Source organism: Rhineura floridana, chromosome 11, assembly GCF_030035675.1.
Source record: "Rhineura floridana isolate rRhiFlo1 chromosome 11, rRhiFlo1.hap2, whole genome shotgun sequence".
In the NCBI taxonomy this organism is placed as follows: Eukaryota; Metazoa; Chordata; class Lepidosauria; order Squamata; family Rhineuridae; genus Rhineura; species Rhineura floridana.
This window is the reverse complement of record NC_084490.1, coordinates 51107096-51168043: the sequence shown is the minus strand read 5'-3', so window position 1 is coordinate 51168043 and position 60948 is coordinate 51107096. Positions and strand designations below refer to the sequence as shown.

General features: G+C 44.3%; 2 protein-coding genes and 1 non-coding gene across 4 annotated transcripts in view; all 3 read right to left on the bottom strand.

Annotated features, from left to right (window-relative positions):
- Positions 1-637: 637 nt before the first annotated feature.
- On the bottom strand, positions 638-35595 carry LOC133366333 (gasdermin-D-like). The gene is given in 11 exon segments (XM_061589334.1): positions 638-2423; positions 3166-3216; positions 3219-3229; positions 3662-3739; positions 8772-8804; positions 13450-13503; positions 15476-15575; positions 17208-17370; positions 23153-23327; positions 24295-24573; positions 35540-35595. Coding segments are annotated over 10 exon segments (1104 nt in total). The 5' UTR covers positions 24506-24573; positions 35540-35595; the 3' UTR covers positions 638-2195.
- Positions 15723-15791, bottom strand: TRNAK-UUU (transfer RNA lysine (anticodon UUU)). The gene has a single exon. It is a non-coding gene; the product is annotated as a tRNA-Lys (tRNA).
- A 23295-nt stretch (positions 35596-58890) lies between the features above and the next one.
- The window catches only part of LRRC3C (leucine rich repeat containing 3C), a 10280-nt gene continuing 8222 nt past the window's right edge, over positions 58891-60948 (bottom strand). For both annotated transcript variants that reach the window (XM_061590159.1, XM_061590158.1), the window contains exon 2: positions 58891-59984. In XM_061590159.1, the coding sequence (XP_061446143.1) occupies positions 59097-59879 (783 nt within the window). In that variant the 5' untranslated portion in view covers positions 59880-59984 and the 3' untranslated portion in view covers positions 58891-59096. The remainder of the gene's footprint in view (positions 59985-60948) is intronic.

The following is a 60948-nucleotide window of genomic DNA, read 5'->3' as shown; positions in this document are numbered from 1 at the left end:
TTCTCACAAGCAGCCCAACTTGTCAACCTGTAGGATAGACCCCAGGCTAGGGCTTTATAGAGCCAGGTAGAGTTCCATTGGCTCTCCAAATCACCTGACCTGATGCTGGGTCAGTTGGTGGGGCTTGTAATGCCATCTAGTGGTGCCTCTCAGGCTGTACAATACCTCTTTCAGCAGGCATGCTGACCTGGTGGTGCAGAAAGACAAGGCACTGGAGCCTGGATGCTGGAATCCCCATTTAAGGCCTCTGCAACAACAAGTGGCTCCTCACATGGTCTGGTTTTGAATCCCATCTTGAGTTCCAACTGATCTTGACGTACAAACTCACTTATCTCAGAAGGGTTGGGCCTGGTCAGTACTTGGGAAGGAAACGTTGCACCTCTCCACTGCATCAGACCGCGAAGCCTTCTGTGCCCTGTTATCTGAGACTCTCTAGCTAAGGGTGTCAGAGATTAAACATGGTCTAGTACCTTGTACATATAAACCACAGCTCTGTTGCTGAACTATAGCCTCTCCCAGTTACCAGTTAGAAATAAGTACACTTTGAGATTTATAATAGTTCATGAAGAACCAATACCAATAATAATAATAATAATAATAATAATAATTCTATTTATATATCACTTTTCCACACAAATGTATCCAAAGTGGCTCACACTACAACAGTAAGAATGTGCATTAATATAGCATTATAATAACAGTCCAATGCCAATTCATTTTGAAATACAACAATCCAAACAAATAAATCATAATATGGACATTATATTTAAAATTCATTATAAAATAAATAATAAATAATTAAAACCCATCAGTTGATCAAAATATATAAACAAGAGTCAGACATGATAAACATTTCCACTGCAGTCAGCTATCAACAATAATATAACCAGTTGCCAGTTCCTCAAAAGTGCCAAGTCCTGGAGATGCCAAGCATATTTCTTTGAGCCTGAAGTGGAATCTGTTCAGCCTTTTCCACAGGGTCTGCCAGGGTGTCTTCCTTGCTTGTCACAACATGAACACCCTTGGACAAAGGGGGCCCAGGTATCAGAAACTTGTTGCAGCCAACCAGCAGCTATACTCTCCTTCTCCCCCAGTGAGTATTTATTCCTCCCCTCACCCACCTAGCATTGCCCATCGTGACGGACCAGGGCAGGCCATCATTAAATATAAAAACAATATACCTCAAGGTAAATATCACAGCTTCATATCACAGAATAAGAGTAACATGACCCACCAAATGTGGCTTGATAAACATCTCCCTGTTTGTGTAAATGATGTATGAATTATGTCAGTTTATGAAAAATAGAAACAGGCAAATTAGCAAATCCCCTCAAGATCTTTTGAAGATCATCCTTGCCCTGTTATCAGTTTCTTAATATTCACTATTTGAGTCTTTCATTTCAAGGGAATTTACTCCTAATTTTGAAACCTGCAGATGAGAAATTGGCTTCTTCCACTTCCAGCAGGGTATCACCATACACAAGCCAGCCCACTGAGAGTGTACTCTACACTGACTAGCAATGGCTCCTCAACATTTCAGACAGGAGTCTTTCCCAGCCCTATCTGGAGATGCCGGGGATTGAACCTGGGACCTTCTGCTTACAAAGCATATGCTCTACCACTGAGCTATGTCCCTTCCTCATGAGTCCTTGCCCATTTTAGTTAACTGCCATTGTAAGAGAATGGATGTGAAAACACCAGGGCAGCTGGAAGTGAAGTAATGCCATCCACATTTGAACACATTTTCCTGCTGAACATCAGCAGCAACTTCCACATATGTCTTGATGTTACATGTGGCCTTTGGACAAACAAAGTTCCTTCTAACAAGTCCCAAGAGAAAGAGTCTTGTCAACAAATATTTCCAATATCCATGCAAGAATTACAGATATGGTTATTTCAGAACCTAACTTGGAATCTATGTCAATGTCTGAGCCATGTGGATGCAAATCACAAAGATGTAGCAGAAGATGAAAAGCTACAAAGGCTAGGTAGTAATGGGGATGGCAAACTTCCCCTAAGCAGCCTTGTGTCCACCATGTGGTGCAAACCACTTCATACTTCCCATGATCAAATCCAGAACTGAATGGACTCAAGAGGGTGGAAGCACTGAGCATTGTGCAGGATTTTACAAATTAGCCCACAGTGCAGTTAACTCTTTGTAATAGAGGAAAGTGTCATCTTCTTAGAACTGGTAGTCATCTGGTTAGGATCTGCAGGGCATACAAGCTGGAGTACAGAGCAGCCAGTTCCAAATGTGCTTCACTGTTCCATAGACAGGTGATGGAGTCTTTCTCAGTTTCTAAACCTAGCCGACAGATTTGCAGCATCTCATTAGTCAGATCATCTTCTTCATTTGTCAGGGAACAATCAGTGAAATTACTACCTTCATCAACAAAAAGAATCCACTCCAAAACGCCATCCATCTTTTTGATGTTAAAAGAGAACAAGGGAGAGAATGAGTGAAAGGGTCAGTTTACATATCCTCTTTCCTTCAGCATATGAGCAGTCCCAGCCTTCCCTGGGCACACACTTGCATGTAAACTGATTAGTCACAGATACAGCCAGCCACAGTTCCCGTGATGAATTGTTGAGGAGGTCACAGTGGGTATTTGAAGAGAATGTAACAAGAGCCCTGCTGGATCAGACCAAACGCCCATCTAGTCTAGTATCTAGTTCTGTTCTCACAGCGGCCAACCATATGCCTATGGGAAGCCCACATGCAGCACATGAGCCCAACAGCACACTCCCACTCATGATCCTCAGCAACTGATATTCTGCCTCAGATACTGCCTCCTGACTAGCAGCCATAGGTAGCCTTATATTTTAGTCTGTTCCCAAACTGCTTTTTTTGTTCACACATCCCTTCTCCCTTAACTGGGGGAAAGCCACCTTTCCCATGTTCTGCTTCAAATCAATCAAGAGAGTTCTCCAGCTATTTCCAAGCTGTTACTCTGATTGAGGAAACATCAACCAACCATCCTGGGCAATCTAGATGACAAAGAAGTGGCCCGCCAATGACCATAACAATGTTTTAAGGGACAATTGTTCTGTTGTAAAGGGTGGGTTGGTGGGTGGGAACAAATGAATATCTCCAGGCATACATGTTTGATATCATTTTAAAAAAAACAATACTATATGGAAGGAATTAAGCTAGAAGGGGCTCACCATCTCCAGCTGTTGGGCCATTTTCTTCTTCTCCAAGGTTGTTTCCAGCAGGGGTAGTCCAAATCTGTGAACACAATTCCCAAGAACAGGTACAGTTGTGTTTAATAAAATGGCATTGTTACACTTGGAGTGATTTAGAGACAGGTGGTAATTTAGTTCATTCATTGTTATTCCCTTGAGAGCCAATGTGGATTAAAATGTGCACATGGGGCCTGGGAAATGCAGGTACAAATGAATACCTCCAGCTCAGCAATGGGAGTCACTGCTCCAGTTCATACAGTTAGGGGCAGAAACACTACAAATCCTTCCACAACATAGAGAGACTACAGACCCTATAGGGGCACAGTATCTTTTACCCAAAAAGGCCATCTGGAATTAACGAGTCTTTCATGACTGCTTTAAAGGCTTGCAAAGAAGGAGCAACCCAGGCCTGATCCATCTACCCCTCCTGCCTTGGGACAATACAGTGCCATCCAACTAACAGTGTTTTCCATACCTTGTACAGAAGAGCAAATGTTGTTCACTGGTCCCCAGAGATCTTGATTTTCTGTTCTCTCCGTGTCTTGGGAAATCCCTAAATAGGAAAGCAGCATTTGCACTTAAGGGTGGAGTCCCTCATTCAGTGATTTCAATGCAGAGCAATCAACATTGTTTCCTGCCATGGAAAGCTCTCACTGGTGGAGGGAAAATTACACCAATTAGTCAGTCCAACAGGAATGAAATAGACAGCTGCCAATATAGTAGAACCCTTCATTGCTTCTTTTTTCACAGCTAAAATAAATATTTGCTGATAAGTACTAATCAAGGACTTCTAGATACATAAGCAGCGTGGTTAGATCCACGGGCTGAGGGGATAAATTTGGGTAAGGCGAGGATCTTGGAGCAGACAGGCCGGAAGTGGGAGGAGGGAGAGCATTCTTCCTGGAATAAGCATTTAAATTGAAATAAACACTGATGGGGATTCAGGGCATATACCTGCTGGGATGAAGAACTTGGCCCTCAGATATGTTGTTTGACTCCAGCTTCCATCTACCCCAGCTAGCATGGCCAATAGGGATAATGGGAGTTATTCAGAGCTTGGAAAAGTTACTTTTTTGAACTACAACTCCCATCAGCCCCAGCCAGCACTGGCTGGGGCTGATGGGAGTTGTAGTTCAAAAAAGTAACTTTTCCAAGCTTTTGTACATCATCTGGAGGGTCACAGGTTTCTCCATCCCTGGCATATGCAAAGATAGGCTGAGTCTACACATGCAGTAGATTGGGGCTGTAGAGTTAGGGTGGCCAGTTATGCATTGCCAAAAAAGAGGATTTGCATCACCAAAATAAAAGACAAAAGATGGTACCAATTTACATAAGCTCTGCATAGGGTAATTTAGATGTATAGGCACAAATCTAGAAATAATTACTGTAGTTTAAATACAAATGCAATACAACTCTCATCATAGTGCGGAAGACACCAGATGACTTGCGCACCTGCGCAAGCTGTGTACGTTCAACATTTTATTCTAGAATCAATGCAGTCTGAATTCTTGCTTTTTCTACTTAGTCCCCACACAATCCAGACCTATTGCATATTTTTTGCTCCTAAAAAGTACTTCTTGACAAACTGGTTTCATTTCAAAAATACAAGCTCATTGCAGATTGATTTTGCATTATCCTGCAGCATGTAGATTTGACAACAGATGTACGTAGTCTCAGATATGGGAGAAGGGTATATCCACACCTGCCCAATGACACTATGGGGTAGTATACTAAGATCTCAAGGGGAGGGTTTTCAAACACACATCAAGTAACCACACATATCTATCTGGATGGCAGGATCTACAATCAATCTAGATTGAAAGCAGCATGTTGAGGACAAGCATGAATGATCCTGTATTGAGGAAAAACTACATTTTTGTGCTACAAATGGATAAGTGCAGTAGTGTAGTGGTAAATTCAAAGTGCAAGGTCCCTTCATGATAGTCACAGCCATGCCTCCTTACAGCCACACTCTCTTCTGAGATTATACAACCTTCTAAGCTTATAGAATAATCTGGAAAGGCTTGAATACTGGTTTCTGCTTCTCAATCACTGTCAGAATCTGTCCTTTCTCACTGTCAGAGATATCGCTGGAATTAGTGAATTCAGTGTCTACACATTTATCTCCTGCTGCTATCAAACTACTTGATGTGATGCTATCATTAGGATTCACAGTCTCTTCTTCTGCATTTACAGAATTCTTATTCTCCACAACTTGGCCCTTTGAAGTATGAACTATTAGGAACTGCTTTCCCTTTGATTGGCTCCAATGAATAGGAAACAAAAAGGAAGCAAGTTAGAAGACTCTTCTCAGTGGCTAACACACTCCTCTTTCATGCTGATTGGCTCACAGGACACTGGAGGCATAGGGATCCTGCTGCGACCTAGCTCCCCAAAACACTACACCCCTGGGAAAGTGTGTATTTGTTCAGTCTGCTGATCACTGTTGATGGGCAACTTCAAGGCTCCTGCTGTTCCTTTTTCTGGTTCCTTATTTTAACCAGACTTGGACTGGACTGCACTTCTAAGAGAGGATACCTTCAAATAGAGGACTGTCCTCTGACAGGCCTTCAAAATAGAGGACTAGCCTTTGTAAAGAAGGACACATAGCCACCCTAGGTAGAGTCCTGAAACAGAAGAGCCAATGAATTGTATCAATTCAGACAGCAGGAGGGGAAATCGCAGATAAGAAAGCTCCCTTTATAAAAAAATCTTCCTGCATGTAAAAAAATTATCATAGCAGGCAGGCGCCTTGTTTAGAACCTTTTCTCCTACTATGTGGGTTTTATAGTAGTAGGATATCCTCAGTTTGTTTCTTGACATTACCAGTTAAAAAAGGATTTCAGGAGGTGCTGGGAATAACCTCTGACTGACTGAAAGCTTGAAGAACTGATGAAGCCAGTCCTGGAATCAGTACTGGACTCAGTCAGCGTAAAGTGACTTCATATGCATTTTCAGGATATTTTTTTTTTAATGTGAGGGAGCATTCAGAAATGGTGCCCCTCCCACTCACAGTCTGAAGTGATTCAGTCCATTCTGCTACCTCAGGACTCTACTACCTTGTTCAGTTGTTTATGTTGCTCCAGAGGTTGCAGCAGTGAGGAAAAAAGGATAAGGCCAGGAAGGAAAAATTAAGAAATTGGCAGGTTCAGAAATAATGGCACAGGACAACCAAGAAGCTGCTAGTATGAGTGGTTCAGGAGCTGAGAAAAGTGGCATACCATCAACTGAACAGTCCAGGCAACGTCTCCATCTTACAGGAAAATATCTTAGGATTCCAGAAGCTGCTTCTTCAAGGGCTGGCTCAACTACATTAGTGGCTCATATGCCTCTTGAATTGTGTCCTTCACTTGCTGGACATCTAAAGGTCACAGTCAAGATTGTTAGCACGGTCATTTCTACAGCACTTTTAATAGCATGCAGGGCAATTGGTAATCTCTTTCTCCTACTAGTTGCTACTACTATGGCAATGTCTTGTCCAAGGCCACCTGGTAAATTGGTGACAAGACAGCTAAACTCCACAATCAGAAAAATCACATGATGCAACTCTTACTGAATCGTGCCACTTCTGATTGCAAGTAGGAGATGGCAGACTTATATGCTTTCCTGTACAAAATGCTCCATTCACACAGGCAAGTTACATATCGAGAAGGCTGGGCTAGGGAGTTCTGCATACACGGAGTTAAATATAAATATGCATGTATGGAAAATTCAAACATATAATCCCCCACCTTCATTCTGAAGTGGTACAGTTCAGCTACAGCTGCTGGTGTTTTCCATGGTAAATTGGTAACATTCACCAGAGAGTCATATTTATTTCCATCTTTCTGCTAGTGTTTGAAAGTTTAAGCTTGTGTGCCTCCCTTTTACAAGTGAAACATCACATAAAGCTTGAAATGGCTCTAGGTTGGGATTTGTGCCCAGGCCTAAATGCCAAGAGGTAATGCAGTGCTTTCACTTTTTATACTACCTGTGGGTAAAGGCCTGACCAGTACACAGACATACCACAAGGACAAGGAGAGCATGTCTGCTCTGTGGGCATCTTGTTGCAGTGCACCAGGCTCTCTGATTTTGCCATACAATAGACTGGGATTACACAGGTTGATCTCCGAAGATATTAGTCAGTAGATGGCTTTGTCTTTGGAGGCAACAGCTGGTTTGTGGTTGGGCTCCAATGTGGCAAAAGGTTAATTGTTTAAACAGTCTTCTCAAAGCCTTTCTATTAAATGTGCTTGGTAATGGGCTGGTGGCAGCCATAATTAGATGTGACATGGATAGTATTTCCTATCAAATAAATAAATAAATAACCATAGGAAACAGGGTGATTTGGAAAATTTCAATCCTTTCCTGATGAAAATTCAGTGAAATGGCTTCTACAATTTCACCATCTATAAATTTTGTGGATCTAGTTTTAATATTATGTTAATATTGTTGAAGGAAGGAATGTGCTTGTTCGCTGCTCCTTCCAGTCTTCCTCCCTCAGTCCATTGATTCCTTCATCCACAAGTATGAACTAACAAGAAGAACTTGAATGAGCAGAAATTTCTCAGAAGAGAGATGTCTGAGAAAAAACTGTTGGAGAATTTTACCTCCCTGGTCAAGAATATTCAGCAAAATGCCACTCTTCCAACCTCCTAGTTTCATTGCCCACAAATAGCATGGAGAATTTTGGAGACAATATTTGCTCATCCCTAAACTCATATCTACAGATCCCCATGGTCACTTCTAGTTTGGCCCTGAGTTTTTGTGGCATCAGGATTTAATTATAGCAGGAGTCAGCCTTGGGAAGAGCAAAAGTCACATGGATCATAGGAGGCTGCCTTATACTGAGTCAGAGCATTGATCTATCCAGCTCAGTATTGTCCACGCCACTGTTCTTCAGCCTTGCTTCCCCAGATGTCGGATTACAAATCCTATCAATCCCAGCCAGTTTAGCCAATGGCCAAAGATGATGGGAGTTGCAGTCCAATCTCATCTGGGGAACCAAGGTTGGAGAACAGTGGTCTACAGTGACTCGCTGTGGCTCTCCAGAGTTTCAGGCAGGAGTCTTCTTTCCCAGATGCTGGGATAGAAGATGCTGGGGACAGAAGAGGTATACTGGGAAACATGTGCCAAAAGATGGGATGGGGAGGAGAGTTTTATTGTATGTCCCCATCTGATATTCAGAGTTACAGTTCCCAGAGTACTTTAACAATCCATCTCTCCTCCCAGGGAACTCTAGAAGTTGTAGCTTTGTGAGTGGAATAGGGGCCTGTTAACAAACTACAGTTCCCAGGATTCTTTAGGGGACGCAATGACTGTTAAAGGGGTATCATAGTGGTTTAGAAGTGTAAGGTGGATGTGGCCTCTATCTATTTTCCATCACATACCCATTAGTTGCTTCTCTGTAGTGTGATCTCACACTACTAAGATGTATGAATGAATTAACCATGCAATTGCATAGGCAGGACCTATCACATGAGACTCTTTTTCCCACCTGATTGGCACTTCACCTGGAAGGAAGGTGCTGATCCGATGGGAAAGATCTGCACGAGTGGGAGAGAGAATCCAGTTATGAAACCAGAAATCAATAGATAACCACTTGCCTGCAAGGGAGGATCCCAGCTCATCCTGGAATGCTAGAGAGAGAAGAAGAGGAAAATAAAATATTGGCTTAAAATTAAGCTGAAGCAGACACATCCATGCTTCCTCTTTGGAAAAAAATTAGCAGGATCTCATACACAAGAATTATCATTATTTACTCCAATCATTTCATCCTTTTATTTTGCCACAAGTGAAGGCTTGTCCACAGCTGCATCTAGGTGATCTGTTTATTGAGCATCTATCCAGATTTGTTTGCAGGGAGATTAGATAATGTTGGCTATTTAACAAGCATTCACTCTGGTTTGTTTGCAGGAAGGCTAGACAACACTGCATCAAAGCAAGGGTTATCCCACACTTTTCCATTGCATTTTCCTGTCACTTTCCTTATTACAAAAAGTTCGAACTTTTGGGGAAGCAGGTTTTTGCACAAGGCTTCTCAATCAACTATGCTGTAATTGTGCAACCTGAATTTGCTGGTATGTGATTTAATCCTACCTGAAAATAACATAGGAGGCTGCTGTTGTGTAATGCCAGGTCTGTGGTACAGAAAACAACATTCATTCACGATACAATTGTGGATGAGAACGCAGTCCTGATGTGCATTACGGAAACTTGGCTGGATGCGGCCTCAGCCCCAGTGCTTGAGGCCATGTGTCCAGCCGGTTTCCGCTACGCGCAGCAGCCGAGGGTTGGTAGGCGGGGAGGAGGAGTGGCAGTTATTTATCGGGAGTCTTTGATTTTTGCCAGACCCCCTCTCCACAAGACCAAGTTTGTTGACTGCATGTACTGGAGGTTGGGCCCAAAGGGCAGTTTAGGGATCCTGCTGGTGTACCGCCCACCCCGCTGCACAGCAGACTCCCTGACCGAGGTGCTTGAGGTTATCTCTGGTGTGCGGGTGTGTTCCCCCAACCTATTGGTTTTGGGGGATTTTAACCTGCACACCAAGACAGCTCTCACAGGAGCACCTCGGGATTTCATGGAAACCATGACTTCCTGGGAACTGCACCTTAGTAGTAAAGAGCCCACCCATGTAGCCAGTCATGCTCTTGACCTTGTGTTTGTCTCGGGACGGGGAGGAAGTGCTCTGAAAATGGGAGCTGTTGTTGCTAACCCCGTGTCATGGTCAGATCACTATCTGGTAAATATAGATCTCTCAACGCCGCATACCCTCCGCAGGGGACAGGGACCTATTAGAATGGTCCGCCCCAGGCGCCTGATGGAACCTAAGGGATACCTGAATGCGCTTGGAGATTTGGAGTTGTCTGAAGGTCACCCGGTCGAAACCCTGGTGACGGAGTGGAATAGGGGGATCACCGGGGCAATAGACCGGGTGGCTCCAAAACGTCCTCTCCCCCTGAATAGAACTCAGACAGCACCCTGGTATACACCACGGTTGCGGGGTCTGAGATGGGAAGTGAGACAACTAGAGCGCCGGTGGCGGAAATCTTGCTCCGAAGACGATCGGACACTCGTTAGAGCAGCAATAGCAGCCTACCAAGTGGCAACAAAGGCAACAAAGAGGGATTTCTTTGCTGCCTCTATTGCATCCGCAGAGTGTTGTCCCAGGAGGTTGTTCCAAGTGGTCCGTAGCCTGGTTGGTCCAGTGATGCAGGAACCAATGGAACATTCTAAAGCCTCCTGTGACATATTTGCTAAACACTTTGCGGATAAAATTGAGCGTCTGAAAAGCACGACTCCATATACCGTGGATACAGGAAGTGGGCCAGAGTCGGCCAATTGCACTCCGGTCTGGTGGGATCGGTTTCAGCCTCTTCCCTCTGAGGAAGTGGACAAGGTGCTCTCTACTATGCGGCCCACCACTTGTCTGCTTGATCCTTGCCCCACATGGCTCATCTTGGATTGTAAAGAGAGACTGGGCAAAGGGATCAAGGCGGTGGTGAATGCTTCCTTAGAAGAAGGTGCATTCCCACCAGCCCTCAAGGAGGCGATAATAAAACCTATTCTGAAAAAGCCCTCCTTGGATCCCCAAGAGTTGAACAACTTTCGCCCAGTCTCTAATTTACCATTTTGGGGCAAGGTGATCGAGCGAGTGGTGGCCAAACAGCTACAGACACACTTGGATGAAGCAGATTATTTGGATCCATTCCAGTCCGGCTTCAGGACTGGACATGGAACTGAAACAGCCTTGGTCGCTCTGGTAGATGATTTAAGGAGGGCGTTGGATAAGGGAGAACATGAATTCCTCGTCCTCCTGGATCTCTCAGAGGCTTTTGATACCGTCGACCACGGTATCCTTTTAGATCGTCTGAAGGGAATGGGATTAGGAGGCACTGTTTTACGGTGGTTCCATTCCTATCTCTCAGACAGACATCAACGGGTGGCATTGGGGGACGAGGTTTCAGACCCTTGGCCTCTCAATTGTGGTGTGCCACAGGGTTCTATCCTCTCCCCCATGCTATTCAACATCTATGTAAAGCCGCTGGGAGCTATCATCAGGAGATTTGGGCTGCGGTGCCACCAATATGCGGATGACACCCAGCTCTATCTCTCATTCAAGTCCTCACCAGAGTTGGCTGTGGAGACCATTTCCAAGTGCCTGAAGTCAGTAAGTGAATGTATGGGAGGAAACAGGCTGAAACTAAACCCTGACAAGACCGAGGTGCTGCTCGTGGGAGATAGGAGAAGGTTAGGAGATATAGACCTGGTGCTAAATGGGGTAAAACTGCCCCTGAAGGACCAGGTCCGCAGCCTCGGGGTCATCCTTGACTCCCAGCTGTCCATGGAGGCTCAGGTTTTGGCAGTGAGCTGGGCAGCTTGGTATCAATTACATCTAATACAGAGGCTGCGACCCTACCTTCCTGTCCATCTTCTCCCACGGGTGGTGCATGCCTTGGTCTCCTCTCGCTTAGACTACTGTAATGCGCTCTACGTAGGGTTACCCTTGAAAATGGTCCGGAAATTACAGCTGGTACAGAACGCAGCGGCGCGTCTGATTAAGAACAGCCGTCGCCGTGATCACATCACTCCGGTGTTAGAAGATCTACACTGGTTACCAGTTGTCTTCCGAGCCCAATTCAAGGTGTTGGTATTAACCTTTAAAGCCCTATACGGTATCGGCCCAGTGTATCTGAAGGAGCGCCTCCAGCATCAACAAATATGCCTCCTGACAAGATCAGCCACTCAAGACCTTCTCTCGGTCCCACTGGTTAAAACAGCTAGGCTGGTGCGGACCAGAGAGAGGGCATTTTCAATCGTGGCCCCCACCCTCTGGAACTCTCTGCCTTATGATATTCGCCATGCCCCCTCCCTGCCAAGTTTTTGCCAAGCCTTGAAAACCTGGCTATTCAGGCAGGCCTACAAGACCCCGTGAACAGTCTAATCTTATCTGCTATAGTTATGGGTGGTTTTTAGCTTAATTTTATATTGATTTTTGTGTTATATGAAGTGTATATGTTATATTGTATTTATGTGTACGCTGCCTAGAGTGGCCGGTGCCGCAGCCAGATAGGCGGCCTAGAAATAAAATATTTATTTATTTATTATTTAACATCAGTCTAGAAGTGCCCCCATGTTTACATAAGGAGAAGGAACTCTAATTCCCTCATGTGAAACATTTGAAAGTTCAACAGAGGCAAATGTAAATATAGCAGCCAGTAGTAGTAGCAGAGGACAGCCAGTGTGGCATAGTGGTTAGAGTGTTGGACTATGACCTGGGAGGCCAGGGTTTGAATCCCCACACAGCCATGAAGCTGACTGGGTGACCTTGGGCCAGTCACTGCCTCTCAGCCTCAGAGGAAGGCAATGGTAAACCTCCTCTGAATACCGCTTACCATGCAAACCCTGTTCATAGAGTTGCTATAAGTCGGGATCGACTTGCAGGCAGTCCAGTCCAGTCAGTAGTAGTAAATGGTTGCTAAACAACACAGAAGCCTTGCATTGGTGGCTGCAGTGCTCTGCTGCTCTTTGGTGGTTATGGTAGAAGAGGTTTCCTGGCGTTTAATGGTGAACTGTGGGTGTTCTTTGCATGAGATTCTTTCATACTGTCTGATTCCTATTCCTGCTTATCAAAAGGAAGTCCTATCAAGTTAAATGTGGTGTGTTTCTTAGTAACTGCATTTAGGGTTGGGATCTTAATATCTAGGTGTTAGAGGCATTCACTTCCCCCCACAAGTTATCCTAAAGACTCCTGTGGCATCTTTAAGAAATGTATTATGGTATAAAGTTTTGTGGACTAGAGTCCACTTTTGCGGACTAGAGTCCACTTTATTAAATGCACGAGGTGGGACCCTAAATGCATGCCATAGTTGACATCAACTTCCACCAGCATGGCCAATGTTCAGGGATGATGGGGGTTGTAGTTCAACAATATCTGGAGGGCCACAGGTTCCCCATCCCTGCTTTTAGGACATGAAAGCTTATGCCACAATACATTTGACAGTCTTCAAGGGACCACAAGACTCTTTGATGTTCTTGCAGCAACAGCCTAACACTTAGAATTCATGTTAACCTCGTTGTCATTGCACTCCTTTTCCTCTCCTCCCACCACCTCCTTCTTGCCTTTTCTGTTATTGACATTTGCACTGGAACATCCTCAGGGCAGAGTCCTATCTTTTTTTTTCCTTTTTCTTTTTTGTCTTGTTTAGAAAGCTCCACAGAGTGTCATGCATTTTGATAGTATTGTGATGTGTAAATTATGAGTAACAACAATATCACATGTACCATCATACGTGAGCGAGGAAACCAATGTTGCTGGAAGCTGCTGGGAGAACACAACTGAAAGGAAAACAAAAAGCAAAGGAATGTATCAGGAAAGGAAGGCAGAATTGAGTTCTCCTTGTTTTCTAAGAGGAGGAGTAGATGCTCAGAGTGACCCTAACAGACTTGGGCCAACTCAGGTAGATCTTGCACACATGCTATCATGCCACTCACCAATCCCTCCATGTGCAGTAGTTCTGCACACAGAGAGGGTGATTTTCTCACTCCACTGCAGCCATCCCTACCCTCTTTGGCCACTTCAGGCTATTGTTGTTGCCTTTACATGGATGTACAGTATATAATTTTACTTTGGACCGGAGGCACTGTTAGTGAGTGACCAAGGTTGTCTGAGTCCTGGGTCTTTTCTACTAGATCCCATCTCCTGCTCCTTCCCCCTTTTAAAACTAACCTTGTTTAAAAAGCTTTGCTTACAGAGCTGCTGGTCATGATGCAAAGTGCGATATCAGGGAGACCCCATCAACCCATCAACTTAATTTGGTTAGAGACCTAAATTTGCATCTATACATATAAATTCATATGTAAATTTTATGTGAATTTGTGTCATGGACCTGTGCTCTTTTAATTACCTAGTAATACCTTTGTTTTAAACCCTAAAACACCTTGAAGACCTTGCCGGGAAAAGGCAGAATATAAATGTTTTAAATGAAGAGTGGAAGAACCTTTTTCCGCCCAAGGGTGAACTCACTCATGGGCAACCTTCTGGGACTGCATGCCACTGGTGGGAGGGTCCAGAGGCAGAAGAGGGAGAACCAACAGATCAAACTCTTACTGTTATCCAGCAGGTTACATTCCAGGCATACAAAGATCAAATGTCTGTGCACACACACCTACACTTCTCTCCATCCAGGGAAGCAAAAGGTATTGTCACCGTTCAAGGACCCTCTCCAGCTACACAAAAACATTTGAGGAAGGCACAGAGCAGGGCCAACGAATGGTGTAGAACAGGGGTAGCCAACATGGTGCCTTCCTTTGGACTACAGCTCCTATCAATACTGGCTATTGGCCATGCTGGTGGGGGCAGATAGGAGTTGTAGTTCACAACATCTGGATGGCACCATCCCTGGAGAGAGACTAATGAGCTGGTGCACACTAAAAGTCACTTGGAGCAATTGTAAGTGGCCTCCATATCTAGTCATGCAATAGCTAAATGCCGTCTATTCTGACTGGTGGCTTGCCAAGGACTTTTTCAGCCATGCAGCCCTTTTAACTGGAGGTCCCAAGGGTTGAATTTGAGACCTTCTGCAAACAAAGGATATGTTTCTACCTCAGAAACACATGTCCCCTCTAATGGCAGCCCCTAGGAGGCTACTTTCCCTGGAACATTATTCAGATACTATACCTAAGTTAAAACAGTCCTCCCTGTTCAACATGCTCCAGTGTTAAGAGCAAGGTGCTAGAATTCAAGTTTGCTTGAAAAGCCTTCCCCAGATGCATTTGAGAGCTGGCATGCAGGTGAGGAAAAGGCACTCTGTTTATGTACAAAGGCACCTTCCTTTTTAGTACTTTGCACAATTCAAGTTGGACACTGGCACTCTAACCAGGTTCTGGTGCTGAGCCCCAGCTTAAATCGAGACCTGTCAACAGTTGATCACCCAAACAAAAAATATCTTTCCATGATTTTGTAAAGCCTTAGGCTCAAACTTTCCATGTGAGGAGGACAGAATCACTCTCTTGCACTTCACCCCTGCACACTTGCTTAAAACCATGACTCTTGTGATTCACTCTCCACTGCTCCCACCGTGATCACGGATGGTCCTGACCATTTAAACTTGAGAGCTGCCCTCTAGATCAGGGAAGGGGAACTTTTGGAACCTCCATATGTTTCTGTACTACAATCCCGACCATCCCTGAATGTTGGCTATGCTGAGTGGGGCTGATCACAGGCTCCCCATCCCTGCTCAAGGAGCTTTCACATTCCTTGTGGAAACTACATCTGTCTCAATCTGTATGAACAACTGCTTTCACTCACCCAGCTCTTCCTCATAGGTTTGGAGCTTCTCAACCGCATAGGCCAGCACTGTGCCTCGGGGAATTAGCATGGACTTCTTTTTTGCTCTTGTGTTCAGGCCCTGCGGATTTGAGCACAGACTGTTAAGGGTACTATACAGGAGCAGAGGAAGTTGCCCTATGCCAAGTCAGACCATCTAGCTCAATATTGTCTACAGTGACTGGCAGCATCTCCAGGGTTTCAGACAGGGGTGTCTCCCAGCCTTACATGGAGATGCCGGGGATTGAACCTGGGACCTTCTGCATAAAAAGCAGATGCTCTACCACCGAGCTACAGCCCTTACACCAAGTCATGGATAGATAAGGACAAGGCAGGCAGGCACAGGGAGCAGCAGTTAGGCCTCCCTGGTGTGGTATAGGCAGTAGCCAGGGGGACTTATAAACTTCTCCTTGACCCCAACCAGAATAGTCAGAGCATGCCTAACTAGAAACACCAGAGTGATTATGGCACTGAAGTTACTAGATGTGAGAACATGTTCTTCAGGCTTGAACTGTGCTCTGGCATAAGACCATAGGAAGAGCCCTGCTGGACCAAACACAATACATCCCCCTGCCACCCCCATTGTCCTGTTTCCTTTTCAGCCTGCCCAGCCAGACTCCCCTTTCAGCAGAGGAGCTTGATGCTGTTGGAAGTGGGGCAAGAGCAACTCCTGTTTTGTTCTCTTGTTTGTGCTCCAGAAGGAAGATAGAGCTAGGGTCCTCCAGATGGATAGGCTTGTTTACCTTTTACCTGTGATGCTCTGACTGACTTCCTTCTGTCGCTAGACTGTGACGCCTTTAGGGAAGCTTACCTGCTCCTCCTCCTTCCGCCCTTTCCATTCCTTTGTCCTCCGGCTGACCAGGAGAGAGGAGACATCCCTTTGTCTCTGCTCTCTCTCCTAGCATGGGGCTGACTCCTACACCTGGGAGTTATGCCTCCAACTTAGCTAGTTAGTTAGAACTAGGTATGCCTTTTTCTATCTACTATGTATTTCTCTAAATAAAGTAGCTTTTCTTATTTTACTAAGTCTCCAGTCTCAGTGATGCTGATGCAGGGTAAAAGCCTGCTTTCTTAGGCAAACGCACACACACGCTGGCACACTCGCATTTCAACATCTGCGGTTATGCTCTGCTGCTGTGGTGCTGCTTTTAAACGAAATTAAGCAACACAACTACACACAGCGCAACAGATGCACTCCTTTTCAAGCTGAAGGGTAAGCAGTGGTGCTCCCCTCCCAGCCAAAGAGTAAACGGCGCTGTCCCTCCAGGTGAGGGGCAAGCAATGTTCTCCCTTGCCCTAAAGAAGCAGGCAGAGTGCTCCCTCTCCCCACTTAATTTACAATCCACATAGAAAATCTTCTTCAGCAGCCCCATAGAATCTTTTTGGGACCTACTCTACCATTATTTACTTTATTCATGTTAGTTTTTTAAAAAGTGAGGTAGGGGATGGAGAGAAAGAGTGACGCCTAAGGCCACAAAGCCAATGTGGTGTAATGGTTAGAGTGTCAGACTGGGACCTGGGAGACCCAGGTTCAAATCCCCACTCAGTCATGAAGCTCACTGGGTGAACTTGGGCCTGTAGCTTTCTCCCAGCCTAAAGTACCTCACAAGGTTGTTGTGAGGATAACATTGGAAAGGAGAGAACCATGTTTGTATGCCACTTTGAGCTCTTTGGAGGAAAGGTGGGATCTAAATGTAAAAATAAACAAACAAACCTTTATCTTCAATATCTCTGCCGCATTAACCTCTCCCTTGCCTCCTGCTTGGGCAGTCTCCTCAATCAGAAGTGGTTCCATGATCTCAAAGGCCTCAGTCACAACATAGAAATGCAGCTTAGGATAGAGTTGCTGGAGAATGCTGATGGACATCCCCGTTCTCCTGAAAGCAATACGGAGGAATGTTACAGCTGTTACTTCTGGAATGCCTGGCCTTCAGGGTTCTTACTGAGAGCCAAGAGTCTCTGCATTTGTGCCCCTTGTGAGAGCCACTCAGGGCTACAGAGTGAAAGGTTCTCAGCCTTATGACATCTTCCCAGGCAGGTCTGGCCCGAGACATTTTACCTGCTCAGGCAAAGGACAACAAAGTGTGCTGCCTCACCACCTGCACCTTGCCATGTGACTCACTCCACTGGCAGTTTAACTTCAAGGCTAGTGATGGGAAAGCATCCTCTATTGCCTCTAAGGGCAGCAGGCTAGTTTAGGAGGTACAGAGTAGGCCATGTGGGACACACAGCTCTGTCCTCCAGCACTTCACCACCACTCCCTCCCACATCATTTCCCACCTGAGGGCAGCTACCTCCTGCCTAATTGTAGGGCATTTGAGATTATATACATACGGTGGTATTCAGTGCTAGTTCTACTCAGAGTAGACCCATTGAAGTTAATGAACATGACTAACTTAAGTCCATTAATTTTAGCAGGTCTACGTGGAGCAGGACTTTGCTGGATACAACCCAAGGGGTTGTATCCAGTGTTAGTTCTGCTCAGGGTAGGCCCACTGAAATTAATGGTCATAACTGATTTAGATCAATTTCTGTGGGTCTACTCTTGAGTAGAATTTGCTTAGATGCAATCTATAATTTTTTACCTGCCCTTCACCATTAGGTCCCACAACAATTTAATATACAGATGTAAAAAGAAATAAAACACAATGTATAAAAACAAGTTAGACCATTCCAGTCAGAACAGAATCATATCGATCCAGCAAAGAAATCAGGTTGCACAAATCAGGAACTGTCAAAGGTCAGGGTAAAGAATTGCCCCTTTAGTGTATGGTGAAAGCTGCACAACCGAAGTGTTAGATGCCCCTCTGTGGGGAGGGAGTTACATAGTTGAGGGACTGCTACAGGGAAAGACATGGGGGAGGCTGCAGTGAGAGGCCAGTTTATGAGAATGTCATCTTAAATGCATACTGAATATTTGTATTTTTAATGGCATTTTATGTAATTTAGTTGTACGCTGCCTTGATATTAGTGTTTTCCAGCTCTGTTATCTAAGGCTGTCTCTCAATTAACAGGAATGTGTTCAGAGGAGGGCAACAAAAATGGTGAAGGAACTGGAGACCCAGTCTAATGAGGAAAGGTGGAAGAAATATAGTATGTGTAGCCTGGAGAAGAGACAATTAAGTGGTGTTTTGAAAGCCATCTTCAAATATTTGAAGGGCTATGACAGAGATAATGGAGCCATTTCCCCCCCTGTTGCTCCAGAACAGCGGTGAGGACCCCCTGACCTGCAGGCCAGGCCTCCCCATTAGGCCTACCAGGCCATTTCAGCCAAGACATGCTCACCTGCCCTACCCACCTGACATCATACTTGAAGTCAGGTATGAAGCAGGTAAAGATGTGTCTCAGCTAACAGGGGCTTTGCAGGCATGATGTTAAAAGGTATTCTACAGTGAAATAGATTGCCTCAGAAGGTGGTGGAGACTCCGTTTGTTGTTAAGAGATTTTTAGGCAGAGGCTAGATGTCCATCTATCAGGGATGCTCTTGTGGTGGATTCCCTGCATCAGCCGAGGGCTGCACTAGCTACCCTCTTTGCAGTGGGGGAGTGAGTATGCCAGGGCACAAGGCAAGGGATGCAGCAGATTAACCTAGGCAACCCTGTTCCTCTCATCCAACCAAGAAGGCTTGCTTTATTTTTCCTATCCTTGCCTATCCTCTAGTGGACACTGTTGGGAGTGCCTTAACTCCAAGCCCTCTTAAACAACAAAAAAAAGGCTTCTAACTGTAATGTTGTTATAGCCTTTGCCTGCTCCCTTTCCCCATGGGAACTGGGGAACTCTCTTCTTTTGCTTTCATCTTGCTGAGCAAAATGTCAGGCACTATAGGCTTAATGGCCCAGCAGAGGCCATTAAGTAAGATGTGGAGCTCCATATAAAGGTAGCTGCCCTCATAAGGACTGGTAGGCTTCTTTTTCCATGCTCTGACCCTTCTTGTGACCCAAGTCCAGAGGGAGCCTGCTGTAATAATGGTGGGCAAGTTCCTATGAAAGAGGGTTTGCCCACTATTCACTGCAATGCATCATGTTTGCTGTGTCCTAGACAGGCTGACCTAAGACAAGTTGGTGCCTGAGGAAGAAAATCCGAATGACACTGACCTGTCTTGCTAATTAACAAAGGAACAATCCACTGCAGGAAGTTCTCCTGCAAGGCCCTCAGAGAAAAGAAAGGAGGCTGTGAGAGAGCACCACAGTTCCTGCTCCTTCCACTGGGACTTGTGCAGCAGAACTTCCAAGGTGGTTATGCCATGTGGGTCAGATCCATCTCTCTGTCCTGCTCTGCAGCTCTTTGTGGCACCCCAAATCTCTGTAGGGATCGAGGAGTAATTCAATTCAGTTCACATTTAAAGATGCATCTACCTAATGTACGAGAGCCAAAACACAGCCATCTTTCCAATTTTGTGCATATCTGAATTTTGCAATGCAGTTCTCTAGCCAAGCAATTTCTACAAAAAAATATATACTAGGGTAAAGTGTGCATAAAAATGTATACAATAGTGAAAATAACATAAAATGCATTTGAGAGTCAGTGTGGTATAGTAGAGTGTTACACTAATACCTGGGAGACCAGAGTTCAAATCCCCAAAAAGCCATGAAGCTTGCTGGGTGACCGTGGACCAGTCACAGTCTCTCAGCCTAACCTACTTTACAGAATCGTTATGAGGCTAAAATGGAGAGGGAGGAGAATCATATCTGCCACCTTGAGCTCCTTGAGGGAAAGGTGGGCTATAACAATAATAATAAATAAATATTAGGGATCACTCTTTTACAAATGTGTATATTAGGCAAAAGCACGTACAAATGTGTATACAGTATTAGGACAAATTCACACAAAAATGCAGATGATTTTTATGAAGACTTTAAAAAACAACAACCAATCACAAACATATTCTGAACAGACCTGAAACCTTCTTTTCTTCTGCTTCTTCCTACCCCCATAGCACCATATTCACTAATAGGCAAAAAAACCTTGCGGTTTAAGAACGTATCTATAACCCACAGATATTTCTATTGAAAAAGCAGTGAAATTGGGCAGCTACAGTGAATGCCCCAGGGGAGCAGGAGACCTGACCTCCTGAGATATTGTACTGCCCAACAAATTTGTCAAAATGCAATTTGGTTTGGTCTTCCACAATCCAATCCACTTCCTGTGTAGCTTGGAAGAATTTGGTAACATGTGCCTCTGAGCATATGGCGAGTGGTGCCAACACCTGATCCCCTGGTGCATTCACTATAGCTGCCCAATTTCACCGCTTTTTGAAGGTTTTAAAGTTTGATAAAAATATGTGTGGGCTATAGGTACGTTCTTAAACCACAAGGATTTTTGCCTCTTAGTGAATTTCTCTACTTTTTAATCTGGGAGGGAAGAAATGGGATCCTGTGCAAGTTTACTGAGAATGGATTGATCATTTGCATGCTTATTGAGTACAGTGGGATTTACTCCCCTGCAATCATGCTTAGGATAGGTGAAACTGACCACAGTGGATGGGGAGGGGAGGAGGAAGAGGAGGGAGGGGAGGAAGGGCAGAGGGGAGAAGGGGGAGGGGAGCAGGGGAAGGGGAGCAGGCAGGAGGGGGAGGGGAGAAGGACAGGTTTGATCATGTTAATAAGAGGTAAGTTTAGGATAGGTAAAATTGACCAGGGAGGAGGGAGGGCTGGAGTGGGCAGGGGAAGAGGAAGAAGGAAGAGGGGAGGGGAGGAGGAAGGGAGAGGAGAGAGGAAGGAGGGGAAAGGCAGGTCTGATCATTTGCATGCTTATTGAGTTCAATGGGATTTATTCCTATGCAGTCATGATTAGGATAGGTAAAACTGACCATGGGGGAGGTGGAGGGAGAGGGAGAAGGGGAAGGAGCTTGGAGGGGGGCAAAGGAAGGGGGAGAGGAGGGCAGGTTTGATCATTTGCATGAGTATAGAGTTCAGTGGTATTTACTCCCGTGCAATCATGCTTAAGATAGGTAAAACTGACCATGGGGAGGAAGAAGGGGAGGGGGAGAAGGGGGAAGGGGAAGAAGGGGATTGGAAGGGAATGGAGATGGGGAGGGAGGGGCAAAGGAAGGGGGAGGGAAGGGGCAAGTGGGAGGGGATAGGAGGGAGGGTGAGTTTGATAATTTGCATATTTTTTGTGTTCAGTGGGATTTATTTCTGTGTAATCATATTTGAAAATGGAAATGGACTGCCTTCAAGTTGATCCCGACTTATGGCAACCCTATGAATAGGGTTTTCATGGTAAGTGGTATTCAGAGGTGGTTTTACCATTGCCTTCCTCTGAGGCTGAGAGGCAGTGACTTGCCCAAGGTCACCCAGTGAGCTGCATGGCTGTGTGGGGATTCAAACCTTGGTCTCCCAGGTTGTAGTCCAACACTGACCTGGGGGAGGAGGGGGAGGAGAGGAGATAGGGTGGGCAGGCACTGGGCAGAGAGGAAAAGGAAAGCACTGTAAACAGTAACATTGTGCGTTTCCCCCACCTTTTTATTCTAAAGCAGGCACATGTAGCCTCCCACCCAAATTTAAACCAAAGCTGTCCCTGGCCACATCCACACTAGGCCTTTATTTCACTTTGGACAGTCGTGGCTTCTCTCAAATAATCCTGGAAAGTATAGTTAGTCAAGCATGCTGAGAGTTGCTAGGAGACGCCCTGTTCCCCTCACAGACCTTCAATCAGAGTGGCTGACAGTTAAACCACTCTGGCCACTCGAGCTCTGTCAGTGGAACTGGAGTCTCCTCTCAGCACCCTTCACAAACTACACTTCCCAGGATTCTCTGGGGGAAGACTTTCTCATGTGAAATCAAGGTCTGGTGTGGGTGTGGCCAGGGCCGGCTCCAGGCATGCCGGGGCCCCTGGGCATCAGCTTGCCCTGGGCCCCGGCGTGTGTGTGTGCGCCATCAACTAAGATGGTGGCAGGGGCTTCAGTACCTTAGGGAAACCATGACCGCCATCTTCGTTAAGGGCAATGGTAAAAGACAGGAGACAGGTAGGTTGGGGGGCATGGGGGGGCTGCGGATCACAGAAGGGGAGAGGGGTGGCTGAGGGCCCCCCTGTAGCTCCAGGGGCCGTCAGGCCAGTGCCCCACCTGGCCGCCCTTTAGAACCAGCCCTGGGTGTGGCCCCCTGATTAGCCAATCCAAGCAGCTGTGAGTCTGGCTTTTAGAGCACTGATAGTTGGATAGTTGGCATGCCCGACACTATTATTAAGTTCAATGCAATATTTCTTAAAATTAATTTTCTTAAATTAATTAAAAATCAGCCAGGCATTTTTTAAACTTTTAAACTGCAGAAGATGGACAGAGTATGGGGCAAGGTCAGGAATAGGATTACAGGTACTCTGTGAACATGGCTGGTTTTTAATGAATTTCAACAGATTATGAGAACTCTGACAGAAAAAAGTCCAACAGGGGTCTGGGTTTTCCCCCCTCTGTTTTTAGACTTTGAACTTTCTATTCTCTCTGACTGTTTTGTATAGTGCCATGAAAATTTAGAAGGTTGTTAAGCAAGCGTTTCTTAGTTCAGGACTATAAATTTTGTAAGGATTTGTTTTGAAATGAGCTTATGGGAAGCATCAGAATGGCATGGGGGTATTTTCAATTTAACATTGCGGAATGTGAAAAATCCATGCTGGTTATAGTATACAGCCACTCTCGTAGCTGTATAATAAACTCATGCTCACCACAGGTCTCTGATGTCCACATAGCTTTTCCTCACAGATACTGGAGAGGCAGACAAACAAGTCAAGCTCAAGCCACCAACATCCACCTCTGCAGACTGTATCATAAGGTTCAGTCTTGCTCCTGACTTGTGGCACGTGTTTGCGGAGAACAGAAGTGGTGCAGAATGTTTCAGCTCTGGAAAATGGAAGATAAAACTAAATCCACATTTATCTAATTTACTTTACTATATTTCTATACCGCTTTTCAGCCCTAATGATTCTCAAAGTGGTTCACACTCATTAGATCAGATTTCTAGGTAGATTATACTGTCCTTACAATAACAGATCCAGAATGCCAGGCTCTCCTAATGGTATTAAACAGTGATATCATGTGGTTCCTGTCTCTGTCCCTTTGAAAGGGATTCATGTCTCATGGCCAAACCCATCAGGACTATGCCTTGGGCTTATGCAATCATCCCCCCATCCTCTCCTCTGCTAGTGCACTTCGTTTCCTTCCTTCCTAGAAGAAGTGACTTGCTGGGTGGAGTGGAACCACTATGTTAGTTTCTCATCAGGTGTGTCGCTGTTACTTACCAGAATAGAGAAGGGGAGGTGCAAGGCCATGGGGAGGCCAGAGTGGTGCAAACTCACTGGCAGAGCTAATCCAGCACTCCTGCCAGTGCACCTTCAGACCTAGAGCTCGGAAAAGGTACTTTTTTGAACCACAATTCTCATTGGCCCCAGCCAGCATGGCCACTGGATTGGACTGATGGGAGTTGTAGTTCAAAAAAGTAAATTTTCCAAGCTCTGTTCAGACCAAGCCTGCACAATGTGTGGCATAAACCCCAAATGGAGTCTACACAAGGCATGTATTATGGCTGCCCAGCATCTAAATAAATCTTCTTTCATTGCCTGTCTGGGAGAAGGCCCCTTCGAATTCTATGATGTTATGACTTGGCTTCACCTCTGAATCCCATTCCTGGCTTGCCCATAACAGTTGTTGAACTGGAAAAATGTCGTCCCTAAGCTTTGATATGCACCCTGACCTAGACATGGTTTTCTACTAAGCCATTGTATACCTCTTGGCCCCATGGAGCCTGCAAAGCTGTTCAAAGCAGGGTCTGTCCTGACAGATGCCTACTAAATGATATGAATCAGCATACCTATTTCCATCGTTGCTCCTTCCACAAGTACATCTGCCAGCTTGAAAGGGCTTGGGGAATACTTCCGTGTATGCCAAGGCAACCTGGATTGCTCTTTTGTCACCAGAGAGAGGGGCCGGAAACTATCAGTGTGTGCCAGGCTAGTCACAGGAATCAGTCTCCTTTCTGAGTCCAGCTCTTGTATAAGTTGCTTGGCCAGCCTCTTAAACATTTTCCTCAACAAATCAGCAAATGAGGACACACAGAAGCAGGTTTGGCAGCAAGAAGACAGCTAACAACCTGTAAGAAGGAACCAAATTATTTTATATTATTAAAATATAATAGTCAGTAAGGAGTAGAGATTTGAGTGTCATACTAGGACCTGAGAGGCCAGGGTTCAAGTCCCCATTCATCCATGATCCTCACTGGGTGACTTTGGGCCAGTCACCAAATTTCAGCCTAACCTACCTCACAGGGTGGTTGTGAGGATAATAAGGAGAGGGAAAGAGCCAGGTATGCCATCTTACTCCTCAGAGGAAAGGTGGGATATAAATGTAATAGATAGATAGTAGGTAAATTTGAAGACCAATGCATCCCTAAGATTTTGAAGTTGGGCCAGGCTCAGATCAGCAGTTTTGAAAAACACAGCCAACGTTCAGTACCATGGAGAGCAAAACTATCTCCAATAAAAACTCACCCTCTAGAACTGTGGTTCCCAAACCTTTTTTCCCATGGACCACTTGAAAATTGCTGAGGGTCTTGGCAGACCACTTAATGATTTTTCTGCCTGTTGTGCTGTGCTAGATCCTGTGTTATTTTAATTGTATTTTATTGCTTCTTTTATTTCTTATGTATCATATTTTATTCCCATAGAATTCAAATTGTAATAAAACAAAATATAGCATAAGCAATAAAAGAAGCAATTAAAATACAATTAAAAATCAATATGAATATTGAATGCGTTGGTGTGTTGTTTTCAACCACAAATCCATAGACATGCTGCAGACCATCTGAATGAAGCTTGTGGACCACTGGTAGTCTGCAGCCCACGATCTGGGAACTCCTGCTCTAGGAGGTATTAATCCTTGCCATGGAAGCCCAGCTGAAATAAGCCTTATCAGGGCAAGCCCAAGGCATTTCGCTGTAGATCCATGGTCAGGGTCCCTATCTGGCATCCTGAGGCAGCTGCTCCACCCTCTCCACCAAAAAGAGCCATTGGGGCTTATGCCTGCCTTGGACCTCCCACCTGTCCAATCCCCTATTCGTCTGCCTGCATGTTTATCTAGCAACAGAAGCTGGGTCTGAAAAGCTGCTTACTATTCTAAATCGCTCATAATGTTGTTATGCAATGCTACATCAGTACACTGTGGGAAATGTAAAACAGTGGGAGGCTCACAACCACTCTCCGCACCTTCACCATGCTCAACACCAGCAATAAGCTCATGAAGGTGTGTGAGGGGTTGTGTGGCTGATGTGGGGGCCATAGTATAGCACTTGGCTTGTGGCTCCTTCATACCTGGAGCTGGTCCTGAATCTACACTCTGAGGGTAATATCTGCACCATACATTTAAAGCACAATTAAAACACACACCCCAAAGAATTCTGGGAAGTGTAGTTTCCTTCTCATGCAGGAACTATTCGCAGTACACTTAGCAAACTATAGTTCCCAGGACTCTTTGGGTAAAGCCGTGTGCTTTAAATGTATGGTGTGGACGTAACTCTAGTTAAGCAGCATTCCTTACCTCTCTTCAAGAAATACTGGGAATGCAGGTCCAGGGAGTTTGTTGGGAACAGGATCTCTCTCAGCACCCTGACCAAGATACACTTCCCAGGATTCTTTGGGGTAAGCTATAGCAATTTAAGGGGCCAAAAGCTGAGACAGGCATTGTAGAGTAGATATACCTTGCCAGGTGTGCCTCAGAATCTTCCTACGGTGTCACAGAGGGTGCTGTTTAGGCACAGCCCTACCGTTAGGAAGAGTGAGGTGGCCCCGGCATTAAGCAAAGTGAGGCAACCACTGTAGGTAACAGCAGCAGCTGCCTGGCTGTTCCTCCTAAGTCCTCTGGCTATTCCATTCTATTGGAGGACAGAAATGCAGAGCTTGGAAAAGTTACTTTTTTGAACTACAACTCCCATCAGCCCAATCCAGTGGCCATGTTGGCTGGGGCTCATGGGAGTTGTAGTTCAAAAAAGTAACTTTTCCAAGCTCTGAAGAAATGTATATACTACGTGGCCTGTCCTCCCCCCCCCCCGCTTAATTAGGCTGCTGCCTCAAGTGCAGTGAAAGATGCTGTCCAATTGCCTATGTTGAAGGAAGATTCAACTGCAGATGCAGTCGGCTTTTGTATGTGGAATGGGGAGGGGATGCCATCTTGTCCACCTCAGGCAGCAAAATATCTTGGGCTGGCCCTGGATAGCAGATACTGGGGGGGACAAATGGTGAGGTGTTTGAGCACAGAAGCGTGTGCTACATAGTTTGCTGTCTTCAGGTGTGGTGGAAGACTGTCATCAGTGTTGAAGTGAGGTTCAGCTAGGAACATAGGAAGGAATATAGGAAGGAACATGGGAAGCTTATACAGAGTCAAACCATTGGTCCATCTAGCTCAGTATTGTTTAACTGACAGGCAGTGGCTCTCCAGGGTTTCAGATGGCAGTCACTGTCTCTCCCAGCTCTACCTGGAGATGTCAGGAACTGCACCTGGGACCTTCTGCACGTAACACTGATGCTCTACCACTGAGCTTTGGCCCTTCTCAACTACTTGTCTGGTCATCTTCTATATCAGCCTTTCCCAACCAGTGTGCCTCCAGATGTTGTTGGACCACAACTCCCATCAGCCTCAGCCAGCATTGCCAATGGTCAGGAAAGATGGGAATTGTGGTCCAACAACATCTGGAGGCACACTGGTTGGGAAAGGCAGTTCTATATGTAAAATGCAGGGGGGGCACCATTTTGATTTCTGTCTCAAGCAGCAAAATATCTTGGGCAACACAGAGCAACGTCTGAACTGTGGAGTGCACTTCTCAAAAGACATCTGATTTTGGGGCATTCCTCGAATTGCAGTCCCAACCAAATATTTGAGGTTGGTTGTAAAAGTGGGCAGTGTGTTAGGTCTAACACTTAAAAAAAAAACCCCTCCCAAACAGCCATTATAAACTATTTGGAAACATTAAAAGAGCTGTATTATGGTGCCCAATGATGCAAAGTGTTTTTTTCCCCTGTACTGTTTTTTCTAGAGATTTAGTAAAAGAAAACCAACCACTTCCCTAAACATGCGATCAGCCCTCTTGCATATGCTGGTGGTGATGGTGGGGAAATCTAAGACTGGCAAAGTATTAAAGTGTCACTTATGTTTTACAGGCTGCTGTCCTGCTTGTAACTAAGTGATCACCCAGTTGGACATTATTTTTTTATTTAAAATCTGTATATTGTTGTTGTTATGTGCCTTCAAGTCAATTACGACTTATGGTGACCCTATGAATCAGTGACCTCCAATAGTATCTGTCATGAACCACCCTATACAGATCTTTTAAGTTCAGGTCTGTGGCTTCCTTTATGGAATCAATCCATCTCTTGTTTGGCCTTCCTCTTTATCTGCTCCCTTCTGTTTTTCCCAGCATTATTGTCTTTTCTAGTGAATCATGTCTTCCCATTATGTGTCCAAAATATGATAACCTCAGTTTCATCATTTTAGCTTCTAGTGACAGTTCTGGTTTAATTTGTTCTGACACCCAATTATTTGTCTTTTTCGTGGTCATGGTATCCGCAAAGCTCTCCTCCAACACCACATTTCAAAGGAGTGATTTTTCTCTTATCTGCTTTTTTCACTGTCCAGCTTTCACATCCATACATAGAGATCGGGAATACCATGGTCTGAATGATCCTGACTTTAGTGTTCAGTGATACCTCTTTGCATTTGAGGACCTTTTCTAGTTCTCTCATAGCTGCCCTCCCCAGTCCTAGCCTTCTTCTGATTTATTGACAATTGTCTCCATTTTGGTTAATGACTGTATATACTGCCCTTAATTATTAAATTCCAGGGCAGTTCACCAAAAATATTTTAAAAACACTAAATTAAAATCACAAATTCAGCAATCTACAGTAGAAAAACTAGAAAATATATCACTAAGACCCAGGTATTAAGATCAGCAAATGCCTGGCTAAATAGAGGCTTTAACAGATGCTGAAACACAGGAGTACAGGAAACTGCTTTATACCAGGTCAGGCGATTGGTCCATCTAGCTCAGTATTGTCCACATTAATTGGCTGCAGTTCTCTCCCAGTGACTCCCAGCTCTACCTGGAGATGCCAGGGATTGACGTGAGGCCTTCTGCATGCAAAGCAAACGCTCTTCCACTGAGCTACAGCCTTTCCTACCCTGAGGCCAGAGGTAGGAACAACTAAGCATGGCTCTTCATTTACTTCAGGGAGGGAATCCCAAAGGCTGGGTGCCACAACCAAAAAGCCCCCCCCATCGCCACCAGATGTACATATGCTGACAATGGAAGACGTATGAGGCCCTGATGTGTGAGTCTTAGTGAACAGGCAGGTTGATATGAGAAAAGCCACTCCCTCAGCTAACTGTACCCCAAATTATTTAGGGACTTTAGCTGCTGTGTCATATGCCCTGACCTAATCAGAGTTGCATCAACAATCCAATCAGCCATCTTTTGGACAACAAGAGAAGGAAGAGGAAACACAGAGAGAGAAAGGGGAAGAGGGGTCAAATATAAAGGGGGAGGGAAGAGAGAGAAATATGGGGGGGGATTAAGTGGGTCCAATGTTATTAGTTGTGGCTGAAAGTGGGTTCTGTGTCTGGAAACACTGAAAATGGAGGAGAGGGAAATCACTAAAAGAAGAGCCAGCAGGGGGAAAAATGAAGGGATAGCCCTGCTGTTAGTTAAAGTGAGGCAGCTACCACAGACTGCAATTATGGAGTGGGGTGAGGCAGTGACAGCAATCTCCTGGGCCATTATAATGTTTGGTGTTTTAAAAATACACTTTATTCAGACAATAATTGCAATTTGACTTTACTTTCTAATTTTTTTGTTACAAGTTGAGGTACAAGCTGCTGAACTGCCACTGCCGCCCCGAGAGGAGCCCGCCGAACCACCCAAGCCCGCTGGCACCATGCCAAAAACAGGGAAGCAACTGTTCGACCAGCAGCAACAACTGGAACACCAGAACAACATCAGAAGGTGTGGGGGGTGGGGGAGCGCCCCTTGCCACCGCTTTCCAGCATGGGGCCTTCAGCTCATCAACAGCCACCGCCATCACATTCTTCTCCTCCTCCTGCTCTAAGCAGGACCCACATCCTTGCTGCCGCTTCTTCAACAACAGCCCGGTGCGGGGCCTCCTGCACGGGGCCTCCTGGAGTGGGGGTCTCCTGCTTAACAACAGCCTGGAGCCTGCTACCCAACAACAGCCTGGTGTGGGGCCTCTTGTGCGGGTCGTCCCGGCGCGGGGCCTCCTGCTTGACAACAGCTGCCACCTCCACATCCTTCTTCCCCTCCTGCTCCAGGCAGGGACCAGATCCCCGAGCCCGAGCTCTCGCAGCTGCCCTCCAACATAAACTGTCATTAGCAGCAGCAGCAGCAGCAGAAGCCCCGCGAAGCAGCAGCTGAGCGAGCCTGAGGACATGGGAAGACAATATTGAACCAGGAAACAGCTTTGCTGTAATAAATGCCTGTCGCCCTTCTGCCTCTCGGGAACTGCCGCCCCCGCTAACACCACCTCCTCTTCTCGGTGGTGTTGATAATGATAATGTTGTTTCTATTTAATTTAATTTTTGTATAATTGTATTGTTTATATTGTATATTATTGTATTTTTATACCTGTGTTTATTTTTCTTGTAAGCCACCTTGAGGGCTTTTGGCCGAAAGGCGGGCTATAAATAAAATTTAATAATAATAATAACTGTAAGGAACCTAGCAAATTTTTGGTTGTGCCAGTCAGGGCCAGCTCCAAAGGGTGGCCAGGTGGGGTCCTGGCCAAGGGCCCCTGGGGCTGCAGGGGCCCCTCTGCTCCCCTTCCGTGATTCGCAGCAGGATCGCTGCCGCAGATCACAGAGCAAGAGATTTGAAGCCCCCACCATTCCCTTGCTCAACCTACCTTTCTCAGCTGTGTTGTGCAGCTGTGCATGCAGCACTGCCCTTAACCAAGATGGTGGCCGAAGTTTCCTTAAGGGGCTGAAGCCTCTGCCACCATCTCGGCTGATGGCAGGGATCAGCGCATGCATAGGTTGAGCGAGGGAACGGTGGGGGCTCGAAGCTCCCGCTCTGCAATCCACGGCAGCGATTCTGCCGCAAATCGCAGAAGGGCCCTGGCATGTCTGTGGCTGGTCCTGTTGCCAGTTTATGAGCAAACCAAACAACAACTGAAGAAACCATCAACATATTTATTCATTATTACATTTATTTATTTATTTTCTATCCCACCCTCCCAAAGGAGCTCAAGGTGGCAAACACACAAGCAATAAACATATAATAACATCTTTTAGAAAGTACAAGGAAAATTATTATGTATTCTAAAAATTATGTCTCCTCCAGTCCTCCACAGTGTCAAGCAAACATAAACACTCATTTCCACAGAAAGACCTGAGAAAAAGAGAAGGCAAGGGAACCAAGACTCAATGTATACTACATGAAATTGAATCAGTCTCATTCTCTATACCACTGTCCATTTCTGATTTTTTGTGTTGCTCTGTACTTTCTCCCACTGTCTGACATTTGAGGCCTAGTCAAGAGGACAAAAAGATTCACCAACTATGCCAAGAAGTGAAAGCCCATAAACAAGAAGACACTGAATCCTTCTTCCGTCTCTTGTGTCAATAGCAGTGCCTCCTAGAGGCAGAAATGCCTCTTGCTCTTACATTTGAGAGCTATACTGTCAGTGTGCAACTCAGGACTTGATTGTCCTCAGTGTACAGAAATTGTAATTTATTTATTTATTTATTTCATTTGTATACCGCCCCATAGCCGAAGCTCTCTGGGCGGTTTACAACAATTAAAAACATTAAAAACAAATATACAAATTTAAAAACACATTTTCTAACAATTACAGACCTCCTGCATCAAGGACAATATCCACTCCCAATCCGCCTGTTTCCTCCAAACAGCTTTCTGTCAGGTCATACCTTCCATTTGACTCATCTATAATGATCTGATACTGTACATAGCTTTACTTAAAAATGTTCCTATTACTTCGTTATTGAAATTGTTTTGAGGAAGTAAATATATGAACACCTTGTATTAAACATTTTATTCATAATTCTAAAAGAAAACATTTCATGATCCATTTTTTCAGGAAAAAATACAAAAAAAGGCTTTGGAAATAAATGGGGGGAGGAATGGTCCCCCCCAACCCAATTTTTCCAGGCCTTCAGGTCTCTAATTAAGAGGGAGTGTTATTTTTCTTTCAGGCTATCCATGTAACAACTGACTGATAGAAGAGTGTACAGGCAGCTGGATTATAAAATCTGGGCAGGCCAGTACTATTTATGGGCTGATCTAAATAATAGTAAGATGAAGGTTGATTTAGAAGCATGAGTATGAAATTCACAAGTAGCGTTGTCAGCTTTTTTCCCTAGAAAGGCTTGATTGCCTTTAATAGCCCTATCAATCAGAGAAATTCAACAGGTGAAGCTTTCCCTGCCACAGCAGGGAAGAGTCTTGGCCATTAAATTTCTCTTTCAAGTAACTCTAGCAGATGCAAGAGCTCCACCAAGGAGAGAAAAGGGGATTCTTGGCCCAAAGACACCACAATTTCTTTCTATCATGCTACCCTTTTGCATATATGTATGTGTTCACACACACACACATGCACACACTAGGGCTGCACCCCTGCTCACTTTGGTTGCCAACCCTGCCTACACTCACCAAATTTCTCCCACCACTCACCAACCCACAATCTCCCCATAATAACCCCTTGTTTATTTTTATTTATTTATTACATTTATATACCGCCCCATAGCTGAAGCTCTCTGGGCTGTTTACAGCAATTTGGTTGCCAACCCCTTGAACCTTCCTGTCAAATGCAGTGGGTTCACAGCAGCTGGCAACTAATTAACAGATACCAGCCGCTGGCCAGACTATAAATCTGCTAGGCAGGAGGAACCAGGGGGCCAGCCAGCGTGTTTACCATTTGGGAAGCACTGAAGGAGGATGCAGGGGAGTTGAGTCCTTAAGGTAGTCCAAAGGTCCAGAAACCAAGAGATCCGATCATGCAGGGCAGGATCCAAGGCATGGGTCAACAGGGGAGCTGGAGCAATGTCTACAGCAAGGCTTGATGTTGACTTTAGCAAGGAGTCTCCCTTTCCTTCCAGTCTTTTATGTTCAGCATTCGAGGCCAGGTGCTTACAATCAGCCTGTGTTCTTGCGAACTATCCTGCTCCTTAATCAAGCTGATTACCTTCATTGCTGCAACACCTGTTGGCGTCTTCTCTCTGCTGTGGTAGGGGCAGACTCCTGGTCGCTTCCCGACTTTGATAGGCGGGCTCCTTCAGGGGCTTGCCCCTGGTCTGGCGAAGGATCCTGAGCTGTCTCCTTGCTTGTTGAGTTTCCAGGAATTAAACCCACATGGGAGCAGAGTGTGTCCCTTGTCTACTGGCTGCAACAGTACCACTGCTACGGTTTTGTCTGACGCATCGGCTTCCACAATGAAGGGCCTAGCAGGGTCAGGTTGCTGGAGAATGGGCTCCAAGGTAAAGGCTTCCTTGAGGCAGTGAAATGCCTGCTGAGCCACGTCAGTCCAGTGGAACTTATATTTAGACCGGAGGAGATCTGAAATGGGCATAGTCAGCTCGGAGCAGTGAGAGATGAACCAGCAATCATAATTGGCAAAGCCCAAGAAGCGTTGCACATCCTTGATGCAGCGTGGGGGCTGCCATTGTAGGACGGTCTCCACCTTGGGCGGGTGCAGGGGGAGATATGATGGCCTAAGAAGTCAACAGTGGTCAGATCAAATTCACATTTTTGTAACTTGGCAAACAGGTGGTGTTCCCTCAGATGCTGCATCACTACTCGGATGTGTTTCTCATGTTCTTGGGGATTTCAGGAATAGATGAGGATGTCATCCAGGTAAATCACCAAGAAGCAGTCAAGGAAGTCCCGGAAGACATTGTTCATAAAATGCTGGAAGACCTCTGCTGCATTGCACAGACCCAACGGCATCATGGTATATTCAAAATGTCCTCATCTGGTACAGAAGGCTATCTTCCATTCATGCCCCTCCCGAATGTGCACTAGGTTGTAGGCCCCCCGCAGATTCAACTTTGTAAAGATTGGGGCCTCACGTAACTGCTCCAGGAGTTCTGGGATCAGAGGCAAAGGGTACTGGTTCGGAACAGTGATCCGGGTAAGGGCCGGGTAAAAGGGTACTGGTTCGGAACAGTGATCCGGGTAAGGGCCGGGTAATCATTGCAAAGCCGGAGCTCTCCACACTTCTTCTTTACAAACAACACCGGGGCAGTAGCTGGTGAAGTAGAGGGGCAGATAAAACCGCAGTGCAGGTTTTTATTAATGAACTCCCGTAGGGCTGCCAATTCAGGTTCGGATAAGGAATAGATCCTCCCCACTGGAATCTTGGCCCCAGGTATCAACTCAATCAGGCAGTCATATGGGTGATGAGGGGGTGGCCAATCTGCCTCCCACTTCCTAAACACCTCATGGAACTCCCTGTACTTGTTCGGCAGTTTGTCCAGTTCAGGGCCCTCTTCTAAAGTACTCATGGCCTGCTCTGTCTGGACCCAACAAGCCGTTCAACACAGTGAGGAAGGGAAGGATATCTGGCCCATTGACCACTGAATACATGGATCGTGTTGCTTGAGCCAAGCCAGGCCAAGCACTAATGCGAAGTGGGGGACTGCCGCCAGGTAGAAATGGATCTGTTCCTGGTGTCCTGCCAAGGTCATCTCTAAAGGCGCAGTCTCCTGCACCACTGGTCCCGAGGTCAGGAGCCGCCCATCAATGGTTTCCACCAGGACAGGCTGGGTGGTAGGCTGTCATGGGACATGGTTCAGGGTGGCAAAAGAAATGTCCATAAAGATGCTAGTGGAGCCTGAATCCAGCATGGCTTCCACTTGCAGGATTCCCTGTTCAGGGATCTTCAGGGTGACCAACATAGTCAGGTGATGGGCTGTGGGGGCTGAGTTGACAGGCCCTCTTGATGGTAACATTAGTCCAGTCTAAGGGCCTATCATGGCCGGTGTGCTGCCGTTTCCCGGGGTTGCTGGTGGTGAGCTCTTTACTGGACACTGTGCTGCAAAATGGCCTGGATCCCCACAGTACAGGCAGTGACCACGTTGCCTGTGCCTCTGCTTCTCCTCCGGGAACAGGTGCAGTCGAGCCCCACTCAACTGCATGGGTTCCTTGGGTGGGGTGGGGTCCAGGGACCAGGGTCCAGGGGCCCGGGTTGACTAGTGTGGAAACAGGGTCTCTGCGGGCTAGCCAGAGGCGGCCTGAGGCTCACCTGCTTTCCAATCTCCCATCGATCTGGAACAAGTGAATCGAAGCTTTCAAGGTTGCAGGGCGTTCCACCCAAGCCAACTCATCCAGTAGTTCATCTGACAGCCCCTCCTGTAATTGATCAATGAAGGCTGCTTTGTTCCAAGCTAAGTCCTGTTGCAACAGACGGAAGTCAGTTACATACTCAATTAGAGGGTGTCGGCCTTGTCTTAAGCAGCTTAGGTGGTTTGCAGTGGCAGATTTCACAGGGTCCTCAAATGCGGTTCAGAGCTCCTGGGTGAAGGCAGTCAGATCAGTCAGCACTGGGCTGTGCTCCAGCAGCAGGGGAGTGGCCCACTTTGCTGTTGCTCCAGTCAGCAGACTAATTAGAAATCCCACCTTCATCTTGTCCTCTGGGAAGGCTTCAGATTTCAGGTCTGTATAAACTGGGTCTGTGCCAAGAAGGTGGAGAGCTGGTCAGCCGCTCTAGAGAACTTTTCTAGGGCAGCCACCGGGCATTTCCTTTTGATGGCCAGTGTGGGAGGGGCAGCTGCTCCCTGCTGAGCTTGTAGGGCTTCCACAGCTGCCGTTAACTGGTCGACCTGGGAATGCAGGATGAGATTTTCCTGCACAAGGTGCTCCATAGCTGAAAACTCTCAGCCCTAGCTGCTCTTACTTTGCAGGTCTGGCTAAATCTGCCAAACACAGTGGCTAGCAACTAATTAACAGATACCAGCCACCGGCCAGACCATAAATCTGCTAGGCAAGAGGAACCAGAGGGCCAGCCAGCATGTTTACCATTTGGGAAACCAACCAGCGTATTTACCGTTTGGTGCAGAAACCAAGAGATCCAATCAAGCAGGGCAGGGTCCAAGGCACGGGTCAACAGGGGAGCCGGAGCTGTGTCTACAGCAAGGCTTGACATTGACTCTAGCAAGAAGTCTCCCTTTCCTTTCAGTCTTTTATGTTTGGTGTTCAAGGCCAGGTGCTTACAATCAGCCTGTGTTCTTGCGAGCTCTCCTGCTCCTTAATTGAGCTGATTGCCTTTGTTGCTGCAACACCTGTTGGCGTCTTCTCTCTGCTGGGGAAGGGGCAGCCTCCTGGTCGCTTCCCGACTCTAACAGGCATGGTCCCTGAGGGCTTGCCTCTGGTCTGGCGCAGGTTCCTGAGCTGTCTCCATGCTTGTCCCCTCTCCTGGATCTGCGGTCTTGCATTCCTTTTCCTCCTCGAATGGGTCCTCCAAGGGGGGCATGACACTTCCCCTTTCACCTCCTGCAACTGCTAATGCCCCCTAAACCATCCCCCCTCCCAGTCGCTCTCAATCCATTCCCTCCTCCCAGTCGCTCTCAAATGGTCCCCCCCAGGCCCTCTCAAACCGTTCCCCCCTCCGCCTAGGTGCTCTGAAAACATCCCCCCCTCTTCCAAGGCATTCACAAATTGTTCCAGGCCACCTCTCCAGGTAGTCTGCTGATCTGCCTCTCGCCCAGGCCACTGCTGGCACTGCTGCTTGCCTCCTGGCTGCTTACCTGCTTGCTCCACAGCCCTCCCCATTTGCCCTGCTCATCCGCCCCATAACTGCTTCCCTCATTTGTCTGCTCCTCGCTCGTCCATCCCATGGCCACTTCCCTTGCTCGTTGGCCCCACAGACATTTCCCTTGCTCATCTGTCCCACAGTTGCTTCCCTTACTCATCTGCTCTTTGCTCATCTGCCCCACAACCACTCGCCTCACTCATCCAACCCTCACTTCTATGCCAGCCAACTTTGTTTCCCTGAAGCTTTGCTTGCTGCTCTGCCCTGCCCTGCCGTTATGTCATGCTGAGTCACATCATTACGCTGTGACGGCAAAACATCTTACATTTTTATTATATAGGAAGATGTATATGTGTGTGTGACATTCCTGCCAGTTTCACATCAAAAGAGAAAATGTGCAACTTAGCATGGGGGGGGGAGGAATAAGACTGGATGAAGAAAGGGGGGGACAGAGACCAGAATGAAAATGCAGTTATTGACATTTAAAGAGTTCTTGCAAATTGAGAGTGAGGTAAGCTGAAGATGGGGATCAAATTGTTCTCTTTTAGTTTCATTTATTCAATGCACAGGAAAGGAAAGGGAGAAGAAACACCAACCGGACCATTTGCTAAAGGATTTCCTGAGTAGCTGGGATATATCACATCGATAACTTTGTAATTAGTAATGATTTCTCTTCAGCACTTTCAGAGGTTCAAAGAACATGATTGTTTTTGTTTCACTCCCAGCTAGAAGTGCTCCTACCAGGTGAAAAAGTGAAGTGGCAGATTCTCTGGGACCATGAAGACAAAATTGACTCATGGAGCACAATCCACCAGGACACATCCACACCATACATTTAAAGCACTCTTATGCTGCTTTAACAATCATGGCTCACACACACACACAAATAATCCTGGGAACTAAGTAGCTTAGTATGCTAAGAGCTGACAGGAGATCACCCCTCACAGAGCTACAATCCCCAGAACCCTTAACAAATTTACAGGTCCCAGGATTGTTTGGGAGAAGACATGACTATTAAAATGATACAAGAGAGTTTTAAGCCTCATTCAGTCATTAACTAAAATGGAGACAATAGTCAAGAAACCAGAAGAAGGCTAGGACTGGGGAGGGCAGCTATGACAGAACTAGAAAAGGGCCTCAAATGCAAAGATGTATCACTGAACACCAAAGTCAGGATCATTCAGACCATTTTATTCCCGATCTCTATGTATGGATGTGAAAGTTGGACAGTGAAAAAAGCGGATAAGAGAAAAACCAGCTCATTCGAAATGTGGTGTTGGAGGAGAGCTTTGCGCATACCATGGACTGCGAAAAACACAAATAACTGGGTGTCAGAACAAATTAAACCAGAACTGTCACTAGAAGCTAAAATGATAAAACTGGGGTTATACTTTGGACACATAATGAGAAGGCATGATTCACTAGAAAAGACAATAATGCTGGGAAAAACAGAAGGGAGTAGAAAAAGAGGAAGGCCAAACAAGAGATGGATTGATTCCATAAAAGAAGCCACAGATCTAAACTTACAAGATCTGAACAGGGCGGTTCACGACATGCTCTTGGAGGTCACTGATTCATAGGGTCGCCATAAGTCGTAATCGACTTGAAGGCACATGACAACAACAAATAAATGGGAGCTGTACAAGAGTGCTCCTGTGGTGGATTATGTCCCATGTTAACTTGCACATTGTGAGGAGGGGTGTTGCTATTCCTCCTCAGGCACCAAAATGTTTCAGGCCAGCTTCACCCCCACAGCAACAGAAAGGGCAGACTAAAGACAGACTAATGTATGATTCACATTTTACAGACCATGAACTGTGACTCCTGTGTAGACCCAAACAGGCCTGGCCTAGACATACAGCAGAATAATATATAATGAACTCATTCTTCATGTGTGGATCTTTATTTTTTTTTATTTCTCCCCTCACATCACTTTTTAAAAAAAGATTACAAAGGAAAATATCCACACAAAAATAAGAGTGCAGGTGATAATTAAGAATCAACAAAAAGACTGCTAAAGGTGCATAATTTCATACAATATTAACAGTAAACTTTAATAATTATTGGAACAGAAACATTTCCAGCCTGTGATTCCAGTATCTGCTATTCCAAAAATGAACAAAACTTGCCCACCTATCCGTACACTCTGTACCTCTTGAGATGCCTTCTCTCTTATGTACATAGACATGAAACATAGCCCACATAGCCATAAAACTCACTAGGTGACCTTGGGCCAGTCACTGCCTCCCAGCCTCATGAAAACCCTATTCACAGGGTCGCCATAAGTCGGAATTGACTTGAAGGCAGTACATTTACATTTTGACATTTACCCAGCCACTTGGTTTCAATATGAGGTTGTACCACTTTCTGCCTTCTGGCCAAATAATTTTAGCTGCCACAATCATTATAAGCACCAATGATTTACAATAACAGAGTGGTAAGCGGTGGTAATGCAGCCAAAGCTCTGCTCACAGCCGGAGTTCGATTCCAACAGAAGGAGGAAGTCGAATCTCCGGTAAAAGGGGTCGAGGTTCACTCAGCCTTCCATCCATCCGTGGTCGGTAAAATGAGTACCTGGCATACGCTGGGGGGTAAAGAAAGGCCGCGGAAGGAACTGGCAATCCCACCACATATATACGGTCTGCCTAGTAAACGTCGCAAGACGTCACCCTAAGAGTCGGCAACAACTCGCACTACAAGTGCGGGAACACCTTTACCTTTTAAATTCTAATCCAGAATAATCTGGATCATTGTGAGAGTTGGTCTTGGGGGGTGACCTATGAGTGATTCGAAGTATCTGGGACCAATATGTGGAGACAACAGGGCAGCCCCACCACATATGTTTAAGACTGGCATTAATTGTGTGGCACTTCCAACACCTGAAAAAATTGACAGACTTAATTTTATTTAAATGTTCTGGTGTCAGGTATCATTTTAGCATTAATTTATACTGAGATTTATTAATTGATAAAGAAAGTGAGCCCATTTTGATCAACCCCCAGATTTTTGTCTTCATCTCTTCTGAGATAGGTCTTCCTATATTTCTCTCCCACCTCTTCCTAGAGATAGGTTCCTTAGTTTTCAGATTCAGACATATTTTATAATTTACTGACAGTAGTCTTTTTCCTCCTTCCAGTGCCTTCTCACAGATAGTAGTGTCCCTAAGAATCAACCTTGGGCCTAATAAGTTAATTAAACAATTCCTTATTTGGAGTACTAGAACCAGTGTGGGATCCATCCCGATGTTTTAACAAACATTTCCTACCTAGTCAGCAATTTTCCTTGCATAAATTCCCCTATTCTTAAGACACCTTTAGCCTCCCCAATATGAAAGTCAGCTAGTCAAACATTATTAGAAACATTTGTATGCTTAGTAATTGAAGTCCATTGTGAACCTCAAGAGCTCAAGATCTGCTTTATATCTATCCCATGTCTTCAATAGTTGCTGTGGGACAAAAGTTTGGCATTTGAGAATGCTCTTGCCCTGTTGGGACACCAGGGAGCAGAAACCAATGGGGTATCTACCTAGTGTTGTTCCAAATCATGTAATACCCTATGCTCCCATGGAAATGGCTATAAATGCAGCCAAGCAAGTTGGGCCACTTCGCAATACAGTCCCATATTTGGGACAGCAAGCCCCCCTTTTGACCTTGGACATTGCATTGTGTTAAAGTCTGTTATCCTCCAGATAAAGCTATCCATGATTTTCTGCTAGCTTTTCAGTTCTCTAAAATCAATAGACAATGGTAGTACCACAAACAAACACAAACATCTTGAAACTATTGACATCTTAATTGCATTTAGCTTAATCAACCAAGATAGATTTAGCTTTTTCCATCTGCCAGGCTCAATTTTGGTTGCTAGGACTACATTTATCATAAGTTCATTTTAGTAACTTTCTTCAATCTGCTACCAATTTTACCCTGAGATGTTTTACTGGGCAGTCAGCAATCCTCAACCCATAATTTTGCTCTTATATATCATGCATGGATCTTTATGTAGCTAAAACAGCACCATCCATTCACAAGAAGGAGGTATCAGCAGACTCAGGGGAACCCAAAGGTTTTCAGAAGTTAAAAAAAAACAGCCTTCGGGGCAAAAATGATTCAGGGAGGGGAACCCAAAAGCTGCCCAACAAAGACTGAGCATGCTCAGTGGCCACAGAATGCTGACTGACTGAGAAGGAAAAACAGGTATGTGTGTGAAATGAAGAGGGAATGGTTGGCTGGTTGGAGCCCTGAGCCAGAGCACTCCACACTGTAGCATTTTCTTACAAGTTCCACTTGAGTTGGTGAAATCCTGAAGTGGTGGTACAGTGGACTGCACCATCTCAGGCAGCAGGTTAGGGGATGCCATTTCTATGCTCCCCATGTTTTAAAAAACAAAACTAGCACAACACGCAGAACAATTTTTGCTCAGCCCTTGTTCTGCAGTGCTAGTTTTCTTCATTACTAGAGAAAAATACTCTTCAGTTAGCGGAGGCTAGAATTGACTAAACCTTACGACATAGGATAGTTTTGAAATAAAAGCTGCACCTAGTGATAAAGTGAAGAGGGCGTGTGGTGGTGGAGTACAGCTCTTGGATGTTTTTAAGAGCAGGAACGATTATGCCACCTGCCAGAGTGCCAGTGTAATTGATGGATTCTCCTTGCTTTGGCAAGTGAATGAGGTGATAATGAGGCTTTCAATTTGTAGTATTGTTTGTGACAGATGAGCATAGAGGAAGAGGGGAGAATGGAGGAAATAATCAAGTATGGATATCTTTTTCCTTTTCTTTGATTAGTTTCCTAATTCACAGCGAGCAGCTTAATGGCAACACTTTTTTTGCAAGATGGTTTGCATTTCTAATTAAAAGCTAATGCTTGCAATTTCAGTTGGCTGAAGATCTTTTCTCAACGCTCAGTGTGCTTTACAAGTTGAACCTATGGAGTCAGGTTAAACCTATGCAGAAAGGATCCCTGAGTGCACTGGAGCTTACTGCCAGGTAAGTATGCATAGGAGTGTTCTTTGGTCTCCTTGTCTATGTCTCTCTCTGTGTATGATACCCATCTATCTATCTAATGCAAGGGTGGGGAACCAGAGGACCACATTCACTTTTGAGCAAATCTTCCAGGGGCCACACATCTGTGGTGAGTGGGGCCAGAGGCAAAAGTCAATGGAGCAATGAATGTAAATGTTAAGTTTGCACAGAAGGCTCCTTGCTGCACCAGAAGTTGCCAACATGAAATTAGGCTTCCAAGGAGCAGTATTTGGTTTCTGTGTGTGCATGTTGGCCATTATAGTTTCTGGGGTTTGCAAATGTGCCCGTGGGCTCAAAAGTATAGGTGACCTATTCTACACCCACTCACACACCCCTCTCTATTCTTCATCCGGGCAAGCAAGAGGCATTATGAGAGTTCAAGGACACATTCCAGCCAGGCAAAAACACTCAAGGAGGGGTTGAAGCAGGGCCAGTGAAGGGTGTTGCCTGGGGAAAGGAGTGTGTGGCCTGACAGGGCCAAAGGGAGGCCTGGGGGGCTGCATTCAGCCCTAGGCGGGAGGTTCTCCACCACTGAGCTAATGGATCAACACAGCTGCTTAAATGACTCTCCTTAGGGTTGTTGCTATAGGAATGGTCATAATGAGCTACTGCATTTAAAAAATTTACCAGTATATCAGATGTTCACCATTTACATTCTCTGCCCAAAAGGGCTGTCTTTAGGAGGGGGTGTGCATGTAAGTGTACGTGTTTGTCCCACAATCCTTTAAAAATACCTGTTTCATGGTTGCAGTTTTTCTTGACAGACTTTGTTTCCCTTCTCTGCAGCTACTTTGGTGTGATTTTTTAGGGCTTTCTGCCAATCATGGATGATATAGTGAACATGATTATATCACACCACAGTGTAGACACTGAGATTCGGCTATGTAATAAATGAGGGCAACCTGAAGAGCAGTAAAGCCAATTCAGAATGTGATGCTTCTAGCACTGCTTTGCCCTCAGCTGGAAAAACATTTGCCATTTTTAGACATTACCCAAAAATATAACTGAAGAGAAATAATTTTTTACTGCTGTCAAAAATGTTCCCTGTTCTGATTCAGCCCTAACTATGAAAAAGACATTGCTGCCCTTGGGTGCCTACTCAGCATGTTGTTGCCTTTGATATATCAGCTTTTGTTATGTTTGTAGTGCTTTGTAGCATTTTTTATTTTATGTTGTACAGCAACGTTTTTAGGTGCTTAACAAAATTCAGCAACTTTCAAGACCAGAGACAGCAGTGGGAGAAAATGTTTGCGTACAGCCCAGGCAGCAATACCTCAGTAGTGCTACTTTATATTTTTTTTTTAATTTTATTTAACAAGATATATATTCCACTTAATCAAAAAACAAACTCTAATCAGTTTACATAAAATAATATAAAATATTCATAAGACAATCCCAATAAAATCAAGAAAGTAAAGACATGCTGACATAATAAAATGATCACAATATTTATTTAGCCTAATTTTTAATTGACTTTGAGCCCTCTTGAAAACTATTGTATGTCTTCAACCCTAGACACTGGAAAGACTTTCTTGGTGTCTTTCTGAAAATAGTTTTTGACTTACCTGAACTCTGAAGCCTGCAGGTTTCTTCTAAAAAATAAGCTTCCTTTGTTGACAAGAATAACTCTGAACCCCACAGGCTGTACAGCACTTTTCCTTCAGATGAGCTTGCCAACTACAAGCTGAAATGAGTTGTGAAGTAAAATGTTGGACTCTTGTTTTCTGCTAGTAATGGGCCATCCTCTTCTTATCCAGTCCCCCCACTGCTTCTCCTCATGACTCACACAAACCGCTAGGTAGTGGCACGTTCAATAGGCCAGAGAGCAGATGACTGATCAGTTGAGGTGAGGGGGTTCAAACATCCCACAGCCTAAACCTGACTTGAAGTCATGCTCTTTGACCCAGATGATAATCCTAAACAAATGGGGCAGACTATGGATCTTCAGTAGTGACAGGAAAGCATTCGGCACATGTTTAGATAAATTAAAATTATTTATCATTGATTCAGTCGTCCTAGGGTTGAATATTAGCAATAAACAGAGTGGATTTAAATTAAAATGTGAAGAACCAGTGTGGGGGAATGGGTAACAGAGAGACCCCTGCATCATCATCATCATCTTCTATGAAATAACAATAATAATAATACAAAATGTGTCAAAATTAGTACTGCTGTTCAGGGTGCCAGCCAGCTAGCCATGCCCTCTTCCAGGATGTCCCATTCATTTCCCCTCCTCTGCTATTCTTCCCAACAGTCAGCCAACATTCTTTCCTCACTCAGTTTAGAGATGGGGAGACCAAGGTGGATAGTTTCATTTTATTTATTTATTGCATTTATATCCCATCATTTTCTCCAAGGAGCTCAAGATGGCGTACATGGTTCTTCCCCTCCTCATATAATCCTCACAACAACCCAGTCAGGTAGGTTAGGATGAGATGCGGTAACTAACCCAAGGTCACCCAGTGAACTTCATTCATTAGCCATCCAAGGAGTTCATGGCTGAGCTCATAATTTCAACACAGGCTCCCATGCCTCACCATTTGAAGGGCCGCAAGAACTCTCCCAACTCTGAAATAATATTTTTAAATGAGAGCTGAGGTGGCATAATTTTCCATTGTGTGTACAGCACATACATTTATTTGGGCCAATGTTGTCTTTATGGCCAGCAGGATTTGCAGATTTCTGAAAACCTTTCAGCAGAGATGAAAGGAGAATGAGTAGCAACACAATGGGCAATGATGCCACCACCTTCAACTCTTTGAAACAAAAATCTTTTGTCACCTATCTCTGTCTGGAGATGAGATTTCAGTGCCAAACTTTCCTAGTGCACGGGGTCTTTCCAGAGGATTTTGTGGTTGTATACTTGTGTTGCCCTATCTATGCTTTATCTTACAAGGGTCTTATGACATTATATTTGGATGGCTTTTGGACTACCTCGTCTTTAACATCTAGTAGTTATATTGCTATAGCCACAATGTTCTGTTCTGCACCCCCCCTCCTGTTCCTGGTTTTGACATGGAACTCACTGATACAAAATACTGACACCTCTTTTTTTTGATGCCCATGGTAACCATTTTGTACTGGCACTCACAGCACTTTTATCAGAGTACCAGCACCTCATTTCTTACCCAAAAAGCACTGTGTGTGTGTGTATTTGTTGTAAACTGCTTTGATATTTTTTATGAATAGAGATATGGAAATATTTTTTTATACATACACAAATAAATAAATAAATAAAATTCTAAAGTATTGCATGCACAAACAGCAGCCTGAAATTTGTGAGTGGAATTTGTGGAACAGCTCACATTTATAATACAACTTTCATATCACAAAGACCCTTTTGCTTGGGGGTTCACGCTACAAAAAAATGCAAAAAATAAAAATGGCATGCTCAGGATTATAAAAAGCTATTCAAATATGTCATTGAAGCCAAGTAAAAGTTGAGGATAGAGTTGATGACTCAACAGGGTCACCACACAGGAAGGAATCCTGCAATCAAATGAGAGCAGCCATTCTCTCTCTTTCATGATGCAAAGACTGTTACAATATTCTCAGCGTTGCAACTGGCTTCCTGGATTTCCCCCACAGTTCAGGTTCATGTGACCACGCCCATCACTACTGAGAACCCTGAACCCTTTGAGATTTAGAATGTAACAAACATTTGGCATGATAAAGCTAGAGAATTGTTTGAAGGGAGGAACCCAACCCTTTCAACACCCCTCTCACGCCAATATTCAGGAAATCCCCATGTGAGATTGAATTGTCAGTTTCTAATTGGGGGAAAATTTTCATCAGCTTTGGTGCTATGTCTCCTGAAATAAACTAAGAAATAATTAATCTCTGCCTACTTCCCATCCCAACAATTACAGTTCCGCTTCACTGAATAGAATGTTATGCTATGTTCTGAATAAACCACTTTCTACCTGATCATGCGAAAGAACGAGTAGCAATTGAAGGCCTAGAATTACCACATACATGAAAAGCAATTGGGAAGGTATGCACTACATTCAAGAAGTTCACCTTCAATATCTTGAAAAGAGCCTTGAAGACCCATATTTTTATTGTGGCCTCTGAGGGCCAATTTATGACTCCAGCTGTAGAAGATATTGTGACTATTAGAGCTATGCTGAGTTATTCTTGTTGTATATTTTATGCTGGATTTTAAGAATGTTTTAAATGAAATCAATGTTAAAATGTTTTAAAATATTTTAATAAGTGGCAGGTCAAGAACAAACCTTGGCTACAGCTCATGGTTTGGCTGGAGTGCAACAAACCACAAATCCAGGTTCAGACGACAAGCTAAGGCAAACCATGGCTTAACTCCAGGTAGTGTGTCAGCAGCAGGACAGGGGATGGAATTTTTACTGTGAGTACCTTCACGCTCACATATTCACACTCAGCCATGGTTTGGCTTAGCGATATGTGTGAACTGGGCCTTTGTGTAGTAGTGGCTATATTGTTGATAAACTGCTTTGGAAGTCATTTTTTCCTCTGAAAAGTGGTCTGTATATATATAAAATAAAATTAGCAGAGTTGTACATTCTACAGTCAGGGTTCAACCAGTAAATGGGGCCTTTTTACCTACCACTTTTCTTTTTTGGAGGGGCTCACCAGTTCCATTGAGTGTACCTGTTTTCTAGATATCAGAAACAGAAGAGGTTGTAGGTCCAGAGGGAAAGTGGAGTCCTTTTTTGAGTAGGGTTTTCTTGGAGATGGGGCCTAAGAACAGCAAATCTAGCAAATCATACAAAACTGTAAAAAAAAGATCACATACACACCCCAGTCTTAGCAAATTATGAAACAGAGATAAAATAGAGACAGCACAACAGAGAGTAAGTCCCTGGTAATTATAGAGCGTTGGAATGCCTTGCTCCCCACACATACATTGTAAGTGCTTCTGGAGCTTCTTCTGCCCTTGTATTGTTACAGATTACAAACCCTCTGGGTTAGTTGGCATCATATTCCAAATATTCAGGGGCACTTGGGTCAGAAACTCAGGTCAAGGAACTCATTCACTTGTTCCACTGAATGAGGAAGGGTGCGGCCTGCAATGGAGAAGTGGTAAGCAGAAGGCTTAAACCTTTTTGTAGCTATCACTTTCCCTTTCCATTATCTCAGCAAATGAGGAAAAGCATCAGGCAGGGGAAACTTTCTTACTTCTCCATTTGAAACCACATCTCCTACTGTTGCTGTAGTGTTGCTCTGGGACGTTGTGACACTACATTGGAAGCATTGTACCTAGTTAAAATGGCAGGCAGCTCACAGCCACCTACCACAGGTTGCAGTGCTGCTGCTACACCCACCAGCAGCAGGTAAACTCCCCAGGGGTTCACTTATTTTGGAAGAGTCCAGAAGAAGGCATTTTGCCAAGAATGGCTCAAAACCTTATTCTGTGCAGCCACCAGCCATCATTAGGCATTACCTCTATGCCACCAAATTTGGCCCTGGTTTGCACCACCCCTTAGCTGCTAGACTCCATCTCAAGATTTGAGCCTCAGGAGAACTGAAAACCCAAAGGGGATGTGTGTGAGTATTACCTTTTGAGTAGTTTCAGCCCAGATTGGGTTTGTTTTAAACACTTGTATTATTTTTACCTGCCTGGGACAGATTAAATAACAAAACCCTAATAAGGCTGTAATTCCAGTGTTAGTGCTCTCTTTTTAAGGTTTGTACATGTCAAAATAATGCATGTTTTTGTTGTGCTTATATTTATGTCACATAATCATTAGCACAGAACTCAGGGCAATGCTGTGCTTTTATTCTAAATAAATATTTATTTCCATCTTTTTTAGAAATTGATTCTCCCAGCATCCCCTAAGTCTAAGATATGAGCCAAACTAATCATACCCTTTACATCCCATAGTCTACCCTGTCATCCTTCATTTGTTTGCAGATTATGATAACAACAACTATTTCTGTTCCAGGTACAGTAAGTGTATTTGCAATAAATTCTGTGTCTAAGATTCCTTCTGCTTCCCTGCACCAGTGTTTTTCAAAACAGCCTAATACTAGTGCAATAGAATTCCCAAGGCCACACATGTCCTTGAATAAAATTTAAACAAATTGTTCTAGTATACTTGAAGTTTACTAAGCCTCCAACATTTCACAACTAGGGACACTGTTGTGTTATGTGTACATATTGCAACAACCTTTTCTTCTCACGTTTCCTCAGCACACGCCTTCACCCCACTATCGCCACCACACATTACTCATTCCTGAAGATTCTTCTCATTTTGCTGGACTCTGTATTTGCCCTTCAATAGACATGGGTGAATCTGTCAAATTCAATTTCTCTCAGTCTCTCATTTTTCTGATTTTAAGTTCCATTATTTACATTTCCACATCAGTTTGCAAATTCTTTTTTCAAAAGGTCCTCATGAAAAGTGGTCATAATTTTAGTGTGAAATGCTCCTAAAATACATATTTTTGTATGCAGTTTCACCTTATACACCTTTGCAAGCAATTTCCCCCAAAATAATGCATTTTGTATGTTATTTTCACTAATATTTGCATTTTTATGCACAGTTTACATAGTATGTGCACATTTGCCTTTAAATGTGGATCGAATTTCTCCTTCATCCTTACCTTCAATAGCCTATCTGGCACCAATTTCTGAAGCATTGTATAGTCAGGGTAAATTATGTTGGAAGTGGGGCAAGAGCAACTCCTGTTTTGTTCTTTTGTTTATGTTCCAGAAGGGAGATAGAGTTAGGGACCTCCAGATGGCTAAGCTTGACTACCTTTACCTGTGATGCTCTGACTGATTTCCTTCCATCGTTAGATTGATATGCTTAGGGAAGTTTATCTGCTCCTCCTCCTTCTGCCCTTTCCCTTCTTCTCTTCTTCGACTGTGCGAGAGAGAGGAGACACCTTTGTCTCTGCTCTCTCCCTCCTGAGCCATGGGGGCAACTCCCAAACCTGGGCATTGCACCTCCAACTTAGTTAGTTAGAACTAGGTATGCCTTTCCTATCTACTATGTATTTCTATAAATAAAGTAGCTTTTCTTATTTTACTAAATCTTAAGTCTCAGTGATCTCAATGCATGGTAAAAGCCTGCTACTTAGGTAAACGAACACACTGGCACACAGCATCTCAGACCATTGACGATCTCTGCTAATATCTATACAAATTTACACAACAAATTAGACATGACATTAAGACTGCAGCCCTATAAATAATGACCTGGGAGTAAGTCCCAATGAACCCAATGGGTTATATTTCTGAGTAGCTATGTATGGGATTGTGTTTCAAAAGCTTGTACTTGGGATTGGCTGCATCTCTTTCTTTTCAAAAAGCAGCTATAGGCACCCCAATCCAGATTGCAACTGTGATGCAGGGCAGGGGTTAATTTATTTTGTGGCATTTCTCACTGAAAATTGCTCCTCAAACTACTAAAATTTCTTTTTTAAATGCCAGTGTGCATAGAATCATAGCATTTCAGAGCTGAAAGGGACCTTGAAGATCATGTGATTCTAGTCCGACTCCCTGCTCAATGCAGGATGCAAATACTGTTAGGGTCCTCCAGATGGCTAGGCTTGACTACCTTTACCTGTGATGCTCTGACTTTCTTCCTTCCTTAGCAGAGTGATATGCTTAGGGAAGCTTATCTGCCCCTCCTCCTTTCCCTTTCCTCTCTGAGAGAGAGGAGACACCTTTGTCTCTGCTCTCTCCCTCCTGAGCCATGAGGGCAACTCCCAAACCTGGGTGTTGCGCCTCCAACCAACTTAGTTAGTTAGAACTAGGTATGCCTTTCCTATCTACTATGTATTTCTATAAATAAAGTAGCTTTTCTTATTTTACCAAGTCTTGTGTCTCAATAATCCTAATGCAGGTAAAACCTTGCCACTTAAGTAAACGCACACACCGGGACATATGCATCTCAGACCATTGACAATCTCTGCTAATATCTATACAACTTTACATAACTACAACGTCCCTGACAAATGACTAACCAGTGTCTGCCCTCTGCTTAAATATATACAGGGAGAACACACCACCTCCTGTCCCAGTGCAGTCTCTCGCACTGCTGAACAGCTTTTTCTCCTAAAGTTTAGCCAGAATCTGCTTCCCTGCAGTTTTTTAGCCCTGCCCTATGGAGCAACAAAATAGGTCTGCTTTGTTTTCTACACAACAGTCCTTCAGATATTTGAAGGCATGCCTGTGCCCTAGAATTAAGATATATCTGCCCCCCTCACCTCATTGTTAAGTTGAGCAGTTAGGGCTCCTCCAGATGACCTGTTCATTGAGCATTCACCCTGATTTGCTCACACAAAGTTTACACTGAGGTTATAAGATGTCCACTCTTTACTGAACATTTATTCTTATTTGTTTGTGGGGAGGTTATTTGCCTTTCCATCAGTCCATTCCTATCTCATGCTTTTTAGTGCACTTCCCTACCTATAAACAATCGGTTTGGTTTTTTAAAATGGACTTGGAGCACCAGAGCACTTTAATCCACTTTTAACTGTGCAGACTTTTCATTTATGGCATATAACTGAAACCTTCCAGTAAAATACCAACATTCTGGAGGCGACATTATGAGAAATCAGCTTCTTGAGATCTGGGAAAGGTATTGTAACTTGAACTGTCATACAGATGTGTACACACTGAGAAGATTGTAAAAAGGCATCTCTGCACTTCCTTAAATGGCAAAATAGGGTCAGTGATTTGCCAGGTACACAAAAACTGGCAATATCCTTAGTAATTAGAGTCAGTTTGGATCATATGTATCTATGGATATTACAAACTGCTTTCACAGCACATCTGCACTTCTTTGATTGAAAAGAAAACCTAAGAAAACCTTAAGATATTTCAGCCCTATTCCACCATATTTACCTGATTTCAAGGGCATAACATTATTTGGGTGGCTCTGAACATGACCTCATTCTCCTGTTCACAAAAGCCCAACAGCTGTTATTGTTTTATTTATTCAGGAATAAGGTCGGGTTACTCACTCTCACCGGAAAGCAGGATTATGGTGTCTAATTTCTAAAACCTCTATCCTCTGAACTCAGTAGGATGCGAGGAACGGATCTACCTAAACAGAAGCTGTTAAAGTATCTAGCTGTTAGGACCCACCAGGACAGACCTCAGCTCCAATGAGACTTCCACTGAAGAGGGAGCAAGATCCTTCCTGTGGCATCCCCTAGCCACAGCCCCAGAGTCACAACCAGAGGCCACTTCCCCAAAATGCTGGGGCTCTATCCCAGCTCTGAACCACCCTATCCCATCTGTTTCATGTTGCCTAAGCTAGCCTGATGCCCTCAGGTGTGGTAGAGGATGCTAGTGTTCAACTGTTAGTCAGGAATGGAGGGTGGAGAACACCATTTTGGCAGCAAAATGTCTTGGGCCAGCCCCACGCATCAGACATTAGAACTCAGTGAATGGCCTTCTGAATGGCACTACGGGAGCTACCAGACAACCTGTTTACTGAGCATTCCTTCTGATTTGTTTGCAAGGAGATTAGACAATGTCAACTGTTTAATGAGCATTCATTCTAATTTGTTTGTAGGGAAGTTAGATAAGGTTGCAGTAAAGCAAGGGTTATCCCACACTTTCTAAGCATTTCCCCCCTCATGTACTGCAAAAATTCTGAACTTTTTTGGAAGCCAGTTTGTTATGCAAGATCTCCAAATCAACTAAATTTATGCAACCTGAATTTGCCAGCATATGATTGAATCACACCCAATAACGTTGAATCTAGAACCTGTATCTCGACTTCAGCTCTCCATCTGCAATATCAGGGCAATAACACTGACCTACCTTGCAGGTATATTGCAAAGACGGCTGAGATAATATATGTGAAGCATTTTGAATAATCTAAAAAACTGTATATGCTAAGTATTGCTATAGTTTTTCCATAATCAAGATGCTAATGCTATTGCAGAACTGACCGTCCTTTTGTGGTGCAGTTTACAGCCTTATTCAGCTTTTTAATTTGCTTTTGAAAGAATGAATACATAGAAGAATGTTTGATGGGCTTTAGGCATTTCACATAAATAATCAGCATCATTACCAGGTTTTAGGTGGCAGGCAAATATGTTTCTGTTTACCCTGGAGGCATTTGGTTTTCAGTTAGAATCATATGGTATGATGATACCCTACCCTGTTGTGGTGTTCCATCTTTTAGCAGGATGTAAAAGTAAAGGTGTCCCTGCACTTGTAGTGCGAGTCATTTCCGACTCTTAGGGTGACGTCTTGCGACGTTTACTAGGCAGACCGTATATATGGGGTGCAGAGCTTGGAAAAGTTACTTTTTTGAACTACAACTCCCATCAGCCCAATCCAGTGGCCATGTTGGTTGTGGCTGATGGGAGTTGTAGTTCAAAAAAGGAACTTTTCCAAGCTCTGATGGGGTGGGATTCCCAGTTCCTCCCCCAGCCTTTCTTTACCCCCCAGCATATGCCGTACCAACCATGGATGGATGGAAGGCTGAGTGGACCTCGACCCCTTTTACCGGAGATTTGACTTCCTCCTTCCGTTGGAATCGAACTCCGGCCGTGAACAGAGCTTCGGCTGCGTTACTGCCGCTTACCACTCTGCGCCACGGAGGATGAGGTAGGGTTTATTCTTTTTCCATCATATTGCAAGATGAATACTTATAATAAATAATGTTATTTTATTATTTGGTGTTGTTTTAACCTTTTATATTTGTATGTTTTTTACAATTATGAGTCACTTTGAGAAGTTTAATATAGTAAGTGCTAAATAAATGTAAATAATAGCTATGTTTCTGAATTGCTGGCTTTTAAATGATGAAATTATGAGACTGGGCAACTCCAGTACCTTTATCCATATTCAAAAGACACCTATACTCTTGGGCACATGACTGGAGAATTTTTTGCTGCTTCTCATGCTATTTCCTTTTCTACTTCTTTCTTGGTTACTACTTTAAAAAAAAAGTCACATTATATTCTGAGATTACTTTCCAAGTACAAGGAGCAAAATAGTTCTGTATAGTTCAGTCAAACTGTGGTGTCTCCTCCTCAACCAGTGGAGACCGTTCTGGTCATTTGCAGATGCTATCTGCCATTGGTGACTGGTAGGACAGAAAACAGGGAGGCCAAAAATAGACAGAGCCAGTGACAAGCAGAGCCAACTAATTCTAGTTTCATCCCCATTCTTCTCCCTACTGAGTTCTACAAGAGCAAAACTGAGTTCTACAAGACTAAGGAGGAGGAAGCTAACAGCCAGGGCTGTCCCCTGGACTGGTTGCAAGAGTGCAGGCAGGTCGGGGCTGTCTGAGGTCAGTCTTGAGGTCAGTGCTCCATTTCTCCTAATGGACCACACTCCACTGCTATCTGCTCAAATTAAAATGGTACTAGGAATTAATTTATTTTTAAAATCTTGTACTCATCAGGTATTGTACCATATGGGATTGGTCTTTCATAGTGAGTTGTACCACCTACTGTCTCACCATATTATTGTTGCTGTTGTTACTGGGAAGTCAAGGAAAGACAGAGAACAGAAAGAGAAGGAAGAAGATGGGCATTTACCCCTGACCTTGGGCCCTCAGTCTGTGCTTATCCTCCAGTAGGGTGGATAGGGGTATGTGTGTGTGATTTCTCTTCCCTCCACAAACTATGTTCTTGAAACTATTAAAGATTGGAGTATGGAGGGTAATAGCTCCTGGAGAGGAGGTTAAACATTTTGAACAGGCTTGAGCCATAGGATGTGTGAGTACACCAGTTCAAGCTTACTGCAACCACATGAAGATATGCCCTGCACCAGTTACATGACCTCCTATTTCTGGGCTTCTTTGTATTTGGAAGTACTTAGAGCACAGGATGTTTAAGAAGGGGGGGCTAATAACTCAGAATCTATCAGCATGCCCTTTTTCCCCACGCTTCCTTGACTTCAAGCATCCCATTGTTTGGAAGCCACTGCAGTATTAGCACAACATGTCCAGAAACAGAAATGACACAAACAACACAATCCTCTGACTCAGCCTTTCCCAACCAGTGTGCCTCCAGATGTTGTTGGACCACAACTCCCATCAGCCTCAGCCAGCATTGCCAATGGTCAGGAAATATGGGAATTGTGGTCCAATAACATCTGGAGGCACACTGGTTAGGAAAGGCTGCTCTGACTTGAAGTGTGCTTACGGTGTGCTCATGAATCACTGAGTTGGGAGGGGCATGGGAGAGGGTTGCACAAAACCTCTGCAGACATGATTGAAAATTACTCTTAGGAGCAACCCAGTCAGCTCTCCTGAAAGCCCAGCTCCATCAGGCACCTTCTGTCCCTGAACTCCACTCCAGTTGTGAGAAAACTTGACCACAATGAATATATTATGATACATTTTCCCATAACTTTCATTGCAGCTTCACATATAGAATTAAGTAAAATGTTATGCCTGATTTGCTTTCATACCTTTAAGGGGCCCCAAATGACTCTTGCTCAGGGCCCCCAAAACCTTAGGGTCACCAATGCCAGCAGGCTGCCTCAATAGGAGAGATGGCTCATACCTTCAGGCCATACCCTGGAACCAGTTGTGGCACATCCTTGAGATCTAGACTCTGGAGGCAGTGACAGATAAGATTACAAGCTCTGGATATCTTCTAAGACCATGCCCTATGTCACCATCTTGAATTACATGATGGACAAAAGGCAGGATATAAATATAAGAGGTATGATCCTCAGGGCAGGAGGAATGCCCAAAGTTGTGATACATGCGTATATAACCATGGTGCTTTGATGGGCCAAAAGAAAATTCAAAAGGGTAATGGCAAATTGGAGTCAAGCAAATGGTGTCATTAATCCAGTTGAACCCAGTATGTCTTTGGGCCCTTCCAGACTGGTGTGTGTGTCTGTGTGTATCTGTCTGTGTGTGTATTCTGCAACATATCATTGATGCAATAATAGTACATTAGTGGTTAGTTTATAGTGGACTGTCCACACATCATTCCACTTTATTAGTTGTTGTGTGATGCTTCCCCAATGTTATTACGTTATTGTTGTCTGGAGGGGCACTCTTGCACTATAGCGCAACAAAAGGAGGTCAAGGGGAAAAACCAGGACATTTGTAGTATGAAAACATAGAGGGTTTTAGCAGGAAGCTATGGGACATGAACCTATTGCAAAGAAAGCAGTATGGCCGCCCACAAATTGTGTTGAAAGGTGGTTTTTTTAAAAAACAACATTTCTAGAACTTGTGTAAGAGACAATACTATGAAAAGAGACATTTTATTTGTAAAGGTTTGGAAACCAGGTAAGTAGGGTGGCCAGGTGAAAAAGAGAGCATGGCTCCTGCACCTTTAATAGTTATGCAGACAAGCTGAACCTGCTGAAATCTCTTTTTTCTACACAACTATTAAAGGTACAGGAATCCTCTCCTCTTTTCCATTTAGCCATCCTACAGTTAAGGGCTTCCTCCTGCCTGGCACAACTCCCATTCATGTCAATGAGACTTGCATAAGGAAACATACCAGGGGATTGAGCTCCATGGCAGGTAGTTCAAAGCATGTGCCATTTAGATTTTCCACTTCAGGCACCAAAATAAGAATGCAGGATGCTGCCTTACACTGAGGGCCCCTCCAGATGTCCTTTTTTTGTGCATTCATGATTATTTGTGCTCATTATACTATGCAGGTGGTCATACAGGACCCTGCTTTCAATATCATTGTGCCTGCAAAAAGTTTGGGGTAGTCATTCTGCTTCATTTCCAATCAGTGCATATCCCATAACTTCCTGCTGAAGTCCCATAACTTTTCATAACACAAATGTTCTGGGTGGTTGTTTTTTGTTCCACTTTTGTCCCTCCAGATGGCAATAATGTGGTAGCTTTGGGGAATCGTCACAGAACATCTAATAAAGCAGAATAAATCCACCATCAATACACTATTATTGTGTCAAGAACTTGTTGCAGAATGCACCTGCAATAAATAAATAGTCTGGAGAGGCCCTATGTTACTTCAGTCCATCTTGCTCAGTATTATCTATACCAGGGAAGGTTTACTTATGGCCCTCTAGATGTTGTTGAACTCCAACTCCCATCCCAATGATCAGAAAGAATGCGAGTTGTGCTCCAACAACATCTGGAGGCCACAGGTTCCCCTCCCTGGGCTATATACTGACAGGCAGTGGCTCACCAGGGTATCGGACACGAGTCTTTCCCAGCCCTATCTAGAGGTGCCAAGGATTTCACTTGGGGTCTCCTGCATGCAAAGCCTGTGCTCTGACCAAATGTCCAGGGCCGTTCCTGCACAGATCATCTGTTCATCCCTTGTGTGAAAAACACATTTTCAGTGACACAAAAAATAGCAATGCACCTTCGAATAAAGCCTGTTGAATTTTTGTTTATTTGTCTATTTCATGGGAAGAAATTGAAATAAATAACATTTGGAGGGGGAACAGGAAAGATTTTACTTATTACCAGGGTCTGTCTTTCTTTTGTGCGCATGTATAGGTTTTCCATGACTGTTTTGGTTTCTCAATTGCAGCTCTAGTTGGCTGTCAACCCTGTGATGGAGAAGTCCAACTGCATTCTGGGAATGTAGAGAAGAGGTACTGAGTTTGAAGAGGTCAAGGTATAAGGCTGCTGATCAACAGAGAAAGAGAGAGCATGTGCATTAGGGTCTTCCTTCTCATATCCTGTGTTCCCTCTATACACGGTCACAGTGGAAGGTCAGCTGACTTCTGGATCCTCAAATGAAACATATGGTGACCAGTGCCCCAGTAGTCTGATGGTAGGCTCTTGCGGTGCATTCTCTCTCTTCAAAAGAAGGCGTTTCAGCTTTTATTGGTAAGGAAACAGAAGAAGGAACCTCTTGAAGAACAAGGGGAGAATTTTGCTACAAAGTAGGTAGGACTTGCAAAAAATGTCCCCCTGTACAGAAAGCCCTGCCCTGAAACACCAGACTATAAAATTCTGGAGAAGGATGTCTCTCAATAAAGGGCACTTGAGAGTATGGCAGGTGGATGTAATCTCTATCTCTTGCCCCTCTTGGGCCAGAGCAGAGTATCATATGGTCTAGAAACCTGGCAGAGCATTGTTCCTCAAAATTGGAACAAGGTAGGCACATGAGGAATACAGGTGGATATCCAGGTCACATCTGCAGTCTGGTGTAGTGTGCCACAGATGTACCCCTTGCCCACAGCTCCATCTCCAATTTTAACACCCTCAGGGTCTGGAATGAGTAGAAATACCCTCCCAAGCCCAGCATACCTCCCTAAAGTCCTCTTTGTTTCTTCCAGTGTTTGGAAAAGTCTTAAGAAAACAACCCTTCAATGTGGCACATTGGTGGTGTATAAAGGTGGTGCAATGTTGGAAGCAGGAGACATCAGATTGGGTGATGCATTCCACTGGCCCTACATATCAGCTGGGGCCATGGCAGGCATGATCCTTTCTTAACTCAGAAGAATGGTCTACTTATCTGGGCAGCACAACGTGTGAGGTGGAAGCTGACAGATCTCAGCCATGACAACTCCTGCTCCCGGTAATGTACATTTGTGATTTTTGAGACCATGAGGATGTCACAGCTGAGATATGAGTGCACAAATTAATGAAAACAGGCAGATTTCGCTTATCAGCAAAATTATTCACAAGCAACATTTCAACTACATTCATCATAGAGTTCCAGGCATAATTTTATATGATTGTTTATTTATTGGTTGTTAGTGCCCTGAGCTCCAGATTGGAGGAAGGGCGGGATATAAGGATCTTGAATAAAATAAATAATAAATAATGTTATGGAAGTTCAAGGGAGTGGGGGCAGCCTGCAATCCACTTTTATCACTGCTCAAATGTTGCATTGTTCAGACAAGCAGACCACTTCCGTGAGTGAAGAAATAACGAAAAGCAACTTGTGAACTGCTCCCCACTTCCTTTTTTCCCCCAGGTTCGAATTTCTGATTTTGACAAATGGAAAGAAAATAATAATACCTTTGGAACCTAGTAAGTTCTTTTCAAATTTAAGCCCAACCTTTTTTCATTTTTGAAAAATGAAATATTCTATACTGTACGTGTAGATGTATCTTCTATATCTCATGTCCTACTATTTATCCAAGTATTTATGCTATTGATCCATAAATCCATATGTGTTTCATTCTGGTAACTGTCATGGGTCGAAGTGAAGCATTCCAGCAAAACGGATATCCAGCTATTGCTACAGCATATATCAAAAAGTTGATCCATTTGGAAAACCACGGACATTATACATTTGGATTTTCAGATTGTTTTTCAGTCCATAAAATTTAGCAAAAAGTAAGTTGCAATGTTCCCCGTGAAAAAATGTTGATAGGTACCATACATGTGTTGGTAGTATGACATTTTGCCTATAAGTGCCCATATAAATATTCTCAGGTACTTGATGACTTCTGGTTAAGAATTATTCTGTTTGGTGGAAGGGTGTTTTTAAAGTTATTTTATAAAAGTGGTAACATCTTTGTGAATCATGGGGATTATTGGAGTCCTAGATTACTATTATAATGTTGCGACCACTTATAGTAAGAGAAAACAGATGAACACAACTTCCTCAATCCAGTGAATGCAATCCACAGCAGAAATAGGTTTCACATGTGTGAATCTACCACAGAGCAGATGCAGAAGAGACTGCTACTGGGGGTATGGGACAACAGACATCACCCAGCAATGTGCTAATCCATGCAGGTGGGTCATGTGCTACTCTTTAGAGGCCCCTGCAAAATCAGCCTGCGTACAGGCTTGAGAGCTAAACACTGTCTTCCAATAGGTTCATACTTTGTGTCACAGCCTTCTGCTGCTCCTGGTGTTCTCTGGATCAAGGGTGTTTGTGCATGTTTTCTTTTTATTCCTTGAGAATCAGTGTGGGTATATTCCCCCCTCCCCACTACATTACTTGAGCTAGTTAAGATTTTCCATCTCCCAGCAGGCCTAAGAAATAACCTTAACAGCCACAAGAACTGTGAGAAAATGGCTTAAAAGTTCAAAACATTGATTCTTCCCTGCACCCCCCCCAACCCACACTATATGTTCTAATGGATTTCTGCAAAGAAAAAAAGGATTTTTTTAATTTAAAAAAAACCTTCTAACATGAAGCACCTGAGAGGGGAACTGGTGGTGCAGTTAATGTGTGTTCAAAGAGAACATTCAGCAGTAATGTGACGGTGTCATTTGTTTCATCCTCTCTAATCCTGTCCATGAATAAAAGCCTCAAAAAGCCTCCCAGCACTTTGTAATTACTCTAGGTTGCTTAGAGATGTTTGGGGCTTTTGTACTTCAGGCCTTGAAATAACTTCTAAAATCATATGCACACTTACTGAGGAGTAAGCTGCACTGAACCCAGTGGGACTTATTTCTGGATGAACACATGAGGGATCTTACTACACCCCTACTGGAGTTCCACTAAGCGTGGGTTTCGGGGAATGTCTTGTTAGGAAACACACAGCACAACCAAATCATCTTGCTCCCAATCCTTCTTGTCACTGGAGCATTGCATGATGGGAACATATCCCAAGATGCAGCTCTCCAGGTTTTTGATACTATATATATTGAGAAAAAGAAGGTTTTTGCAAAATGTGTATGATGGAGTCTCTACTGAAGGGCTAGGAAACAGTTGAGTCAATCTGGCATTAACCTCTCTTTGAAGTGTGCCAAGTAATTCAACTTTGACATGATTTTTGTTGCTCATTGCTCAAGAAGAAATGTTAATGAAGGCCTTTTAATATAAGCAAGGGCCCCTTTCCCAGTCATTTTCTTTGTTTGTTTAATAACAGTCTCTTCAGCCATTGTGCATTCCAGCATCTATTGGACAATTTCCATATGAAGGAGATGTAGAATCTATCTATCTACTTCAGCAGACCTATGATTTTCTTGAGGATTTGGGGTGAGGAAGATTTCATTTTGGTTTTGGTCACACCACAGTGCTAATTGTAGATGACTCTTCTGACTTCTTCTGCTTGCTGGGCAAGGACTTGAGATATTCTAGGTGTCGTCGGGCATCTTCTTGGTTCTGCCGGACATAGTAGATCAAGTATGAGATCACCATGGCGAACCAGCCGAACATGGTGACCAGCATGGCGATGTCTGTGGTCTTTTTGTAGATGTTGCAGAAGTCTATGTCCCCGACCAGTTGTAGAAAAGGCTTGCCAATGTGCTCCTTCCGTGCAGAGGCATCACACACGATCCCGTCAGAGGTGCCAGCAGCCAGCTCTACCCTCTCAATGAGCTGCTGGAGTGTGCAGTCGCAGAGCCAAGGGTTGCTAGAGAGATTGGCTTTGGCTTTCAGTGTGCTAAAGACATCCTTGTTGACTGACACTAGTTTGTTAGATGACAAATCCAAAGCATGCAGGCTTTCCGACAATCCCCGGAAAGCTCCGACTTCTACACGACTTATGACGTTGTGAGACAAATCGAGTTCCATCAGAAGGGGCAAATTCTGAAAGGCGTCGTTAGGCAGGAAAGAAATTTGGTTGTAATCCAGATACAATTTGTTGGTATCATTGGGTATATCTCTAGGGATAATCATAAGCTGCGCCTTGCTGCAACGGAACGTTTTGAAGCCATCTTCGGTGGAAGGGTAGCAGCCCTTTGGAAAGGTGGTGGCTGAGTGGAAGCAAAAGGCCATCAGAACAAAACTCTGGAGGAGCAACCACATGGCAACTGAGCGGTAGAGGAGCCAGTCCACAAAAGGCATGGTGGGGCATCTGGAGAGCCACGGTGCAGCCTCTCTGTCATCAGTTTTCTTGTATTTCCTTTGCCTCTCAGGGAGCCTTGGGGACTGTGGCTTGGGGATCACTAACTGTGAAAGACAGAGCAAGGGGAAAACTAGAGTTGAGGCAAAGTTTTGTCATCAGAATGAAATGCCGCCACCACCAAAAAAAAGTATATGGCCTGGAGGTATTTTTGATGTGAATGTGCATTGGCCTTATAGCATACAAAAATGGTGTACAATTTATACCAAATCAATAAGCGGTGGCCCTCCAGATGTGGTTGGACTCCAGCTCCCATCAGCCCCAGCCAACATGGCCAATGGTCAAGGATGATAGGAGCTGCAGTCTAACAACATCTTGAGGGCCACAGGTTAGTCACTAAATGGGCATGGCTCATTTTCCATTGCCCCCACTGTACTCACCTTCACATTACCATAACAGCCACAAATCACAAATCACAATACCCTGGAGTCATATCTGCATTGCAGACAGGTATAACAGCCATTCCCTGTCCCATAAGAACCCTGAGAACTACAACTCCGGAAGGGAGGCTGAGAATCTGTAGTTACCAGAGCATCTTAAGGAAGCAATGGCAGTTGCTCTAGTGTAAAGAGCCAATATATTGTTACTGCTGCTGCATGACCATGATGTTTGATTGCTTGCCAATGGTCAGGATGATAAATTGATGTTTCCTAAATGGGAGCTAATGACTGGAGAAGTTTTCCTGAATGGGCAATTTCTCTGCAGAATGCAAGGTGAGACCAGAGCCAGATCCATGTAGCAAGCTCTTGCATTTGCCAGACAGTTCTGTACTGGAGTTTTGTGCAAATGTAATTCTTGCAGACGTGACCCAGTTTACATGTAACACCTAGCCACATGAAACTTCACACATTTGTTTTTTTTTAAAGGAAACCATGAGCAGTGCCACATTCAAACTGGGCCTGAGAACTTGGCACATTCCCAACAGTTTTTTTTTTAAGTGCAGCATTCTAAATCACAAAAGGAAGTTCAAGCAGCAATGAATTGTATTTCTTTTTTAATGCAAGTCTCTTG